Raw genomic sequence first — 71,607 nt, 5'->3', positions numbered from 1 at the left:
TTTTTCATTTTTTTTAAATCTAATGAATGTAACAAATAATTAATCTTAATCATTAGACTACTGAAAAAAATTACTCTTAAAATAAATGAATCCCTTATCATGACATATTGTGTGAGAGAAAATTATTTTATATAAATGTAAGACATTGGATTAAATGAATTTCTCCTCTGTATTTATATATATTCTATTTACTTTAAGCCACTTACATTTATGGGCTAGACTCTCAGGAAACTCTAGCTAGCTATCTGTCTATTTTTTCTCATTTGAAGTTTCCTTTTCAAGCGTACTCTTACCCCCCTTATTAATTATAGGCTGTGCTATTTTATTTTGTCACATATATCTTTGTATGATAATTGTGTCTAGTTTGTAGCATTTTCTGATTTTCTTCCTGGTTTGATCCTAAAGCGATTTTAAAGATATCCCTGACTTCTATTTTACGTGAAAGTTGCTATTGAAAGCACCTGCAAGTGCTTTCTGTATTTGACAAATATTATGCGAAACTATGCACCAATGTAGGAAGTACTATATATACTGCAACCAAAATGATTTTTTTTTTTTAAATTCAATTCCTCAATATTCTTACTTTTAGGCTCCATAATTAAGCCATGGCTTCTATAGTAGGAAAATGACAATCCTATAAAAAAAAATTTCAGTTTTTAAGTTTCTTTCAACTTCAGCTTATAAAACATTTAATTCAAAGTTTCAGGAAATATCAAAATATAGTTGAAATGTTGAAGAGTCAAAGGACTAAAAAATATCTTGTTAATTTTACACACACGCTCCTCAACCACTAAGTAGAAAGTGATTTGTGATCCTTTTAATATGATCATGTCACAAATTGATGAACAAATGGCTTTTACTTTAATAGCAATTCTAAGAATCTAGAACTACCTTGACTTGACTATTCGGCGTTTTCTTTTTTCGTTTGTTTTCTATTTTGTCAACCAACTCTAATAAGTTAGTTCAATTTTACATTTAGATTCCATTATAAAGTATGACTTCACTATTTATTTTGTATATTACTGAACATTTCTGTAAAGAAAACGCTATTTGTAGTATCATAAAAGTAAACATATTGTAAAAAACTAGGGAGGAATTATTTCTCATTTAGAAGAAATATAATTTGGATTTATTGAAGCTAAATACTATTGTGATTAATTGTTGCAACAGAGAACCATGCCTAAAAATGCAACAGAATTCGCAAGACAGGGGAGATGACGTTGAAGTTGAAGTTGGTTAGAGCTATATATATTGAAGTCAAAACTTCCTTCGTACTATTGTTTCTCATTCTTTGGAGTATTCAGTATTCTAGGAATCATAATTCCTAAGAGTTTAGAAAACCTTCACGTAGTAGCACTTTTTTTATGCTAATTATTTCACACAGTAATTTGGGCAAGTAATTCCGTTTATAGATAGCAAGGAAACTTATGGGACGATATAAGGAATGCAATGATTTTCATGTCATCATTGATAACAAGAAGGACCACCCAAAAAAAATATATGAAAGAAACAAGGACCACAAAAAGGATAATAATTATTGGTGAGCGATGGTCACTAATAGAAAATTCTTTATGGAATAGCCAAACCAATAATGGTGTTAATTAATTACAATATCACTATTAATTATTCCCAATCGTACGTACCCAATGTATCCAAGCCTTTTTACATTGCTATAAACAAGATATATTCCTTTCATATTTTTAAGTGATTGAGATGCGCGAATATTATATACAATAAGTTCTTTGTTACCTACTTGCAACGCTATTTTATTTTTTAACTTGTTTGAAATGCATGGCAACTACCAGCTGGAATAACCCAAACTTTGCTTTTAAAAAATTCTAGAGTTTGAGCATATTTGTGATCAGATCACATAATATCGGTATATGCGTAAGAGTAATGCTATTTCCATAATATTTTTTTATAATAATTTCTATAATGAGAAGAGATATAAAAAAGGAGAAAAAAAGTGTGAAAAAATGTTATAAAAATTCTACATGTAAGTTTTGGTGTATTAATATTATTTAATCAAGGAAAACACTGATTAATATCGCACCAGCAAACATACTGTTTATCTCATTTTTTTTAACAAAACAGTATTAATTAATAAATTATATCATAATTAATTTTTAATACATTTTATCGTAATTTTTTATATTTATAAACATATATCATTAAAATAATCCAATCAGAATTTTTAATACATTTCATGATAATTTTCAATAAAAATAAATAAATTTGCTAGCAAGGCTTCGTGTAATTGGCAGTTGGCAATTAGTCGTTGCGCAACTTTCTGTCTGTACGGCAATTTAAAACCTCAATTCTGTCAGGGTTCCACGCTTTTACCTGTTTATATATTCCACTGCACTATTTTTTTTAAAAAAAGTACACTCTAGCCATGGTAAAAATACCAATCAAATTAAATATTGCTTAAACTGTTGTCTTCCAGATTAAAATTAAAATTTTCTTCCTTTCAGTTTTACTCTTTGTCTTGGGGAGTTGGGATAGTGAGTACATGGGGACACGTGGCACATTTATGATACCATTGGCTTGTTAGTTTTTTGGGAGTTACTTCTTTGTACATGCATAGAAGCGAGAATAATTAGAAAAACAATCAACAAAAAAATAATAAAAAATAGAATTGGATCTGGAAACAGATAGCATCACTAAAATGAACTGTTTTCTTTATCTGAATTACATGCATCACACGTTTGAAGGTGTTGTTTAATTCAATGGTGGAAATTTTATACAGTAAATTTAAATGTAACTACACAGCAGGATCTTAATTTGCTAGCTATATTTCTTGTCTCGTATCTTAATTCTTTTGTGTAAAGAGATAAACAATACATCAAAGAGAAAATAAGATACATATCCATAGGGTAAAATATTTTTAAATTATAAATTATTAATTTTGATAATAACAATCTTGAAGTGATATCAAACATATATAATTGATTTTTAACTAGTTAAACGTGTAGAAAACTTTTATTTTGATAGTTGATACCCATTAAACTCTAAATTAAAATAATAGTTTTTTTATATTAATGTTGTACTTTGCAAGGTTTTGTGTTGAGCACTTTAGCTAAATCCAGGGAGGATTCTTTTGGATCTATCACTTGGATTGAATCCATCAGGATAATTCTTTTGAGTTAAATTTCTAGTAAATTCGTTTGTTAGATGACGTACATATCTCCTGCAATTGAGGATCAAGGACAAGGTACTAACAACCGATATATCATGAAAGGATGCTCCTGATATGAGGAACCTCCTCGATAAGAACCAATGTTTGGGTATGGGATATTGCAAATTAGCTTACATTCATGACAATTTAAATCATACATATTTGATTTCTTTAACTAAAGTCTTCGTTTCAGTTTGTATACTGAAAAAGTTAGTCCAACAATATTATATCTCTCATAATTCATAAAAAAGAAAAAACCTAACATTTTAGCAAAGTGTTGTTGAAATTAATTAAAAAGCCGAAGTCGGTTCCAGCCTTTCCATGGCATCATTTGTAAGCGTTTCCTTTCGTACCCATAAATTTTTATTTCGTCGGCGCCCGATGCGGCACCTCCTTCCTTATCTCTACAATTGTTTAATTTAGGCAAACGTCATTTTCATTTCAACTATAATTCACTTTATCTTTTCGTTTTCTTTGGACCATTCATAAAGCTCCACGCCAATTAAATATCAGTGTTATATTAGTCTGTTATTCGGTTGGAATCTGGCACGTTACCATACCAGTAACCTCACGTTATTTCATTAAATTCTTATTCATAATATATTTATATATTTCCTTGTTTTATGTGTGTTTATGAGTAAAATACTATAACACTAATAATATTTATTTTCTGGATGACGATAAAAACAGTGTGCGGATTGATAAAAAAAATGTTATTTTATTTATTTTCTTTTAAGTACTATATCACATATGAAAGAAAATCAACAACCATAAAACATGATGGTAAGATTGATTATCATCTAATTTATACATCTTTTAAGTGTAGAAGAAATTAAGTAAGCATTATTAACATGTCGGGATGCAATATAAGGTAAACCAATTGCAGAACAGAAAGTGAGTGGCGTGAGATGGGAAAGGATCACTGCATTCCATCATTGAACAAATAAGATAAGATGTGAAACAAATTTTTCTCTCAGGAAAAAAAAAAAAAAAAGTGAACAAACTTAAAAAAATTTCATCCATGTATATAAACTCGTACCTTCTTCCTTACACTGCAGTAATTGTGGGGCAACTAATGTTAATTGACCATATCACCCTCTTTGTTGACTCTGATCACCCAAGCCCATGTGTGTCCCTTCGGTACTGTCACCAACAAAATTTAACACTCCACCATTATCCAGCCGCTACTGTATGGATAATTTTGTCCTTCCGTCAGAACAAAAATAAAATCTTACCATACAAAATTATTGACTTTTTTTTACTGAATACAAAATTATTGATATAATATCGCAAAAGTGATAAATATTACCATTGAGTTCTGATTAAGCAGTTACATTAATTTGAATTTTTTTTTATCTCCCACAACTATCTAATATGACTTTTAGATTATTTTTGTAAAAGTTAATGAATTTATCATAGATGATATTTTTTTTAATTAAATAACGGTATTGCTAATTTTCATTGCATTGCCCGTACATAGACTATTATATTTTTAATAATAAACATGAAGATTTATGCTTTTTTTTAAACACAAAAACATAAGTGGAAGGACGGAGGAACAACCAAAAAATGGAATGGTTGTCTTTCGTCTTGCATTTGGAGTTATCGAAAGAAAGAAGAAAATAATATTTTTTATATAAGAAAATAATAATTAAGTATGAGATTCACACCATTCAATAATAAGTTCAATTTTAAGAGGAAAGGTGATTTTAGTTTTAAAATTCTTAATTTATCTTTATTTTTGTACACTTCTCTTTTTTATTAAGTATATATATATATATATATATATATATATATATATATATATATATATATATATATATATATATATATATATATATTACTTTCATATATCAAATAACCTACTGAATCATCTTTTTTTTTTTTTTACTAAATCAAACATACAAAGAAACTTAAGTATCAAATAAAGTAAAAATCATTTAACATTTTTATGAACCATGTTGACTTAAGAAATTCTTTATATTTCAATTTCTCGTAAAATTTGTAACATCTTAGAGATAGTAATATGTATGAAGAAAAAATGTGCCAAAAAAGAAGGACAATCAGTGAAGAGAAATAGACAGCACATAGTTAAAATGTTGTCCTACAATACAATGCCATGTCACGCCAGAGCACTCCCTTTCGATATGGGTCTGATGTATGAAGTTATGGTGCAGGTTTGTGATGGGATATGGTGTATGTGGATGGTACACTAACTGGGACGCACCAAAAAAAAAAAATGCAGTGTCGCCTAATAGGTACTAGTACTTTGATACCAAGACCATACTGCAAAAATCAATTCAATCCATATGAGATTATTTCAATTTAATTTAATTTGTGTGCTTTCATCTGAAATTTAAGTATATAATTATGTTCAATATTTATAAACTAAAAATTGTGATATAAAGGAGTTAACAAAATTGTGGATTGAATGTGACTCAAAAATTTTGTTGGAGGCCTACAGAAATACTAATATGGTGCCTTGGTCTAATAAATTAAAATAGATAGAAAATTTGCATGCTTATTTTTAAATCTATCATGAAGGAAAATACTTGTGCAAACACAACTTAGTCTCTCATGCTAGCTCAAGTAGTGATTTTTGTGTGTGTGTGTGTGTGGAATACTTGCTCCATGCTCCATTCATTGTTTTTTTTTTTATATAAAAGGATAGACAAACTTTCATATTTTAGATTCCGTTAGAGTTTACTTTTTTTTTTTATGCGTTTAGTCCATGTCCTCCCATATCTTGTGATGATCCTTTCTCTTTTCAGTTATTTTAATATATCTTAGTGAGAATTTATGGAATGGAATTGTTGAGGTGTCAATCCAGTTGAAATCTCCTTTAACTGTTTGTTTCTCCTTTCCTGCTTTTTTTTCCTATTTTTTTTTTGTTGGGACAAAATATTCCAACAAGATAGACTATTTCTTTCAAACAAAGATTTGGTGGAACAAAATATTAATTAGTCACTCAAAGATTTAGTTCAATTTATTAAATTATTGTAATTTTTTAAATATATTTATCTTTGATTCTTATAAATAAAAAATATTAATTAATCTTTAATTTATGTTGAAATTAGGTTAAATATTTTTAAAAAGACCTGCATATTTTACACCAATAATATAATTATAAAAAAAATCTTGTTAAATGTGATTATATCTTATAAAATGTGTAGTTATAGGTAGTTTTGTACATGAGGTATTGAGGTTGGAGTAGATAATAGGAATTTAGGAAAGGACATTTTGGTAAAATAGGAGGTTGGACTATTCCAATTTCCAACAGAAGCAAAGCTGAAATGTAAAATGTCGTTGAGTGAGTGAGTGAGTGAGTATCGAAATATGAATAGCAACAGCAATAGCATGAAGCTCCTTTTTTATTTATTTTTATTTATTCATTGATTGATTTTTATCTAAGAAACAACGCAAAGGCTCCTCTCTCTCTTTCTCTCTCACTCACTTTCTTTCTCTGTACAACTTGGAAGCTTTCTCTCTCTAAAAGCAGCAAGGTCCTCCACCACCACCACCTCCAATCTCCCTCTTTCACACAGAGAGAGATACTGTGTGTGAGACCAGTTTTCGGTTTATGGATTCCTTTTCTCTTCTACAATTCCAAGCATCTATTCTTGGTATTTGATATATTTCATTCCTCTCTCTCTCTCATATATTTTCTTCTTCTTTTAATTTACTATTTTTTGGTTTATTAACGGTCACCCATGACGCGGATTGGATTTTGTGTTGTGCAGGTTCGAACAAGTTTTGGGCTTTTGGTGGTAATGTGGTGGGTTGAGTGATTCCTTCTTGTTGCATAGCTATGGCTACAGATTCGTCTTTTGAGGGTGAATTGCCTATTTTGTCTCTCTCTATTTATGTGTTCTTCTAATTTTCACGTATGTGCTCAATTTTTTTTTTTTTGTTCTGTTAAAACGAGGTGATTGAATTCTGTGAAGGATTCGTTATCTGCGTTATGATCAGGCTTGTGAGATTTAGCTCACCGCTCAATTTAACGATCCACATGTAGATTATTCTGTATGGTATTTTAGCATTGTGGCTTATCTGATTTTTCTGAGGTTTGATGTAATTTGTTGTGATCTCTTCCTGTATGCCTTTTCTAAATATTGGTTGGTGATTAGCTTTCGATTTCCTAAAAAAAAATTGTTTTTCTTGAAAAAGGTGTTTATTTATTTATTTTGTTTTTATTATTTGATTTAATTTTTGTTTTTTTGTTTTTATTTGCTTTTTTGATTGTGCATTTGGGGTCGTGGAATTCACGACCTGAGCAGTGTAAATAAATCATAAAATACTTTATTGATGCATTATGAGGGAGGATTGAGGAAGCAGGGTTAGTAAGCTTGTAATTTGGCATTACGATGTGCCAGCTAATAAAATTAGCGGTTCTATATTAGGAGTATGGAGTTTCCAATAAAGGTCAAAGGAGATTAAGTCCAACTGCCTAATTGTATTACTTAACTAGTCCATTGCACGAGGTCTTGTATATTTCTATTACTTACTGTGTTTTCAAGTGGTTGGTACGTCCTTGTGATGCAAAGTCAACTGGTTCCAGTTGTATACATTTTATTATATTTGCTTGTTTTGGCATTCTTGGTAATATGTTTGAAGTAGTCAATGTTTTAGACTTTAACAAAAGATAACATACTGGACTGATTTATTACGTATGTAGAAAGATAATTGCATTTTTTTTGCATGTAGAGATTCAAGTATTTCTTCCTGTAGTCTCAAGAAATTTCTAATTTCTAGATGATGACATGTCTGGCATGAATGCTTGTTATGGAAGGAGTCTTTGTTGAACCAGTCTTGTCTCCATCACTGCTGATATATGTTTTCTTTTTCCTTAATCTCAGGCCTTGCACTTGATCCTTCTAAGTGCAGTAAATTGAGTATGGAAGAAAAAAGAGAACTTGTATATGAAGTATCTAAGTGGTCGCATGGTGCATCTGAGATGCTGCAGTCATGGAGCCGTCAAGAGATTTTGCAAATATTGTGTGCAGAAATGGGGAAAGAGAGAAAGTATACTGGGCTGACAAAGTTGAAAATTATAGAAAATCTTCTAAAAATTGTTTCTGAAAAGAAATCAGGGGGGAATGAAACTGCGACAGACCCTGAACCACAATCTTCTCCTGCACCTGGTCAGAAGCCTGCTAAAAGGCAGAGAAAATCTGAGAATCCTTCACACGTGCCTGTTCCTGCGACCAGCATTACAGTCAATAATGGTGGTGATTCTGTTAACACCGCATACTGCAAAAACTCAGCTTGCAAAGCTACCCTGAATCAATCATATGCATTTTGCAAAAGATGTTCATGCTGCATTTGTCATCAATATGATGACAACAAAGACCCTAGCCTGTGGTTAATATGTAGTTCTGAGAATCCATTTCCTGGTGTTTCTTGTGGCTTGTCATGCCACCTTGAGTGTGCTTTAAAACATGATGGTTCGGGAATTGCCAAGGATGGTGAGCATCCCAAGCTTGATGGAGGGTTCTACTGTGTCTCTTGCGGGAAAGTAAATGATTTACTTGGGTAATCATATTGATACTTTTCCAGCTTCTTAGCTGACATCATGTATCCATTTAAAAAAATTTGCTTCTTTTTTCCCTCTGTCTTGGAATGTCTTCTATGTTTTACACTTACTACACATGCAAATTATTAATACGTAACAGGGTTCTAGAATATTGTATGTAGTCATTTGTTGTTTACAAAATGCATCAAAAGACTTTCAAAATAGATAAGAATGTGAAAAAGTCAACTGAGTTGTCTCAGAATACTCTTCATGCTAAAGTTAATATTGTCCTTCTTCACGTAATAGTCTTTTTAGAATTTTCATGACTAATTAAATATCAGTTAGCATAATTGTGGTTTAACTTTATGAAATGAGTCAACAATAATCCTCATGACCAAGTTTTTTTTTTTTTTTTTTTTTTTTTTAAATATCCGCCCCCCCTCCTCTTTTGCTGAGTTTGTAGAGCTTTATTCTATTTGCTTTAAACATGCATAGGACTGATATTTCAAGATGAATCTTAGGTATTATCAGTTTTGTAAAAGAGAGATTGATTATTTGTTGAATGCTATTTTTGATTGCTTAGCTATGGTAAGACCCTCTACTCAACATTACGGCTAAGATATTGTAATTGTTCAATCAAAAGATGGTAAAGTTGTTCTTTTAATGTGTGTGTGGTGTATGTGCCATATTCCTTTTAGTATGAAATTTTGGAAATATGTAAGGTAAGATCAATCTCATCTGGGTTTGTTTCGTTAAATGTATTAGATGCTGGAGAAAACAACTGATGGTAGCAAAGGATACTAGACGCGTAGATATACTCTGTTATCGTGTCTCCTTAAGCCAAAGACTTTTACAAGGAACTGAAGTGTATGAAGAACTTTATAAAATTGTTGATGAAGCAGTGAAGAAACTTGAACCTGAAGTGGGTCCACTCATTGGCTCACCGGTGAAGATTGGAAGGGGAATTGTGAACAGGCTTTCTTCTGGACCTGAGGTTCAGAAACTCTGTGGTTTTGCTCTGGAATCACTTGATTCACTACTTTCGAAAAGAATTTTGCCTTCGTCACCCAAGCCAACAACTCAAGGTGATCACTCCTTTTATTTTTATTTTTTTCTCAATTTCCCTTGTGGTTTGTTTTATATATGGAACTGACTACTTTACTGCTTCCATTTATTTTATCTTAATTTTTATCTCTTATTTGGGTAAATTGGTACAGATATTGAAATACTCGAGTGTAAAGAAAAAATAATTTTATAAGGAGATTTATGTTTGGAATCGTCTCCCAAAAGTAATTTTGGATAATTGGTGGAGATGCCAAGATTACTTTTGACCACATGTAATAATATTAATTTATTTTGGGACCCAAAACTATTTCTGGGATCAGCAGCCAAACATGAGACATGACCAACTTCCAAGGTTTTTTTTTGTATACGAACTTGTATTGGATTTTGTTTCAAAGTACATAACTATGGTATTGGATGCAAACATAGTACAGTTATCAGCTTATTATGTTTTTGTCACTGGGTCTAGATTCTCAAAGAATGTAATAATATTGATCTTTGTGTTGCATACTTTGCATTTTCAGATGCACATTTGCTGGCTCCAAATATGGTGAGGTTTGAAGACGTCACTGCCACAACCCTCACTATTATTTTGGGTTCTGAAGAACCCTCTGGTGAAATTATTGCTGGTTACACCTTGTGGCATCGCAAAGTTGATGATGTGGACTACCCCACCGACCCAACTTGCACCTCGCTCCTACCAAATAGAAGGTTCCGTGTCTCGGGTCTAATTCCAGGCACAGAATACAGTTTCAAAGTTGTTTCCAATGATTTGAGGGAGTCAGGTATGTGCGAAGTTCAAGTCTCAACAGAGCATGGCGAGGAAGAAGTCCCTAATTGCTCTGCAACAGAAAGAAGTCAGAGCCCAGTAACCAACTGTAGCAGCCTTTCCAATCCGTCATCAGTGGAAGATGAAACTAATAACTGTAATCCATATAGTGATCTGACTGATAACCGAGCAGACCATTATCCTTCTTATCACAAGGATAGCAACCAACTTGCTTCTGGAAATTTATCCAATGATGTTATTAACTGTTCCAATCTAGGCAGTGTGGGACTTCCTCCTGATGCAGATTCTTTGTCAGACAAGCAGCATGCTGGAGGAACGACTGCCTCCATACCTAGTTCTGATGTGCTAAAGCTCGAAAACAAGCATTCACCAGAGGAACAAGTCACTGAGGACATGAGCACTGATGATGGGTTGAATTCCCCAGCTCTAACAGGGAGGGAATGTGTGCCGTTAGTAGGTAGCTCAAAAGGAGGCTTGCCTAATACTCCCTGCAAGTTGGAAACACTTAAGGATGGACCTGGAAAGAATAAAAGATCTAAGTCGAGTGGCAAAGATCAAGAAAATGTATCCGGGAAAAGGGAGGGCCCCCAAGATGGAAGCACATCCAAGAAGAGAAGTGGAGAAAGGCAAGAGGAGGGCCGTGTTGCAAATGGCTTTTCGGATCGGGATTTTGAGTATTATGTGAAGGTAATTAGGTGGTTAGAGTGTGAAGGACACATAGAAAAGAACTTCAGGCAGAAATTTCTGACTTGGTACAGCTTAAGAGCCACATCTCAAGAAGTAAGGATTGTGAAAATATACATTGATACATTTCTTGAAGATCCAGCATCTCTTGCAGAGCAACTTGTGGACACCTTTTCAGAATGTATATCCAGCAAGAGAACATCAGTGGTGCCAGCGGGGTTCTGCATGAAGCTTTGGCATTGACCAGATTTTGTAGGTCCAGCTACTAGCCCCAAGCTTGAAGCCCCTACTGGCTTGTCATGCAGTAATTCTTTAGATTTTTAATATATTCTTCATTTAGACAGTTGAAATACAAATATTTATTTCAACATTATCATTCATATGATGATGTAAGAATTTTAGATTTGCTTTTATTATACAATTACTATTTAAATTGATAATTATATTTTCTTTTCAATTTGCAACAAGGTTATCGTTACACATTTTGGTGGGTAACATTGAAGGATTTATACTAAATTAATTTATCCGTAGTTTTAGTCTTCTCTAGCTGACGAGACTCTCAATTTGTTAAAAGTTTTTCGACTCATGGATTCAAGGTCTATAGTTGGCGTGGAACTTTAATCTTCTAACAATTTGGTTGTACTGGAGAAATTTGTGTTTGACAAAGTAATCGTGTAGATTAAGTGAACGATATTTTGACACATCATTAGTGAGCAATAGTGAACAATAATCAAAGCTAATAATCGATGGAGTAATAATTAGTAAAAAAATGTTAATGATTTGTCCCAAAAGTTCAGAATTATATTCCGTAAGTTGATGATCACTTTTATAAATGCTTGAACTCTTACGGTGCTGCTTAAAGCATGTTTTTCACTATCTTAGGGAGTTTATCAGATGTTAGTTGAGTTCTGTTGTCAATCATGAAACGATAAAAGTTAATATAGTCGCGTGTTTAACGAAAGTTCCAGCAAGAATAATACTATTATGGTTTGTTGGACCAGTCTCGCCAGTGATTATTGCGGCAATGAGTTGGTTAATGAAGCACAGAATTTGATTTAGGATATTACTTAACGTACCTCATTATTTGCTTTGATGCATCTCAAGTGCATTAGGAATTCGACAATCCATAATACAAGAGTGCATTAAATAATTACCTTTGATTTATCTGTTTTGTTTTTCGTTTCCCAACTTATCTCCCACGAGTAACTATCAAAAAATAAAAAACTTATTTCCCACGAGCTGATGATTGGATTAATGAATCCTTTTCAAAACAAATACATTCACTCAAGTACTGTATCTGTATCTGTATGTCTTTAACCAAAAAAATAAAATCAAGAATTGAATCTTGATTAACATGCTTAAAAAATTCAACTATCTACCCTTGTATGTGTTGACTGTTGAGCCTTGTTGGTTTTGGATTTATTTGGTGCAATTTCTAAAGGACTGGTGTTTGCCATATGACAACGGCATGTGTGTATTTGAACGAGGGAATTGACCTTTTTCCGTGGGTTGAAGAATTGTACAATGTGAAGCTCAACACGTCTCTTAATTATTCGGTGTTGTCAATGCGTATGCAGCTGCGGGTGCACAATATAATATGGATTCACTCAAATGTTGATGCAAATGACTTTGAATATGAACTTGAGCTCCGTACCGTATTGATTGAAATCTATGCAAAATTATACAGATGTTAAATACTAGGACTAGATGGCCTTTAAGTAATCAAATGGTAAAGGTTTGACTCAAACAAATGCACTCACTTTCTTTGTTGCCATAGTGCTTTGCATCACAAATATCTATTGCATGAAGATGAATAATATATATATGGTGTCCCACCATCCGTTGAGGGCTATATCTATGCATGGTTGATATTTTGAGTCAAGGTGAACAAATAAAAAAGAATGATATGTTCATTAACGTTATGTCATTGATAGGGGGTCTTTTCTCAATGTGTAATATGATGATCATCAAAAGGGACAGGGAAATGGGAAGTATTAGAAGGAATTAAAGCCACAATATTATCAAAATATAATTGGAGGTACGACATTGTGCCATAATGGGTAATTGCTAGGAGTTTCTTAGAAATTGATCAAATCGTCCACAATGTTGAACTTGTATAGGAAGGTAGCTCGAGGATTTCAATATAACAAAGGATGCACTTTATTTTTATTCTTTTTGTTTGAAGTAGTATAGTTTGGTTGACATACATTTCAGAATTCAGACTCATAAGACATGTCCAAGAGAGAAGATTGGATTTCTCTTCTTTGAATCAAGAAGGATTGAGGGATTATTATTGTTATTATTATTATTATTATTATCAAAACCAGCCCATATAGATTTCAGCATGCATATTCCCTTGATTTAAAGTGTGTCAATTTGTGTGCATTGTATGATTGCGGATCTGAAACAATAATATTTTTGCCTAAGCAATCGAGTTGGTGGGTTAGGAGAGATCATCGATTTGATCTATAAGCCCCTAGTTTCCTAGGAAGTGAAGCATGAATGTAGTCCTTGTTGAGTATGGTACGAGTAAATTAATCAGCATTAAACAATCCATTTTCTCTAATATTTTGGTGTTCTTTGTTCCAAGTGCCAACGCCGAATAAAGTAAGGGACATATGAGGCCATGTCCCATTTTGCTTTTGGCAACTTAACTTCACATGTATTATGCTAACTTACCGCAATTTCCCGTCATTCAAGACTCGTCGCCTCATTATTGCTCCTTTCACCAACATGCCATGCCTACAAACCATAGTATATAATTAACATTTTCTGTTGTGCTCTAAAAATTATACCACAAAACAATAAACTCAAACCGTTAGGATAAGACTCTTCGAAGAATGACATTAGAGACTAAGGAAGAAGTTGAAGTAGGGACCAGAATGCGTACGTAACATCATACACCGATCGCTATCCAAATGCTCAAACAAGAATAGATTCTCATTCGATTGCGTTTCTTCCTTTTGATTGAGTGCGCTTTTAGTTTCACGTTGGATAATTGATTTTGAATATATATTTTCACATTTAGTTTCACGTAAGAATAAAATTTAAAATTAATTTTAAATTTAAATTCTAAATTGAAACAACGTTAAGTGACGTGTTAAATCTAAAATTTTACAATAAATTTTGTTTCTAACTTGATTTTTTAATAAAAATATTTTAACATAAACCACCTCACTTCAAAAATAATTTTATAAAATCAATTTCATTCAAAATTAATTTTATCAATACTCAATCCAAATAGAAACTGCCGTTCAAAATTCACAATAGAGCCGATTCCAGACATGGTTGTCAGTATAGCACCAAAACAGGTCACTTCGCTCAGCCTGCACAAAAATTTTAACTGTAAATGGCTGTTAGTTTCGATATTTTTTTTTAAAGGCAAGTTAACTATGGTGTTGGACATGAAGAAAATTATTTCATGACAAATTTTCACTGGTCTACTTAATCTAATTCTTCAAGTTAAAATATTGACAATGTTTTGGAAAAAAATTAATTTCTTTACCCTTCTCTACCATCTTATTTTAAAATATAATAAACGAATCAAAACTGACAGCCATTTACAGTGAAAAAATAAATGTCTTTTCCCTTCTCAAAACTTGAATTACACTTTAGGTCATTTCAATATAAACGAATCACTTAATGATACCAAATAATTATATATGAGTCTCCTAACTGTATTTTGTATTATATTTAAAGCTTTTAACGACATCAATAACCATTTCTAATCATTCTATCATTGATTTTAACATTTGAAAAGTTTAAATCAAGTTAGGAGTTTTAAATATTATCAACTTCAATTTTTCATCTAAATTCTTTTTTTTTTTTTTTGCTGATCTAAATTCTTAATTTTATCTTCTAAGGTCACAAAAATTATGGCAAATGTTTAAAATTATTTGTCGATCATGTTGAGAAAAAAACAACCAAAGTTCATCTACTTTGGACTCAAATGTGACACATTTATCTTTCAAGGAGATATCTATTTTAAAATAAGGAGAATATGATTTCATAATTTAATTAAAACATATAATGTGGAATAAAAATAAGTTAGACTATAAACTAATCATGAATTGCCATGTAGTATTTGACAATAAGCGAGTTTTTTTATAATAATTTTAAAAAAAATTATATTGAGTAATTTTTAATCAAATGACTATAAAAAAGATTATTCCGACAACATATCAAAATTAAAATAATAATCTAAACATCTCTCGGTAGATAAAAATATAACTTATCCTAATAATAAGTCTTTGTTTACCAAGTTAATTTGGTAGAACAATATGTGCATAATGGTATGGATTATGATTTAAGTCCTTACTGATAAAAATTGAACATTTTGAATAGGTCCTGCCTGCTACTCTCCCCTTTAGTCTACAAAGGTGGGGGATGATTATTAGTCAGAATTATTTATTTTCGTCCATACTCGACTGCAATTGACCTTTTTTCTAGGTCCAATGGGGGCGGGGAGAACGGTGGAATTTTGAGCTTCCATATGAAGGATTCGAAACCATGCCCTTTTGTCATGTCCCACTGGACTATTCAGCAGGGGCAAAAATAGCTTGGGTTAGAGTTAATAAACCTCCACATCCCACGTGACGGGCTTTGCTAGCTGCACCAGACATATTTCTTATACACTCAGCGTTAAAACAAAAATTTTTTATAAGTATTTTTTTTAATTTTTTTTTTCAATTAACTAATCCGTATGTTTTTTTAATAATTAATATTTTTTTATTTATAAAAATGTATACAAATTAAATAATTCATATGAATTATATCAAACATAAAATTTATTATTTAAATTTACATACACATTAAATATACATTAAAAATTTTAATGTTATATATAATAATATTATTTATTTTATAACATAATTGATCTATTAGCTCAATTCTCAATTGATTAGAATGTTGTGCTAATAACCTAATTGATTAATTGATTCATATTTCTTTTGCGGAAAAACAAAATGAAAAAATCGCTAAATTTTTGGGCGTACCAGTAATTTCACTGGGTGCACGTAGCAACACCCCCTCATGATACAAGGCTTGCCGTTATTATGGGGGGTGGGGGGTAGACCAAAAGATTACTCTTGCTTTTGTACATTAAATGCGTATCAGCATAGATATACTAGTAGCATTAAAACTAGTAGTTTAGGACAGAGTTAACAAACTCGCACGGATATTGGCCATGCATGATATTGAAATCCAGAATCACTTGATTACATAAAGCATGTGCATCCCAATTCCCAAGGCGTAAGGCGTGCAGCTAAATGTACATACCGCATGAAAATTTGACAAATTCTATGAATGTAACTAGACAATTAGTAGATGGATAAAAAAATAAAAGCACGCCTAACACCAATTACGCAGGATATATTGAGCTGAAGGTAGCACGGGGTATTAAATGAACGACACAAGTAACTGGTGGAACGCTCGCGAGCTTTCATTTTGGGTCCCACCAAGGGTTTCTGGATCCAACATTCCACATGATTAACCACCGTCTACCACCAAAGGAAATTACTCGTCTGCAATGAACAATGGCAATAGTCGATTAAGCAGCAAAGGAAAATACTTAGTAGTGTGAAAGATATTTTCATACCAACGAGTAAAAGGAGGAATACTGCATTTGCGTTTCTGAATGAAAATGAAAAAAATGGCTGACTCAATTATAAGCTTAGGGGGAGGCTTTTTCCAAACAGGGATTTCATAGAAGTGATAGTAAATTACCATCATCCTTATTTCCAATAATGCTATTTGTAAGTTATATTGCCACAACTTATTCCTTTGAAAAGCAAACATATTAACATTGTATCTTTCTGTTCTACAAAAGTAACACAAAACAAGATATAAGTAGGCACTACAGCAGTGAGCTCAATCTCAAATTATATAATATCAGCTTTTTCAGAGCAAATGTATAGTTACTATTGCTATTATATCCAATCACAATTCACACCTTATGTTCCACAGTCTAACCACTTGTAATTGAAATCTCTTTACAGTCTCCAATCTTAGTCAAGGCTTTGAAAAAGATAAGGTTCTTCTACAATCAGCCATAAATAACAAATACTGCACATTCCCTACTGCTAATAACTCACAACTTCCATCCAACATGCCTGCCAATCCTTTGATCAATAGTCTGTTAGCAACCTGCATTACTAAATGGATCAATCGTCAACAACCCAACTAACCAAAGAGCCTAGGCCTAAGTTTGCGAATGTATACAACAGAAGCTAGAGGTGTTTGGCTGAAAGAAGGGAGAGAAGCATGTGAGGATGTGGAAGACTGCTAGTCCATAAGACATATAGAAGAGAGAATTAAGGTGACAAGGTACACGGGACAAATCTGTTATGTGAAGGGTATGGACGAATTCTGTTGGTGAATTGAGGCTTCGGGTGAATTCTCATCTCTTGAGGATCATCAATTATCTGTTTTCAATTACCGAACTTGAATCATGTTATACATATTCAAATTTACTAATTGCTACCATGAGTGGAAGTGACAAAGTGTGTCAAAGTCCCCCAAATTGCATGTCCTAGTACTGAGGAAGATAAGAATGCCTTGCTTGCCAAAGCAACCTATTACCTCCACACCAAACAACTACGCAACATAGAAGTTCTGAATAATGAATATAATACTAGTACTACAAAGAGAAAGCGATTCATTAAAGAATGAAAAGGAATTAAAAAGACAAACTCTGAATTAAACACAAAACTAGGGATATATAATTGGTCTAAATGCTTTTCTTTAACAATCGTTCAAAACTCGGCCACTGTGATATTACTCACATAGTAACACTGCAAAACATGAAAATTGATTCATATTGGTAGGGAAATTCAAATTACTATACATATTAGAACAAGAACCCTATAAACAAGATCTGTGAAATTTGAAAATATATATTTAAAAATATCCAAGGGACTAGAGGATAGTGATTTGTGTAAGGGTAAAATATAGGCAAGGTGAGAGTAATTTACTCTAAGGGTAAGCATGATTAAAGACTAATAGGGGTTAGTTTTTAAGGGAGAAATATTTTACTAATTGACTTGTGTTTATTAGCATACTAGGGGAAAAATGAGAGTAATTTATAATGGATACGAAACACTCCATTTTGGGTGTAATAGTTTCAGGACTTATCTCCTGGATAAGATTACAGATAATAAAACACTACTTAATCAATGTTCAAGACGAAACAATTTGACAAAAAACTCTAGCATCGCAAGAGAGCTAACCTCATGCTAAGCATGGATAATAATCTGTACAATGTAATACACGAAAAGAATGGCACACTCCAACAACATGAATAACAGTTATCATCACAAATCCACACAAAATTGCTAATTCACTACTAATCATCACTGTCTGGAAGAGGAAAACAAATCAATTTTCAACCATATGCCGAACTAAGCTAAATGCGAATCTAATAGCAAGTGGCAACCATCAAATGGGACTAAACCCTAATCCACGAGTAATTGCTAGAAAAGGAAAGGAAATTGAACAGACCTGAAAAAAAGAAAACCCTAGCGATTCCTCTCAGCAGGCAATGGGCGATTAAATCCGCCGCGGCGGTTCATGTACTGGCGCGGCTGGCGCTTGGTGACGGCTCTGACGCCGCTGACGTCAGCACCGGGAACCGGTTTCCCCTTGGTGGAGTCAAATCCGGTGGGAATCCCAAACATCTTCATTATCTCCAACTCATCCTCGCTCCCCTCAGCTTCTCCTTCTCCTCCGTCTCCGTTCTCCTTCTGCTGCTGCTCCTTCACGATGCCGTCCACGAAGTCCGACACCGCTTTCTTCGTCTCCTTGTGATCCTCCTCCGCCGAGTCTCTCCGGTGGCGCTTCCGCGGCGGGTCGGGGGACGGCGTCCGGTGATGCCGCCGGCGGTGGGAGCGCTCGCTGGGAGAGGGAGAGCGCGCGTGGCGGGAGCGGCCACGGTCAGGCGAACGCGAGCGAGATCTCTTGCTGCGTGCTCGGTCTCTGTCTCGGTCACGATCGTCCTTATCTCTTCTTCGTTCTCTTTCTCTGTCGCGAGTTCGGTCACGGTCTCGGTCGCGGTCACGATCGGTCATGGTGGAAGGTGTGATGGTGGAGAAGGAGATAGAGGTTCAAGTCATGGTTCTAAACCCTATAAACCACTCCATGCTACTACTTGTAAGGTCATAACTTTATTCTTAAAAGATGATAAAAAAATTAAATTTAAAATTTGTTATACTTTTGTAAATTCAAAAATTAATTTTAAAATTTTCATTCGAATCAATTTCTTATTGTATCACAATTTGAGTAACCAATTCCATTATTCACCTTAATATTTAATTAGAATTGAATTTTTTATCTGAACAATTCATACAATAGAAATTGACATTTAAAATTAATATTGATTTTTTTATAGGAAATTAACATTGATTATTAAGTTAAAACTTCAATCGTCAATAATATAAAATACTGCTCACCTTAAGCTAGGTAAAACGGAAATAGAAAATTGATTCAAAATAAATTTTGGGAAATCTTATCTAGTTAGTTTACGACTACATCTTTGCAACATACAAATCTATAAGAACTTATTATTTTAATATTTTTATAATTAATGGCCCAGTGTCTCCTAACATCTTCCTCTGAAATAAAAGTATAAAAAAAATGTCTCCTAAGCCGTAAGCCTTTTTTTATTGCAACCTAAACCCTAACACCATCAATAAATAAAAAATGTCTCCTAGCACCGAATCAAATTTGGGCCTATTAGCAATCCAAAATTCCTAAGTAACATTTGGGTTATCAAATTGCATTCTTTTCAGGCTCACATTTAACTTGTGCCCTAATATTTCAGGCAATTACTTCCTGCACTCCCCGAATTTTTTCAGACAATCCATTCCGGAAGCAATATGGAAAGTGCAGGAAGTAATTCTAGAAGTACATAAAAAAAAAACACCATTTTTCATTAATGGAAGGTTTAGGCTAGCTAAAAAAAAGAAGTTTAGGCCACTTGCTTCCTTGATATGAAATATATGTGAAAAAAAAATACTATAAGATAATAGGATTGAATGATTAAAATATTCAAACTAAAAATGCATAAAGACACAACTTCATACCATTTTTTTTACTTAATTAATTTTTAATAATTTATTAAAGGAATCAAAGTCATTTGTCTTCATGGTGAACTCTCTTATTTATTAAAAAATTACTCAATATTAAAAGTGGCCCTGGAAATTCTAGCTTCTTGAAATCCCATTCTACTTGCAATTGTTAATAATCAGGGATGTTTGATTTGATTGTTTTCTGTTTTCATTTTCAGTGAAAATAAAAAATGGTGATGAAGATGTGTTTGGTTGGGTTTCTGTTTTCATTTTCAGTGAAAATATTTTTTCAAACGAACCAAAAACTGAAAACAATGAAATCTCGTTTTCAGTTGAAACTAGGAACCTCATTTTGGATAAAATGAAAACGCACTGACAAAGAATGTAATTTTAAGCAAATATAAAAATACATTTCTTTTAAAAACACATTTTCAGTATTTTTATTTCTTGAAAGCAGAAAACAAGAAATCAAACCAAACATATTTTCAGAATTCTAATATTTTAAAAATAAAAAAACAGATCTCACAAAATGAAAACAAAAAATGAAAATGCAAATCAAACACACCTTAAATTCTTACAAGAAAAAGTTTGCCTGGATTTTATTTTACAGTACGTACACAAAAAATCTTAAAAGATGGAAAATTTAGGCCAACTTACAAGCAATGAAGTGAATTAGTGCAGAGGTAAGAAAGTTACAAAGGTGGAGGAGGTGCTGAAAGTCCCTTGCAACCAAGGTCTTCAATTTAGTGGGAAAGAAGTTTTTTCTCTTGTAGAAACTAGAAAGCACTACGTTACTTCTTCTCCTTCTTCTTTTAATTCTTTTCCACTTTCTTTTTCTTTTTTTTTCTTTTGAATGCTTACTTGGTGGTAGTTTTTTTATTTTATTATTATTTTAAGAAAGTGGTAGGATTAGAAGGACATCAGTTATGCTGGCACCCCAACCCTGAAGGTCCTATACCCAACAAAACTGCATATATATATATATATATATATATATATATATATATATATATATATATATATATAAAACATTACAAAACACTTGGGGGCAACACCAAACTCAAGAAAAGCTAAGGAAATCTGGAAAATGGAAGCCTCTGTCTTTATTTAAGGAGATCCGTCAAAAGGCTGTCTTTATTTAGAGAGATAAAGAGCTAACATGATAAGAACTAAAGAAATTATCTTATCTGCGCTCACATGATAAGAACTAAAGAAATTATCTTATCTGCGCAAGGATATGCAATGCATACAATATGAGTGGCTTTAAAATTGAAAAAGGATATGCAATGCATACAATTAAGCCAATGATTTTTCAAAGACTGAGGATAATACAAAGTGGTATTTGACCAGAGAATTAGCATGAATATCCCTTAATGAGTTAGAACAGGTGATTGATCGAGATTCACTAAACTATAGGGTGTGCAGTACTCATGATCCATGACTATTTTCATTTTTATATCACTTCGCCTTACACGTACTATTGGAACATCCACCCCCAACAACAAAATGGCATGACGTGTACTATATAATGAGGATGGCATTAGCCATGCAAGTTATGTATTAGAAGTTTATTGAGTCCTGCACTCAATTCGTTTGAATTCAAAGACCATTATTAATACTACCAAATTGGTTTTGATCGACTTAAATTTTCTATTTTTTTTATAGCATATTATAGTTAACATTGATGGCTACAAATTAGTTTTGACTTTTTCATCTTGATTGCCTGATTTTTTATTTTGACAATGTGACAGATACAACTGCAAAATAAAAATTAAGTAACGTGGAACATAGAAAACTCATGACGAAGGCTCCTTTCAAATCATTTTCTTAAAACTGTGTTTACACTTGTTTTTTTAATGGGAACTAATAAAGAGAGAATTAAATCAAAGTCTTTGTTGGAGTGAATTATTTTGATTCTTAACTAACTAAGCCACTCCATCAGCTGCAAATAACTAATATGAAAATCTGTAGACTCGATCGGATCAATTTTGGAAAAAATAATCAACTTAATTTAATTAGTATTTGAATAATATTATAAGATCAATTTTGTTCTAAATAAATTACATTTGACCTAATTAATTTGAATTAGATTTTTTTTGTTTTACTATTTTTTATAGGGATATCTAATAAAATTTTGTTAAACTATTTTGTATATATGCCCAACTTGCACAATAAGAAAGTAAATTAATTTGAGTCAAAGATACAAATCATCACTTACAGATTTCCCCAGTTAAGTCTGATGTTCTCCCATAGTCCCATTATTCACCATTTCTGATTCGTTCCTTAAATAAGTCTTATCTCGTACAATTATATACCTTTTTTTTCAATTAAGTCTGATTTGGGAGATCAATACAGATACTGCACATATCTTACATAGAATTCAATTAATTTTTTTCCTCATATTTTCTAATTTTAGTTAGATTAACCTTTTGATAGGTTACTGTGACATTGGTGATGGATTTTCACGGAAGAACATAACTAATTTAATTTGATAGATTATTTCTTTTTAATTATATTTTTTTATTTACAATACGCAAACTTGTAACATTATTGCATAAGGTATTCAAACTAGTTCAATTCCACCAAAGTTAGAAGATATCCTATTAAAGATAGTAGTATCCGACAGATGAATACTTTGTATCAGGGTAAAAAAAATGGATAAAAAAAAAATTATATGTTGATAATTAGACTAGGTTTTGAATAGTTCTGCAAGCAGACGTATTCATCATGAGGGTTAAATATTAAATTAGTTCGTTTTCTTCTTCGTTGCACTTATAAGTAGTTGCCCTTACTGGTCAACCATGAAGAATTGTTAATTTTGTAAAGCCCATTTTCAAAGGTGAGTTAGGCTGAAACTTAACGGTGCCTAAGGTTTGGTGTTGGTTTCAGCCTTCAATTCTCCGAACTTGGATAGAATTCAATTGAGCAGAGACCCCCACGCCATTAAATAGAATTCAGTTACTCTCTGGCCTGCCAAGTTGACCAACAAAAGAAAAGTGAAAATGAAAAACAAAACTGGTAGGCAGGGATGGATATCAGATACAAACACGGATAAGAGACTTGTCAAATAACAGACAAAAGTTTCTTATTTTCTTAAAATCATATCATTTTCATTCAGTTTAAATAAATGTGTGAATTGTGATATACACACATATACATAATACATCTGTTTGCATGCTTGTGGAGTATGAGTTTATCTGCAACTAAAGTCTAAAGGACACATTTATCTTTCCCAAATCAGTCATTTTCGATTAGTGTAAATTTGCAACGCATGCATAAGGTATATTCGGACAAATTTAACACACTCGTTCGTTGTATGCATGTTAGATGAATAAAATACTTTGTACCAAAAAAAAAAAGATGAATAAAATACTGTTTTATAGTTTCATTATTTTTTTAATGAACTACATTAACACCCTGTGATTTATTGAAATTGCATGTAAACGTACTCTCCTGTTTTTTCTTTTCTTTTCTTTTCTTTAATGTTTATAGCAGCATTCTTTTTAGGAATCGCCTTTAAAAAAACATTCTTTTTAGGAATAGACGGTGTAATGTATTTCAAATAATTTAGAGATTAGTGTAATATATAAGAAGTATCAATGGAATGTTTTTCAAATAATTAAAAAAATTAATATAATGTATAAGGAGTGTCAATAAAATGTTTTCAAACAATTAAAAAGATTAATGTAACGGTAAAAAAAGTTTTTAAAAGAAATTTGATGAAATTTTAGGAAATATCAGTATAATTTATTCACGTTTTTTTATGATATAATTTTTCCAATAGTCCATTTGTGAACTGAATTAAGTTTTTATAATAAAAAATAAAATAGGATTGAATTTGGCATTTTGCAAACAAACAAGGGTCTTCGTTTAAAAAAATGTACACACTATACAGGGCATGCACGCATGCTCATCTAAAAATTAAAAACTATACAAGGCATGCATAATTGTGCATTGAATCGATTAAATGCTGGCGACAAGCATTTCTTGCACGCGTAAATCAGTTTCTGATATTTGTTGGTTATTTTGATGAACACAAGAATCCCGAATCTTGGGTACAACACTAAAGTGTAAAGCTGGTAAACATTATTTATCCATCCAACGCTTTCCTACTACAATAAAATTATTTTATTAAAAATTTCATTATTTTATCTCACTCTTTGTACTTAGCCAATGATATTTTTGACCACGTACCAAAGGCTAATGTATAAAAGGAAAGGAAACAAATCAAAGACAAAATTCACATTTTAACATCTCAATGACATAGTGCATTGATTTCATCCTAGTTTGTTCTTATTGTTCTCTACAAATCGTCGTCGAGGGGAGAGAATAGATAGTACCTTTTTAAAGAGAGCGTGATTGATTAGTTATTTTCCAAAATTTCGGGCCTCTCAAAATTTTTGTTCCTTTGGGAGATTAAAATAGACCAAGACACCTAGAGAGGGAAGTGAATATATGTGAAGCTCGTGAAGAGGGAGCAAAACAGATCATAGAAAAGAGCATGTCATGGCATGCCTTTGCAGTTTCTGTTTTAATTTTTCATTGGAGAATGGAGATTGTTCATGTGCTCCTAGCTGAGGAACTTTAATGGCTAAAGGTGACCACACGTTCATGTTTACATATAAGTAGTTGGCCAGAAAGGGACTTTGTCTCTTCCAACTTCCAAGATTATGGTAGAAAGAAAAACTAAATACCACCATTGATAATTCATCAGTGGTCCTGTCATGCACTTATATATTTACACGTATGTATTTTGAAAAGTACTATATATGTTAAAGCTCGTGACTCTATTGATTTCAAATTGAATTTGAATGATAACTTATTTTCTTTATACTAGCTTATTCAAATAAAAATGCACAAAAAAGTGACCAAGGGACCAAAAATAATGTTATGAGGGATTGAAATCATTCCTTAAGAAAACCATGTTACAATTTAGTTCAGCAATTAATTTCAAAGTTAAAGCAACCTGCTAATCAGTGTAACCTTTCACAATCTAGCTAAGACCATTTTGGTGCCTTGAAAAAAGGAGGGAAATAATATTATAAGCACGCCAAATCCTTAATTTGTTGACGCAAGATTGACCAAAGTTTGGAGACAACTATTATGGGATCAATGTCGTGAAAACTTTTGGCCTTTGGATGTTAAATTGTTAATGTCGTCTTCTTCAAGTATCTTCACTTGTCTCTACTCTCTATAGCCTCTACAGAACTGCATCATCACAATCTTTCAATGTCGTGGCATTAAGAAAATTAAATATAAAAAATTATTTATGAAAAAAAATCATGTCACCATATATATATATATATATATATATCATGTGCCAAAACCACTGAACCATCATCAATCATCCACAGAAAAAAAAAATAATGCATTCGTTCTCCTTATAATATTAATTTAAATAATAAGAAGTTCAAATAATTAATTGATGTCACGGATTGTATATTTAACAAATCATCAAGAGAGTAGATTACCTAATAGATGAAATCAACTTTTGTTTGCTTGCTTGTTTACTATTATGCTAGACCCTTTCTCTTTTGGTTAATGATAAACGGATCACATGTCATTTGTTACTTGAAATGAACACATGCATTGCCTATAACGTACTGAACCCGTTCAATATCTACGTACGAATTGATTACATTTGAAGTTGATCTTTGTCCAGTGCTGCTATAATTAGTTAATGATGACTGTGTAGAATCTTTGAGTTTGAGGGTATGATATTAATTTAATTCTTCTGAAACAAAAACAAACACAGTTAATAAAAATTAATAATATTAATAACTAATATTTATCAATAAAAAAAATTGTTTCACTTGAGAAGAAAAAAAAAGGATTAATAATTTGTCACATGCCCTTAAGTCCCACCTAATTATGGACCATGGCACATGGAACCGTTGGCATGATCAACATCAATTTTCCAGTGTCGAAAACAGCAAGAAACATCCAAATCCAAACAGTAATGAACTTAATTCTCAATTTTATTACCAAGAAATCAGAAAAATAAATCAGGAGTTTGGAAATTATAAGAATTTGGGGAAAATATAAAAAAATATGAACTTTTTAAATATAATTATTTTAACCCATTTGACTAATTTTAAATATAAAAATAATGGTGCTATACCAAAGCATGTATCATGTAGGATTTCATACATTCAATACATTCAACCCTCCAGTTTCTCTCGTACCAACAAAGAGTCAATCTCACAAACTAATAATTGTTAGATGGAAAGCGAAATCAACTTCTTCTTTTTTTTTTTTAAAGTGAGTTTTACTTTTAAATATAATTATTTTAACCCATTTGACTAATTTCAGCATGGTTACCAATATCCAGGGACATTTCATAAAACTGAGTGGTGATACAATAAATATCTCTTTTAACATAAACTTGGTCTGAAAATAATTTGACAATAATAAAAGCTACTTTTTTGTTGCAGCTCGTTTTCCATCATAAATGCAAAGTAGTTTACCTGAACCATTACCTTAGTTGGACATGGCTATATCTACTAGAGCACCGATAATACCACACTCAGAAACTGACACCTGGGGTGATGGTTCCCTCCAATTTTTCCTTTTCATCTAAAACAAAAAACATGAGTAATTTGAACATCCACATTATTTATAAGGGAAAATAAATAACCAAAAACAAATAAAGAAAAGTTTAATTTGTATATAAAGTTTTTTATATACTAACATTAATAAGAATTGATTCTGTTAACAATAAGGTAATTTCTATAAATAAAAAGATATTGGCAACTAATTAACAATATAGATAATTATGATACAAATAAACTATTTTACCATATATATAAATTTGTGATTAAATAGTAATGTAAAAAATCTTTATTAATATATAATATTTTCTCATATTTATAAGATTTATGTGAAAAATAGCTAACTAAATTTAAATATTAGCAAATTATTTGATTGCATCACTAATTGAAGTAGCCATGGAACACGCATGTCTCACTTCTAGAGGGGATTAAGAATACCAAAGATATAGAAAAACCTATGTTACAAATCACATTTGTCACAAGCATGGGTATCTAGTGGGAATTAATTAATTGGCTGAATTAACAATATTCAAAGCAAATTAAATAGAGAGGGATAATAGGGTCACCTCATTCTACACGCACCAAAATTGCCACCCTTTTAATCCATCTTTCTTTGTTTCTCTGCACAGCATAGGCCAAGTTTTCTTCTTTAGAAAAAGCATGGATAAACGAGACAAAGCATTTAAGCTCCTCTAACGGTCCCTCCCTAGTACATGGCACTTGTTCACGCCACACCTTTCAACCAAACCAAACCAAAATAAAACCTACGAGTGGTGTCTCTATGTTTGTGAGACCCAAACGCGGTCTTACTTCTTCTTCTTCTTCTTCACTTGTCCTCTGTTTTGAATTGCTCTGCTCTGCATGAAACAGAGTCCCCTGTTGGATTGTTCATTGCAATGAGGTATATTCGGAGCAACAGCTTCAAGAGGTTCTTCTCATTCAGAAGACGCAGTTCAAGGGAACAGATTCTGAGTCCCAACAGTAAGGGTGAAGGAAACAATGAGATTCTTCCGCATGAAGAAGAACCTTCTCGAAGACCCTCTTGGAAGTGCTTCTCTTATGAAGAGTTGTTTGATGCCACCAATGGCTTCAGCTCAGGTTTTGAAAATTAAGGTTTGATTTTTTCTTATTCTAGTTTTGCGGAATTGAGACTTAGCATGTTTTTTTCTTTCCAGAAAATTTGGTGGGAAAAGGAGGGTATGCAGAGGTTTACAAGGGAACAATGAATGGTGGTGAGGAAATTGCTGTGAAGAGACTCACAAGAACTTCGAGGGATGAGAGAAAGGAGAAAGAGTTTTTGACAGAGATTGGTACAATTGGTCATGTGAACCATTCCAACGTTTTACCTCTTTTGGGGTGTTGTATTGATAATGGTCTTTACCTTGTTTTTGAGCTATCTTCCAGAGGTTCTGTTGCATCTCTTATTCATGGTACTTTTTTTTTCTTTCTAAAAAGAACTTTTTTTTTTTCTCATAAAGATTTAAAATTTGGCAGCAAAACATGTCATGTATTCTGGGTTTGCAAAAATAAAAACAATGGTTTTTAATAGTGTGTGAATTTTCTTTGTAGATGAAAAATTGCCTCCTCTAGATTGGAAAACGAGACATAAGATAGCTATTGGAACTGCACGTGGCCTTCACTACTTGCATAAGGATTGCAAGAGGAGGATAATCCACCGGGACATCAAGTCTTCAAACATTTTGTTAACAAAGGATTTTGAACCACAGGTCCTTTTAATTTGCACTTTACTTAGCAGTTAGCCCTGCACTTACCTATTTTAGCTTAATCAATGTTTCAAATACAGTGTTTTTTTGATAGGTTTATTATTTATTTTCTTACCAAAAGTATTATGTTATATGATTGTGGCAGATATCTGATTTTGGCCTAGCAAAATGGCTTCCATCTCAATGGACTCATCATTCAATTGGCCCTATAGAAGGGACATTTGGGTACTCATCTTTTCATGGACCCTCTAATAATCTGAATGGATAGTATATTTTTAAAATATATGAATCGTTATGAAAATGGATATGCTTTCTATAATTTTGCAGACATTTGGCCCCAGAGTACTACTTGCATGGTGTTGTGGATGAGAAGACAGATGTGTTTGCCTTTGGTGTGTTCATGCTAGAAGTAATCTCTGGCAGAAAACCAGTGGATGGGTCTCACCAAAGCTTACATAGCTGGGTAAGTAGCCCCCCCTTTTGCCTTGTGAACTTGGCGTGTTTCATTGAAAATGCCTTTTGGTTTCTTCTAGACTTTGCCTACTCTAATGGTGGGATGTGACTTTTAACATTGGTTAAGTCATTATTCATTAATTAAACGTTTTTTGGTGCATTAAGTAACCATGTCATGTATATTTTGAATAAATAGGCTAAACCAATTTTGAACAAGGGTGAGATAGAAGAGTTGGTGGATCCAAGGCTTGAAGGGGCTTATGATGTGACACAGTTAAAGAGATTTGCCTTCGCTGCCTCTCTTTGCATTCGGGCATCTTCAACTTGGCGACCTACCATGAGTGAGGTACCACCTTACAATACTTGTTTCTTGTATTTGGATTTTGGATTCGCTTCTTTGCCTTCTTTTACAAGAATACATGGATTAAGAAATTGTCCAACAACAAAAAAAAAAACATTGATTAAGAGATTATTAATAAAAAAAAATTGTTGAACGTTATGTTAAGAATATACATTGACAATTAGCTAAATTTCATTGCAAACTATAAAATCATAATTAAAGCTTATTTAATAAAAAATAGGACTTACAATTTTTGATGATTTCTAATAAATTTTAGAAAAAAAATGAAAATTATGTTCAAAATAATATTTTAGAGATTGTGTTGCTAACATTTTTCTTAAAAATTATGGTGATGATGTATTAATAATATTTTTTGATAAAAATAGTATTTTTTAGGTTTGATAAAAATATTTTTAAATTCTTATTTAGTATTTTAAAAATGCTGGTTAGCATTTATTAAAAAGAATTATCCCTTCTTTCCAAAATAAACTGAGTTTTTGGCATTAAAAAAAATTCGCATTGACTGATGTTTATAGTTTTCACTGAAATAATAAAAATGTTATTCCAAATTTACTCCTAATAAATTACATCGATCAAGTGTGCTTGTCAAATTTTCAACTACCACCATCAATCATTCAATAGTTACAAATAACAGTTAAGTATGATACATTTATAAATATTAAGAATATTTTAGTAAAATTGCCCCAACAAGTAATTTTTATTGTTATTCTTAAAATGTGAAAAACGGTTAAACATCAGTCCTTTTTGGGAACTTATATATATTTTTTAAAAGAGCAAGAATCTTTTAAAAAAAAAATCAATTTTAATGTTTCTGGTAAGTTAAAAAATAATAATTTTGAAAAAAATTATAAATATATATCATAAAAAATATTTTTTAAGCTGATTATTTGGTTGGTTTTGTAATTAGCATATTCTTTTGGCAAAGCGATACTCCCAAGTCCGTCCCAAGACATGTTATGGATTCAGTAGCCTGGGATCTTGGGCTGTACTTCTACCACCAAGACCAATGCTAAAAGAACTTAGTATTACGTAGATCTTAAATATTGATTTCATATTCTCTTCACTTATTTTAAAAGAACTTGGTATTTGGAAAATTACAAGTTTAGATCAAAGAAATGTTTTTATAAATAAATTAAAAATGTCATCTCCCCTCATTTCTAGCAAGAAGTTTTTTTACTGTTTATCTCGACAAATCTATGGAAAGGAAAGATAAAGTGAAAATAAAACAAAATTTTAGTAATTAGTAGTGAAAATAGGAAAGGGTATATTATTAATGAATGTATTAAGGTTATGATTGAATATTTAATAGTGACTTAAATTTAATAAAATCAGATGAAATGAAGTTAAGTGAAACAATTCATACATTTTAAAATTATTATTTCATTTTGTTTCGCTCTATTTTATTTATTTCCATTCATCCAAATCCAAACTTAATTTAAGAGTATCAGTAACAAAATATTAATATACTGTATTTTTAGGGCAATAATATACTATACTAAAAGATTTCAGTTACTTAAAATTATTAAATATCCTTATATTTGTAATACGATAAATATTTTTAAAATGATTTTCATATTTATTTTTTTAATCGAAGTCTTTAAAGATACCCCTAACATTTATCTTCATGACGTTGTTTCCATCAATTTTGTTGTTGGTCATCAGGTAAATTAGGAGCAATAAAATGACTGGTATAACCACCACGATATTGCACACATTTGATGTGTAGGAAATTATTTCTGTCAATTGAAACGTCCAGTAGATTGCGACTCGTCCACTTGCCATTTTTTTATCCCGTTGCTAGAGCCAAAGCTTCAAGTTTCAAGTAATTGAAGTGCACCAAAAACTACAATAGAACTATAGAAGTACACGCAAAAAAAAATTGCCTTTAAATACTAAATACTTCTAAACAAAAGAAAAGTATTAATATTGATTATATTATTACTATTATTATTCCTTTCAAGTAATATTATTATTATTATTGTATAATTTTTCTCAACGGCACAATTTCTTTGTTATCATATTAAGATCAGTTTCATGGCTTCAAACAATCAAACTTCCTAATATAATACTCTATTGTCAGCTTTCCTTTTATTTAATTTCCATGGCTTTGCTCATCAGTTTCAGCAGTCAGAAATCTGATCCAGGATAGATTCATCCTTATTTTCCCAAAATTCCAATGGCGGCCTATTTTTCCCATGAAAATTGATTAATCACTTGATGTTCTCTCTTACCTAATTTTATCCTTTGTGCTAATAACAGGACACCTGCTAAAATATATGACACTCCACGTGACAATATATATATATATATATATATATATATATATGTATATAACAAATTAAATGCGTAGGTTCTATTAGGTTCCATGTCACCCTTGAGTGATGATTTGTACGTACCTTTATCCAACACAGAGATGAAAGGCATTCAATTCATTGGGATTGTAGGCCTCTTGTTCTTGCTGTGAATCACGCATAAACCAATAATGGTTGACAGTATGTGCATAATGAATTAATGATCAGAAATTTTTTTAACATAGATCATGTGTACAGTGACTTTACTATTAGATGGAGCTTTAGAGATGATTTATTATAGATTGCCTTTTAATCTTAAAAAAAAATAGTGTACGCAATAGTGTGAATGATTTTTATACAGTCATTCAGTTATAATTTTTCATCCCCTATTTTGGGTAACAGAGCTCAATAGGAACATAATAGGGTTACCTAGTTACCGATTTTCTTGATTTTGTCCATGGGTTGGGTTTTTATGTCCCCATGTTTTTGGTTATGTTGTTCTTGTTGTTTTTTTCTTAATGGAATTCCTGATTTGTTGCAGTAGTCTATGATAAATTTATTGATTTTTAATGATTATCTTAAAAGTATGCTAATCATAATTTTAGATTGGTTGATAATATTATTTATTTATAATTGGCAGGTATTAGAGATAATGGAGGAAGGAGAGACGGATATAGAGAAGTGGAAAATGCCAGAGGAAGAAGAAGAACAAGAGGAGGAGTTCTGGGGTTTTGAGGATCTGGAATATGAATATGACAGCTCCTTTTCAATGTCTTTACTTGACTCCATTGGAAGTACTTAATTAGGAGTTACATCATTACATGCCTTTTTCAATTGCTTGTATATATACAAATTTCATAGAGAGGAGTTCATGTGGCTATGCTACTCCTATCTAATCAAATCAAATCTCTAATAACATTTTTTTTCACTTTTTTTTTTATGGATGTGAAATAATTATTGTAATTGAACTCCATTATGTCGGCAACACCAGAGGAAATGACCCAGCAAGGTTGTTTCAATTTCACTGATAATCTGGTTTTGTAAAACAAGGCAGAGATAATTGGGTCCAATAGGTCCACTCAGTGCAATTTTTCTACACGATGTGACTAGACTAGCAATAATATGAGGTTTATAAGTCGTTTAGATAGAGACATTGGAAATAGATTGTGCATAATGATGGCTCATATTTTTCAATTTTTAAGCTCATTCGGCGATACTTTTGGTTAGAAAAGTGAGTTACATTTAAGGACCTTAGTCTTTACATAAGAAAAAGAGAAAAAGAAAAAAAAAATTAGTTACCATATGGCAAGTCTATTAGGCTTGGAGTTTGGACTTTGTATAGATTTCAAATAATTTGCTTGCTTTTGGCAATTTCATCCTAATATGTTAATATTAACTATTAACTATATTGTATTTCACGTATCTCTTCTATAATGATGCTATCTTCTACTAACAGGGAAAATACAGCCGGCATATTTGAACATAACGTTTTTTGCTTGTTATTTAACGGTAAAGAATATTGATGGAACAAAGTCTAAAGTTTTAAACTCCGAACCAGCTTAGTCTTTCATAGCCAAATATATTTCTTCTTAAGAATCAATGTATTTTTAATATAATAGAGCGAGCAGAAGAACAGTGAATAAGTTTGATGGATTTATTAGCTGCACGCAAGTTGCCATATGCAGAATTTGAAAATTGGAAGCGACACTAACTAGAGCTGTCATGTACTTTGAACGTTATTTATATTTATTTATAGTAAATATGAATATCAATTGGGCGTTCACATGAACTGATTTGCATGAATGTAATCTGAACCAAATCCCTAGACAGCCAGAGGCCACAGAGTATCATACATTTTTTTTTCCGTTAATTTTTGAGGAAAAAACGAAATAGGTGTGTGGAAATAATGTGTTTGTCATTTGTCACTATAATTAATTTACAAAGGGAAAGGGATTTTTGTTTCTTAGTGAAAAGAAAAACTAGGTAGAGTGTATTTGGTAAAGGAAGGTAGGAGAGAAATAGAATGAGTCTCATACATTTTACAATCTATTTTAATTTAAATATTTTCCCTCTATTTTCATCATCCCAACCAAACACATTTTATCTGTTTTTTTGCATACATTAACTCTGCTCTGGAACGCATAAAATGAGTGAATAAAATAGCTCGCTCTATTATGCCTTTCAGTAAAACCTTTATTTATATAATACTACTTTAAGAAATACTGTTAAAACACTCGTTGGCAGAACTCATAAAATAAAGTACATTTGCACACAAAAAAATAACACTAAATGAGCGGAAGTTGCCGATGAAGTGATAGTTTTCCGACGGCAAATATATATAATTTCAAAGTTAACTTAATTAATCAAAGGCTTGCATTTATGTATATGTGTTAGTTGAACGTTGCCCCGAACAGCCGAAAAAGTTGTTCAGCAAGTAGGAGAATGAATCTTAGACAAATTATCAAAATATCTTTTGCTTTTCAATACTATTAAATTGAAGGTTGTTTAACTTAAAAAAGAATAGGAGGAATTAATGATGCAATGACCAAGATAGTGCATGCAACGAAGAATAAACATTAATAACTTAATATTGCTTAACAAAATATATTATTTTATGATTTTGTGATAGTTAACATTGGACCAAAAAAAAACTATTTACGGGTTGAGGCTTGTAATTGTCAAAACAGAAGGCCAGAGGCTATGCATTTTTATTGCAGAACTTAACTTGGTAGTATTACGGATAAAAATATCCTAGCAAGAACGATTTTGTTATTTAAGAAAGCAATTACAATAGTTTTTTTCATGATGTTATTGTTGCTCCGAATAGCAATTCTTAAATGTATATGTCAAAGAGGAGAGAAGTCACGTAAAGCGATGACTTTCTAGGATTACAAGACAAAATGTCTTTCCATGAACAAAGGCTCATTCAGAAATTTCTAGGCTAGTTTTCCCTTTAACATTTTTAGCGTATCCTCGAACGGTAGTGAAAATTTAATACCCAAAACTATGGTTAACCCTGAAGAGGTGATGATAGAGATCCAACACGCCAACCCAACAATAAAACATGAATGTCAGAATGGAAGGAGTCCCTTTTACTTGGACCAATACATAGTTCTTATCAACTAACAAAATACAGTTCATTCCCGAATCACAATGCACAATAACTTGCACTTAAGGGATGAACAACTGGGCCCAAGTAAGCCAAGCTGAAATCTGATTGTTTTTATCAAATTTCTGACAATGTTTTGCGAAACCACAGGGGCATTGTCGAACGAATCAAACCAATGTCATTATGTTCTTTGATAGTCGTTTGCTATATTCAATCCGTTTCGGTTACGTGGTCCTATTCCTATCCTTTTTGTACTTTCCATTGTTCGATCTGTATCACATCTACTCATTTATCAACATACGTGGTCCAGCTATGAAATAGGTGCACATCCCAAAAAGATTTCATTTTTCAATATTCACCTTTTAAGTAACTAAAATAATTTATTAAATTCTTTCTAATCGATACTTAGGATACTCGTTAAAAAAAGACCCTTAAATTAATGCCCTCTTGCTGTGAGATGCAGGCTTCAAATAATTTTCGAGCGGGTGGGGAATATTGTACAGGTTTCACATCTCACAACTAAACTAAGATAAAGTAGACATAGAAATTAGGTGAAAAACGAAAAAGCAAATTATCACTATATTTAGGATCACACTTTCTTAATTTTTAGACATAGGAACTGTAGCTTCCATAGCATTCACCGCTATACTACCTAGACTCGTTGACAGTGATCAAGCTTACAACATTGCTACACTGCAAAATCATTCGTTACTGTCAAAATTTTCGCCCCATCCAAGAACTGAAAAATTGAAAATTAAAGAATATATATAACTAAAGGTCACACTAGCAAAGGCAAAATCGGGTTTTAGAGAGGGGGGACATCTCAGGTATACCAAACCATCTAGCCAACCATTTAAAGCTGAAATCTTTGTTGTCCCATCTTTTCCTGCATCAGCTAATTTGACAAATAGTCCCATCATGTGAAAATGGCAAATTGCTAATGCCAGACCAACCTGCAGCGGGTAGAAGGTAGTGTTTACACCATTCTTGAAGAGAACATTCAAATATCTTAACTTCAAGTCCAGTCCATAGGCCTCTTGACCTCTGCTAGGTGGGCATCAAAGAAACAAATATCATCCCTTGATGGAGTTCCGTGGATGGAGTGCTTCTGTCATTCTACAGTTGCTGTCCTTTTCTCCAGCAGGGACTCCAAAAATTCCGAGCACAATTTAGTGAGGGGTGGCAACGATTGTGATAATCCACTAAATATGGTTTCCCAAGGCCTCTTGGAAGCAGAAGCAGCAGATGAAATCGATGAGTCCATTTTCCTTTTCAAATCAAACTTGGGTAGCTCCCCATAAATTGATGCGTATCCAAATTGTCCTGAAATTCAAGGCCAGAAAATACAATCTATTTATGGATGACTTCTTTACCATAAACCTAACACAAAAATAGAAAACTAAAATATAAGATGACATAAAGGTGGAAGTTTTTTAACCATACAACCTATTTCAATTCATTCTTTCTTTCTTTATGGGACATTTCTAGTATGAGTGCTAGAGGAGTTAGTTTTGGCTACATAACTAAACATGAACAACCAAGATCATTTCAAATAAAACCTAATCTTCACCATTCATTTTAATTGTGTGGCCACGATTTGCTCCTCTTACTCATCTAATACATACACATATTAATGGGATTGAACTTGAACCTATGTCTTCTTGTCTTCTTCCATGAGCAGAACAGTATAAACCTGATCAAAACACAATAGATGGAGTAAAGTTTTCACCTGTTTCTTCAAACGCAAGATCATCCTGCTTAGTCATACTAAGCTCACAGGCTTTTCTGCCAGATGGATGAAAGATGACATATTCATGATCTCCATTTATATATGCAAGCAGTGTCTGTGTTGGTTTCCCATCAATAACTGCTCGTTCAAATGGATCTCCTTGGATAAAAGCCAGCCTCCCTCCCTTGGCCTAAATGAAAAGAGCAAAACATAAAGAACAAGCCGACCAAAATAAATCTTCAAGCATACTGGAGATTAAAAAATAAAAATAAAAAATCAATTTTGGAAAATATTTCTCAATGCAATTCCTGAACAATCTGAATTATCTATTTCTATTATGAGGTTATCACGCATACCTGAATATTGCCAAAAGTGGGGGGAAAATAAAATAGAAAATTTAGTTTCTAATTCTATCTCAAAGGCAATGCACAAACTAGCTTGCACTCATTTCTTTATTGCTATCAGCAGTTAGCATAACATATTTAACAACTTTGTCTCCAACAATCTTCTCCAGAATTTTTTCATCTCAGACCTCCATTTAACCACCACATCCAACATGACATTATGGCGGTTTTGTCAATGTAATGATGATAGCATTGCAGATTTTGGTAGAATGTTAAGTCACCATCAATGGTGTTGCACATCTTCGTCATTTTGCTTTGTGCAACCAAAATTGCCATGACAGAGGATGGTGGGACTTGGGGGTTTGAGATGATTGAATTTGATCTTTTTTGTCTTTTTTTTTAAAAGATTCCAGTATTTTAGGAATTTAGTAATAGGAATCTAAATCCTGATAATTTAAGGCTTTCTTCCAAACTTAATCAGCAGATGACAGAAAATAATCAAGAGTCCCTGTTTCTAGACTCTACTTCTCTCCAACCAGTGAGCACGACCCACTCTGGCACTCGTCAAGGGAGGCCCATTCCAGCACTCCTTCCAATGAGCACCATCATCTTCATTAAAGACATAACGGTCTCCAATTTTTTTAAGCTATGCTATTTTTATTTATTTTTTTAATTGACATGTCTTCCATTTTTGTTTCATTTATTGAATTATTTTAAGATTCACTTATGTCTTTCCCTTTTTCACTCAGTTTTCTGTTTCTAAACATTTTCTAATCCATGTTTGTCTATATTTTGTTATATTCTACATAAGATTTTCATCATTCGTTTTTATAATTTTATTTCAGTTTAATTTTCAATTCGGTTAGTCTGACAGTGTCTGTTCAATGCTTTGGCATCTCTATTTTGAGCTTTCTAGTTTTATATGTAAACTTTTATGAATTGAGAATGAATATATTCTTTCTAGTTTTTTATTTTTATAATATGGCCTATTTTTGTTTATTATTGTGTATGAGCATGTGCGTATGCATCAACCGCTATATTTCTATTTGTTATTAGTTTGCAACACACTCTGCCATAAGCCATGGCGGATTTTGGCTTTTCCACGATGAACCACAATTTGGTAACAATGGTTTTATCTGCAAAAGGCAAAACAGTGAAAACTGCAATGTTATTCAGCTTGAATGCAGTTTTACTTAATCTAAAATTTTTTTATCAGCAAAGGTTAGTTGTTAGTTTTGTTAGCAGGAGAGATAGAACCCACAACCTCAACCAACCTTATATCTCCCCTAAATCCCACACTGTAATAACCGATATTTGGTATTTGGTAACAATAAGAATTAAAATGCCATTTATTTGTTCATTAAATAAATATGCACAATAAACTCCATAAGAGTACTAGCAATGTGGATTTAAAAACCATTAGAAACTATTCTCAAAGCTGACAGTTGATAGCTCAATTTTTTGGCCTATAGTCAGAATTTTTCAGAGACATAAAGGGATTGTACCTTAGTTACAGACCAGGAAGCCACCGGAACAGGATCTGTCACTTTGAATAATAAGATTATCCCATCACCTTTAAATGTACATTCATTTGATTTGGGAAGGAGCGCAAGGACAGCAAAATATGACAAGTCTATTGCAGAGGAGACAGCTGCATGAATATGCATCAAAATTCTGTCAGATCAACAGTATTCCCATCATGTAATCATAAGTTTAGAAAGATAAACAGTATCTGCTAATACACAAAGAACTAAAGTGAAAAATATCAACCAAGAAATTTGAATGATACATGATTTCTAAAATTGAATACAAGAGAAGAGACATATGAAATCATAGTCAGTATATCATAGGAAAAGAAATAAAATCTTTAAACCTTCTATTTGGAGTCTGTATGACCAAGAAGCAGCTAACTTTGACATACTCCAAACAGACAGCTGTGGTTTTGAACCATGACATACAGACAGAAGATAATCTGACTTTCCAGCAAAGACGAGTCTCGTAATAGGCTGGGAAAAATTACAACAAATTAGAGATAGAGAAGGGAACAAGTATAAGTACTAATTAATGAATCCTAAAATATAGAACCCAAAAGCAATATCATATACGCATGAAGAAGATCACCATTGGAGTTTCTCCTATAACAGCAATGAGGACATTATTATTAGGATCCCACAATGTAATAACAGTGTCCGCTGCAACTGCCAGCACAGAACCATCAGCTGAGAAAGCAGCAGCTCTCATGGCTTTATTTCTGCATAGGCATATCCACATCATGACAACGAGTTAGTCATATAATCAACTTAATTTCAAACAGAAGCAATCAGCAGCTAAATCATATTTTGCTCATCCTGCTGAAGTGAAGAATATAATTATGATCTTCATTTTGCAAATTAGTCTTATTTAAGTGCCACGAAGGGCCAAATTACAACAAAGTTGATATACTTCCAAGTACAAAACCAACAAAACAATAAAGGAAATAAAACAGCTGCACATATTAAGGGGTTCAGCCAGGAATCTCTGGATACTTAAGAGAACTTCATGCCACTACTAATCCTTTTTGTTTTATCTAAAAAGAAATCTGGGAGAAAGATTTTGTTGTTAGCTGATATCCATAATCTGCGACCCTTCCAATATTTAAATGATAACTACCTTGTTCAATAAAGTTATCCAATTTTTTTACAAGTTCACAACACACTAGGATAAGAGGTTGCTGGGGTTTACATATTGAAGGCAAAGCTTAAACGGTAAGTATTGGTAGGTTTTTCTTCAACATCTATAGCCAACACAAGCAAATATTGGTTAATTCTAACAATCATAGTAGGATTATATACTTGTATGACCCAACAGCATGACACTTCCAACCAGAATTCCGAACCATCTGGCCATTTTGCTGAATTTCTTCCTTGCAGACCCATATCTGAAATGTGTAAAAGTAAAGTAAATAAGTGCCACCAGAAACAAATCCTAAGCATACATAACAATTTGTCCAAAATTACCTTGAAATCTCCACCATAAGATGTGCTGACAGCCATAGGACGAGTAGGATGGAAGGCAACAGCAGAAATATGAGCATCCCTATCAATAAGGAGATATATGTGTCAACTCCACTTTCTAATATATCTAAAGCCTAAAGGCACTACACACCTAAAATTCAGATTGACAAGGTAGAAGGGCAATTCTAGCAGAGTTATAGAATAGTTACAAAAAATCAATCCCAACACTGAACAAGGAATAAGTCATGCAATTCTATTAAGTTACCTATATGCCTACATTATGCAGGCCCACTTATAAAACTTGAGATTTTTTAATTTTCCTTGATAAAATAATCCGTGGACAAACCTGTGTGGTTCATAAATAAGGGTAGATAATGAAAATCTCTTGTTATCATCCAAATCCCAAAACTTCAAACAAATAAAACCTCCTATTCCATCTTCAGGAAGCTTGACATCAACTGTACCCATCATAGAGCCATCAACAGATAGCTCTACCAAGCTCACCACCACCTGTAGCCACAATATTCCATTGAACAGATTTAATCATCATTTCATCAATCAAATGTTTTATAAGCTGAAACAAGATTTGAGAATACTAACAACCAAGATTGTCAATATATCACATTATAAGAAATTATATGTAACTAGCACATACCGTGACCTCATCAACTGGTTGATGGTTTCTTTCACAGACTTGAACCTGCAGAAAACAAATTTCAACATTATACATTTTATGTGTTTAATTTTGATGCTGTTATCACACCTTAAAAGTAATTATAAATTAAGTAAGAAGCACCCAACCAAACACCAGATTAATATAAAGTATAAACGTAAATTGAAAAAAAAAATGAGAACTTAAAAACATAATGATATATCTGGAGCTTATTAAAAAATTATTCATGAGAAGTAGAAATAAAATAGCTCAATACAATGAAAATACATTTTAACCCACATATATATAGAGGTAAAAGCAACAGTGTCTATGTACTAGGTTTTTAACTTCAAAAATATAATTAAATATTTAGTGCTAACTGATCATTTCCCTTGCAGAAAGACTAAAGCCCTTTTTGGGTGGGGGTGGGGTGGGGTTTGGACCCAGCCATTTCAAGAAGTTTAAGAAAAAAAACTTGAACAAAAAGATATTACCTCATAAACTTCGCGATTAGCAAACAAGCTGTAGAATTGGATGGCATAATTCTCTGTTTGTACAGCCAATAAACCAGAAGTGCAGTCAAAGGCAACTCGGCTGGAAAGACCTTCACATATATCTTGAGAAGACAAAGGGGGCTGCAAAAACAAAAAAAAAATAAAATGTAAAGGTTATATCAAGTTCCAGCAAATGCAAGTTGTTATGCAAGCACCCAGGAAAATATTAATATATTGATATAAAATGGATAAAAAATAAAATTGTTTTTTCATTGTTGTTACAAGTTTTCTTATATTTTCTTAGTATAGTATGATGTGTTAGTGAATTAACAAATTCCCCTAATCAAAATCAAATGTTTTCTTAAAACTGACAATTGATGTTTCAAGCTTGCAAGCCTATATTAAGGAGAAAATTATAATGATGGTCGGTAATTTCATTTTCAATGAAGAAAATAATTTCTAAATGTTGTCCAACAATCAAAAGCAGTGGTTTTCCAGTGCATTAGAAATAATATTAGGACATAGTGACCAGAGAAATAAGAATACAGCGAGAACAAACATAGGAACTAACCTTGATACCAGAAATACAGCTGATTATTTCCATTGGCTTTGAAGGCTTCTTCAATATAAGCATTTGATTATCTGCATGAGATATCTGCAGACCCTTAATTAGTTAGATAATATATGGGCTAATTGTCAGGACAGACCCAGACAGATCTATTTATTATATGTTCAACTACATATTAGTAATCCTTACTGAGAAAAGTGATCGATCAGGAGAATCTACAAAATACAAAAGTGGAGATCCAAATCTTGGTAAGCAATAATTCTTTTTTGTGTCTAACCGCCAAATCACGAGAACTCCTTCCTTCCCACCTTGATATCAAATGAAGGAATATAAACAATAAATTATATTGCTCTACATGAATATAGGAGAGCTCAGACAAACATATTCCCCAGTTCAATGACTTCTATTATTAACTTCAGGCAATATAACTTACCTGAGTAGAGGAAGGCTCCATCTGAAGAGAAAGATAGACAACTCACTCCAGAAGAGTGCCAATGCCGTGTGACGCTTGATTCAGCATCATCATTTTGCCTAACCCCATCCTTATTTTCCTGATCCGTTGATCTTCCATTGATTAATCCACTACTGCTCAAGAACTTCTGAGCACCAAATTCATGCCAAATTAAAATTCTTCCAGTTACATCACCAGCAGCCACAGTTCTCTCTGTCGGATGGAATGCAAGAACAGTCAACGTCTTTGTATGATGCAGGATAATCTTCTTGGACACAGCGGAATCAGAGTCCTTTTTAGGAACTGCCCATATATGAAGTTTCCGTTTGTCTTTTATACCCAAAAAATTACCCGAGGGACTAATGGTTAAAGATTCTGGCCGTTCAGTCTGTCAAAAAGTGAGAGAACATGCATGCACTTAAGCAACAACAACAAATAATAAAAACTAAATTGCATTCTCATATATGTTGACCAACAACATCTGAGGATGAACCGGTGAACAGAAATCAAATCATTTCAGGGGTTTTCTTATTACAAAGTTCCTGAATTAAAATAAAATAAAACAAGCAGTCCAAATGAAATAAAGTTTGAGTATTGCTCTTCGGCCACTCCTCCCTCCTCTCCCATCTAAACAAAAATGTCCTTAATAATATTCACCCATGTTCTTCTCTAAATGAAAGTAAGAAAACTACAAAAATGTCCTTAATAATATTCACCCATGTTCTTCTCTAAATGAAAGTAAGAAAACTAAATACTCTTAGAAACAACAAAACAAGCTGTGCATACATAATTAGCAGCAAAAAACATGAAAAAGCACATGATTGATTGAAACCTGTTCAGCTGTTTTTCATAGTTCACAATGCTTACACTAACCATTCATTGATTAATTCAATTTACCTCTTTCATGATAAGGTTGCTAACAGAGCGAAAGTGGGTCAAATTACACTTCCTGATCTGTCCATAAAGAGGCTTGGTGGGATTGTCCGGTGGTGCTTTTATACCTTGAACAGACACGTAAGCAATAACATTCGGCGGCGTCTTCCCGTTTTCTTCCCGAGGAGACAATATGGAAGGCACCACCTAAAAAAAAGATATAAAAAGCATTATATTTTGAAGCGAATGACAATTAACAAATGCTTATTGTGTTCCTTCGGTGATGTGTGTGTTACCATAGAGAAAATTGGTAAGCAAAGGTCGATAATATTGACGCATTCGGGAACGGAGAAGTCCCAGTGGCGGATGGTACCGTCGACAGAAGCGGTCCAGCAGTAGCTTAGGCCAGTGGAGGAGGGGACCACCACGACGGCGGTGACGGAGGCGGTGTGGCCTTCGAGCGAGGAAACGAGGGAGCCGGTGCCGGTGCTGAAGATGGACACGGTGGAGCCGCTGCAAACGAGGAGGCGCTTGCCGTCGTTTGAAAACGCCGGAGCGGAAGAAACGTAGTTTTGGCCTCCGCGTATCATGATGCCGAAACGCTGCGTTTCGCCTGCAAGTGAAAGTGGGAGGGAGAAATAGTAAAAGTGGTGCGAAGGTTGAAGTTTATAAGGGAAAGGGAGAAGAGGGTCGGCCGAGTGGCAAAACCCCTAGGGTTTTTGGGCCCTAATTTCGATTTTAAGCTAGGTTTTATTAAATAGAGATTATAGTATTTTTTTTTTCCTCAATGTGTTTGAAAGGAAATATGAAAAAAAAAATATTGGAGAAAATTTTGTATTTTTAGTGAGATTCACATCTTTTATAAACTATTTAATTTAAAAATATATATATTTTCATCTTCTAATCCAAATACACCGGATAGATTTTGTATCTCCTTTTTTGTTCTTTTTTTTTTTTTGCATCTTTCTATATCCTTGTTCGAAAGGAAAGGAGACATGTTCGGTCGAACATGAAATATGTGAGCATTTTTTTATATTTATTATTGTTCTTTTGTTTTTATAATTTTGTAATTAATTGTAATTTATATATAATCGTATTTAACGTCTTTTTAATATTGCCTGAATTTATTATGCAAATACTTCGTACAATTTTAAATATTTATTTTAATTTATGTTCTAAAAAATTTAGATAAATTTTAAGAATCCATGTGGTATAGAATATACTCGTTTAATTAAAAAAATTATTAATAACTCTTTGATACTTTTAAAAATGTTTTTAACCCCACAAGAGTAAGATATTTTTATATAAATTATTTTAATTTACTACCAAAACGCATGAATAAATTGACACGAAACCAGTCCAACTTGATTAATAAATTCAAGTTCGAATCTTAAGTATATATAACTTTCATTAAATATTCATATAAAAATTATCACTCATAACGATCTTATTTAATATTAGTGTCAATTAATAATGATTGCTCTTATTTGGCACCACTGGTCGCTATCTAGCATAACCCAATGGAGAAATGTACGGGTGAAAAGTAAATAAGCACCGATGTTTTTTAAAAAAGAATTAAAAAAACTATTTCTAATGAGAATATTTTAACATTTTATTGATGAAATGCGAAGATATGAGATTTTTTGTAAAATCTATTTAAGAGCCTTAAGAAAAGTGTTGGCTTAAAAAGATTGGGTACTTGTGAAGTGTTTAAGTTGAAAAAACAATTGTGCGCAAGTGAAACATATTTAAGCACTTAAGGAGAGATATGTTGGATTGCGGATGTTCTAAGCCTTCCTACCATTGGCCAAACATCCCTGAAATATGGTAAGCCGAACTCACTTCAAATAAAAGGCACATAACAAGAGTAAACCGAAATTGACATTCCGAATATCGATCCTCAAGTTCGTGATTTACCTGCACCTGCTACTCCAACTATTCATTTTTCCAATTGTGTGTACAACTTTTTTTACTACATAATCCAACATTTTGATGGCTAAGATTCTCTACAGTTTATATAAAATCACAGAGGATCCCAACATAATCCATTTATGTTTATATAACTTCATGATTGTAAAACGGTGAGACGAAAACTAGTCAACTACTGGACAAATTACGATATTTTTTAATAACTAATCACTATCGCTTGAAATAATTTGCATAGGGTTTCTGCAGACTTTACCCCCAAGATTACAAACAAAATACTTAGGAGACAACCCTGCCATCATGAGAAGCCCAAAAACTTGACCCAAACTACAATACAAAAACAAAACATTTGCCCCTGAAAATAACTTGGTAATTAGATTACAGGTAGAGACTGTCCAGTGAGACTCAACTGGCAGGAGTTGGAAAATAACCATTGAATCATATCAATGGATGTAGATCAAATAACTTTGACATATCAGATGCATTCATTCTACTCCACATAAATACAAAGGTATAAATATACTCAAAGCAGGAGTCTTCACACCTCACTTTTGAATAATCCTGCATAAGGATATGAATCACCTAGTTAAAAGGGTCATTCATACGATTCAAGGATAACAAAAATTGCAAAACAAAGGTAGTACTTACCACCAACTCTAGGCAAGTCAAACACTTTGTACTTTGCTCGATATTTCTTTCACTTTAATGTCTCCTTTTTCCTACAGTCAAAACCTCAAAATTTTAGAAGTTAAACACACAACAGATACACACACATATGCACTATGACACCTTTTATTGTGCAAGTCAAATGAGAATTCAATTATGCTATTGAAACAAGGAGGACATGGCATAACTACGATAGTTTCTGAAAATCTAGTATTCACTTACAAAGAGAGGGGGGAGTGATCATGGGCACTGGATAATAACACATTTAGTAGTAAAATAAAATGCTCATTCCTCAGAATGAAAAGGCACCATAATCCTTACCAGAAAGGTCAAGATCTCAGATTGCTGTCATAATTATACAACACAATAGTATTGCACATTGCTATGGAAGACCTATTGACTAGTACATAATATTCAGAGAACAGTCCATAGTAAAATCATGCCATAAAGGGCCTCAATGTTGAGAAGTAAGAAGTAACACAAAAGAGTCTCTTATCAGCCTCAAACTACTCTTTTCTCTGGACTCTTTCATTGGACTCCAAATTGTACTTCACTAACTAACATTTTGATTGTTAAAACTGAAACTAAGCACTTCCTTCCAACTTTCATAAGTTTAAGTCATAGATCAATTAGCCTAATAAAATAGAGATGAAAATAATCACTAACGTGATTGTAAAGAACCAGGGAAGGCCCCACTTGTTTTAAAGTTGGGTAAAATTGATTTAAAGCATATCAGTGCAAATCATAGTTACCTGATATACAATACTCTTCAGGGTACAGGTATATGGTATATGATAAGTTACCATGTCAAATATATGATATCTTTCACTGTTAATTATTGCAACTACAGCCCCATTTGGACTCCCTAGGCCACACTGAAGTGGCAATAATCACAATAACTGAGAGATAGTCCATTTTCTCTTTCCCATTGTTCTCTCCTCATCTTCTAATTCCTTCTTTTTGTAGGTGAAGTTCAGAATTTACAGGAGAAGGGGTCCAGGTCACAACAAACACCTTTTCCTCCTCTTTCTCCTTCTCATACTTCACCATCAGTGAAAAAAGCCAAACTAGGAACTCAATTTGCAAAGAACCAGAAATAGGTACACATGAACCAAGTCATGGTTCTAAGATGAAACCACCAAATTTGGTAACATTGGTTGAAATCAAACTACCAAAAGGAGTCACATCAAAACAAGCAGAAGAAAATCCAATTCTAAAAGCATATAAACACTAATCTTGCAACTATTAGTATCAATATCAATCAATTTCTTACCACTCCCTTGCTCTCATAATAATCATCAAGAGCCCATTGATACTTTGACTGATTCAATCCAAACCAACGTGCCAAATGATCATCCAAACTTGAGTGGGCTGTAAAAGGAAAGGTAATGGGTATTTGCTCAAAAGAATACACAAGATGATGAAAAACTCAATCAAAGTCCTATTGTATTTTAGGATCTGAAATCAAATTATAGATTTATTTTCATGTGAAGTTTATCGTACTTTTTCATACAAAATTCATGGCTATAAACAGTAAAGAGCCTCAACAGCAAAGTGCATGTAAGACAACAACTAATGAATATATTCATTACTTCACAAAAACTAGAAATTACTTCCAAGCCAACTAACCAGCTCATAAAGAGAAGAGAGTATATATATCTCAGCCAAATAGAACATCTTTTTTTTTTTTTAATTAAAAAGATGCGTTTTGCCCAAAAGAGTAATCAAAACACCAACAAGAATCCTAATAACCAAAAAGATCATAAGACTAAGTCTTACATTATAATAATTTTGGAGTCAGACATATATATATATATATATATATATATATATATATATATATATATATATATATATATATATATATATATATATATATATATATATATATATATATCAGATAACAAATCAAGATAACAACGAGATAAGACGTCATCAATCACCACCAGAGTCACACTTTTCCAACAACAACTCAATTCAAAATCCAAATAATCTAAAAACGACTTATACTTACTTAAATAATCTTAGTTTTATTTTTAATTTTCAATTTTCCAAATGCGTGGCACATTTCGTTTTTGGCGACACGGAACCTAATAACCTAAGATAGAGTTGAAAAGAGTAAAGTACGCACCGGTTTGGACCTTGGCAACGGCGTTTCTGAAGAAGCCGAAAACGGAATCGTCGGAATCGGAGAGAGGTTTGGGTTTGGGGGAAGGAACGGCTTTGGGAATCTGAGGCGGCGGAGGTGCGATCTTGGTGGTGGTAACGGGGTTGTCGTCGGCGGGTTTGGGTGTAGACGGCGGCGTCATGAAGACGGTGTAAGGCCCGATTTTTCCGATCACCGGTGGCGGCGTAGATTCGCTGTTGATCGACATTTTGGTCGGAAAGAGAGAGAGTGGAAGTTGGAAGAGTGAGTGTTGGATCTTTCTGTCTTCTTATCTATGTGTTGTGCACTTCGCTTGTTTGGTTCCATTCTTTTATTTCTCCCAACTCTACGTTTTTTTAATTATTTTTTTATTTTATTTGTTACTGTGGTGTTGTTTTTTTTTTTTTTATCAAAAAAACAATTATCTTTTATGATTATTTTAACTTAACTAAAAGTCTTGATTCCAATTTTAATATGCAACTTAAATACAGAAAGATATTTGTCTGACTCTGAAGTAAAGGATGCATGTGACATCGAAAAAAGAAAAAAATAATAATTATCTATTTTTGTGATAAAGGGATTTCACAAATGTATAATGTGAGGACTTAAGTGGTAATTTCTGCGCTTTTCAATTATAAACTGTCCATCTACAAACCACCCCATTAAACTTTACTTGAGTTTATCATTTTCAACAAAACTCTGCAGGATTTATTGAAGGAATTTTTCTTTGACTTCATTTTTTTGTTCTGCATTTTGAAAAGTCATTCAATTATCAAAATCTTTTTGTCAAAGCCAAATAAATTTTTTCTATAGTAAAAAGTTTTGGATTAAATCTAAGTTTGCAAATGGAGTTTATAAAAGCAACCCAAATTTTACTTCTACAAAATTCAACTTTTTAGACTAAATTTTAATGTGCAAACGTATTGATTTTTGAAGATAATCAAAATGTCACAAAACTGAATTTACTTTCTAAAGAAAAAACTTACCTGCGTACGTTTAATTATTCACAACCGAATCTTTATTGTCTGTTAATTTTAACTCTTTCAAGTTGAAGTTAGCATGGTAAAATATTTAAGGCCAGAGGAAAATGAATAGCAAACTATATAGTTTGACGGGGTGTTTTTAAGATTTTTTTAAAACTTCTTATCCCTTTTAATCCGTCATTTTTAGCATTCTTGGTTCTATCTTGAATTTTCACATTTTTTAAAACAAATTATCAATAATTAAAATATCACAATATAAATTATTTACCATAAATATAAAATATAATTTATATATTAAAATTATTTATTTATTACAAATTTTAATTATTAATAACTTTAGTTGTATAAGATAAGTATTTATTTATATAGTGCAAAAAAAAATACTAGTTATAATAAGTATGTGTAATTCTCTCAGTACAATAACAATAATATATGATAAGGATAAAACTAAAAACGATTTTACATGTAAGAATTAAATTATTTTTTCTAACAAGAGTAAAACTAAAATAATTACCATGGATATATATTAAAAAAAATTGTTTTAATTTAAGCCTAATAAAACTGCTGCTGAATTATTGAAAGATTTTCAAGCTATAAATCACGTCTCAAGTTTCTCTTCCAACAATATCATGAATACTTACACTTACAAGTACAAGTAACTCGGTTGTTACCTAACTTCGATTTCATTGTACATACAATAAGCTTGTGAGGATTTTTTTTTCGTAAAAAAAAAAAAAAAACCTTTTATATGCATGTACAATAAACTTGTGACCGGTGATCATACTCTTTAAGATTTTATTTTTATTTTTTGAAAAAAAACATTCCTATTATTAGAGACAAACTTTATATATTTTAATTTCGAGTAAATTTGATGTTTTAATTGATAAATTTGGAAGAAAAAAAACTATTTAAAAATAATTTAATCACTTGAATTTATAAAAAATGAGTGAGAAAAGGTGAATGCGAAGGTTTTATGTAAAAAAAATCTGGCAAAACTTAATTTTAAAAGTATAGAAATTTAGTTGACTAAATAAATTAAAATCTAAATTGTACACAATGTAAACTAAATATACCAAAAATACTAATAAACCTAATTAGAACATGTTTGAAAGTCTTGCTTTATTAAGAATATATTTATATTTTAAAAGTTCTCTTAAAAAATGTTAAAAAGCGTCGTGGTGTTACCAGATTTTGAAAAGAAAACATGTGCAGATTGCGGCACAACTTGATACCTCGAGGAATTTCTGTGGGCCTATAGACTGAAATTTAACAGAAACTACATTCTGGCCGATAAGACCATAAAATAGAAACCTATGTATTAACTAGGCACAGCACAATCTACATAAGCAATATACAAATATTTCAGGTTTCACAACGTTGGTTTAGTCTTCCATAACTGTCAGATCACCGTGTTAAGAAACATAAAATAGCAGTAGATATTTCCATCAAATATAATAGATCTAATTACGGAAATTAACATACATTTTTTCTTTTTTTTCCTCTTTGTCGTGATTCAAATTACAGAATTTGAACAAAACAAGACATGGAAAATCAAGTAGAAACTAGCCTAATATATTACCACTAATATTCTGTTCAGGAAGAATAATTCTTTATGCGTACTGGAAGGGCAAAGTCTCACACAACCTCACAAAAAACTTCGTCTCATGTCACTCTCAACGAGCCAGAACCAACCATTCAAGCAAATGCATATTCGTAACAACTTAATATACACATTCTGACCAGACCAATGCTTGTCGAGTTAGTGACCAATACAACCTTTCCCGCAAACTTATGTTCAAATTCACGACTTCAAGCAGAGCCATGTAGTATTCCCTTCACTACAATAGAGTTTATTCACTGGAATTAGATGGCAGAACTTGCCAGGGAAAGTTCATGGAGCTCGCTTAGCATCCATTCCTCCCCGGTTTGACCACCCAGTACGATAGCTCTTGTCCCTCCAACAACACATGTACTGTGTCCCCAAGCAAATCTCGGAGGGCACCCAGGTACATTTAGGATTCTCCATGTAGGCTTCTCATCAGTTGGATCAAGAATGTAAAGCTGAGAGGCAGAGTGAAGACCAGCAACAGACCCACCAAATATTAGAATTCTCCCACCGGGAAGACTAACAGCAACATGATCAAGTCTAGGAGGAGGAGCTGTGCCCCCAGGATTTCCAGCACCAAGCATGCCGCTCCCCGTTACACATCTCCAACAAGGTTCTTCCTCACTTAAATCCATTGTGAATACATCACTGGAACGAAAACGCAAAGGGCCACTCTTGGCCAGACCCCCAAACATCAGTATTTTCCTACCACCATAAACAGACAATGTGTGGCCCAGACGAGATGGTGGGGTCCATGCCACTGGTATCTCTCTCCAGACAGGCTTCTCCATTGACAAATCAAGGAGGAAAGTGTCACTCAAGAGAACTCCAGAGTCTGCACATCCCCCAGAAACTATCAACTTAGTACCATCAAGAGTACAGGAGCTGTGCCATGATCTGGGAAGTGGAGGTGCCAATCCAGAAATTTCACGCCAAGTTGGAGGCTTTGCATCCAGGTCCAGAACAAACACATCATTGAGCAAGCCCTGCCTTCCACAGCCTCCAAATACAACTAAATGAGAACCATTAACACAAGAAAGTGTGTGGCCCCAACGACCTGGAGGAGGAGAGCTTACATGGACGTGTTGCCACTCAGGATTACTAGAATTGAGATCCAATACAAAGGTGTCATTCATAGGTTGCATGTTAACCCCTTCACCACCAAAAAGCACAACTCTGTTACCAACTGCACAAGCACTAAAATTACAGCGTGAGGGTTCAACAGCACCTCCAACAGTCAACTTCCTCCATGCTGCTGCTTCAAGAGTGGTCAATTCCCTTGCCAGCCGACCCCATCCAAGTCCCCTTGCACCGGGCACAGTTTCTAAAACACGTGTAGTCTCACTGCCCCATGCATTTTGGCACACCATTCTCCAGAGGTCTTCATTTTTTGTCAGCTCATATAATCGTCTACAGACAGAGCTAACTGATGCAATATCTCTAGGAGTTAATCGAGCAAGTATCTTGAGAGACAGTACCTCATCACTCAGTTGAAAAATTCCACAAACTCCACGAGATACATTCCTGTCCCCCACAGGAAGAGTCTGCAACGAGGAAAGCACGGAACGAAATCGATCAGATGATTTAGCAGATTCCTTAATTGTAGAACCCGGAACAGGACCAAGATCAATATTTGCCTCTGTGAAGAACTGGATTCCAATAACATGTGTTATAGTCTCATCATCTCCATATATAGGTGTCAGCCGCAATCTGTTCATCAGAGGAGATCCATCTTTCCTAAAGTTCAGCAACTCACCTTGGAATTCAATCCCCTCTTCAAGGCATCTTCTAATTTCTGAAACTACTGTAGAGTCCACCAACGGATGCCTTCTCTTAGCAAATGGACCTCGACACTGCAAGAAACGGCTGCCAAATATTTTGAAATGATTAAAAAAAAAAACACACATTGAATTATAAATATCATGCAAAAGACTGACAGAGACTTGAGCAAGTAATAAGATGTATCAAAGGGCCAACAAATATTGGATCCTCCAAGGCAGTGTTATATTGGATACTCAAACAAATATTTGTTTGCTTAGATAAAATGCTCTTGTGCTTTCTTTTTTCCCCTTTATTCCTCCAAGGCAGTAAAATATTACCCTACAATCTAAAAAATAGACTTCCAAACTAATACTTCTTCTTTGGGGTAAATTAGAGATATATGGTAATTTATGCATCAGAGACAATTGCCCTATTCCTCAGTGCCACCAGTGTACACCAAAAAAGAGACAATTGCCCTATAAAAAGAGCATGAAGACTCAAAGAAAGGAGGGTGGAGCAGAAATGGTAAACTCTAAGCTGATCTGAAATCTTGTTCTAATATGGAGGAGCATTGGAATTCAATCATTTTTCTTTTCTAATTGCTAGTAAATACTTAGAGTTCCCATTAGTCCAAGAAGATGTCTTAAATGGAAATATGCTTCTTACACTCTGTTGGAGAACCCAAAGGAAAACCCCACATACCTATCCCACACAAATTCAAAGAGAAATTTTAATATAGTGAAGACTGTACAAAAGAGATAACAGTTTAACACTATTCTGTGATTTAATCACACCGCAATTAATCACAGAATTTTTTTTAAACAGGCAATTAATCACAGATATGATTGTCCTTAATCAGTTGCAACTTGCAAGTACCCATAAAAATATGACAAGAACAAATTATTGCCCCAAGAAAAATTAAGTATAATGCAGAGAATCACAGCCAACACCGGGAGAAATAGAAACATAATAAATATCAAACTAGTAATACTTTTTAATATAATAACAACAAAAAAATAAGGAATCACTAAGAAACCATAATGGTAGGCCTTCACCAACTGCACAGGCTGACAAATAGGTCAGGTAGATTTGCAGCTAGAGGGTCTTTTATTTGGAGGAGTGAGGTCCTCCCCACAAAAAATAATATATCAGTGGTCAAATATCAGAATTAACAGTTCATCAGAAAACAGTAACATGGCCAGACCTAAAACCCTAAATTCCATTGTCAAAACAAGTTGCTCAGTGTGACAGTGAACACCCATAGCTATTCAAAAGCTTTCAATACACAAAGCCGCCTAAGCCTTTGGATTCCCAACCCTGTCTCTAATAATGAAGGCCAGAAAATAATGAGAACACCTCAACACATGACTCGGTAACCAGTATATGTCAGAAAAAACATCTGGAATAACCACATCTGTATTTCAATCATCTCTTCTTAACTATGGTTCTTGAACAGTAGAGTTTCAGAATTCAGTCCAAGTCAAAAAAGCTTCAAACACATGGTGAAAAACTACCACTGTTTGATATCTAATGATGTTCATTATTAGGCTATTTTTTCCTAATCCATTGATCACCATAAGGATGTTAATCATCATTTCCACCATTTGTCAAGATACACTTCACGACATTCATAGTACCAACCAACAACTTTGTTTCTTACTCTCCCGCACATTTCAACATTATCTAACCTTCCCAATTGACTCACTCCTCAGACCGGGGCAGAAGTTACACGTATGAACAAAACTAAAATATCCACAAATCGAAGCAATGCTTAATTCTAACAAAATTATCATAGTAAAAAACCCGAAAATGCGCTTAGCTATGTATTCTAATACTAAATTTCAATTCAACACATTCGCAATTAACTTAAAAAAGCAGCACAGCATGGAAATTAAGAGTAGGCCAGAAAAGACCTAAACCTAATTCTACGAATGGAGGCAGAAGCGGAAACTAACCAATTCCGACCGAGGACGTCCTCGGCGCAGTAGCCGGTGACAATCTCGAAGACGGTGTTGACGTAAATGATAGGGTGGTCAGGATCGAGCGCGTCGGTGACGACGAAGCCGCAGGGCGCCGTTTGGAGGAGGTTTTCGACGACGGGGAAAGGGAACGGGAGAGGGCCAGCGTCGTCGGCGTCGTTGAAGACGAACCCTTCCTCCTCTTCGTCCCCGCTCAGATCGGAATTGCTGTCCCACTCCATTCCCGAAGCAATTTCTTATCTTCCTCGTTCAACCCATACAACAGCACATGGATGAAGCGAACGGAGTGGTAGCAATCACGGCGAGGCCAGAGAAACGAGTGGCGCAGCTGCGTTTCGGGAGTTTAGCTAAAGTGGAGAAGAGACGGTGCTACTTTCTTCCACATACAAGTGTCACCGCCTTTCGTTTCTTAGAAAAAAATCTGGCCAATTTTTCAGTTAGGTTTCTTGGATTTTGGTTGCGACACTTACCCTTTATACTCTCTCACCCCCCCTTTTTCCCTTCTATTTTTTTTTTTCTTTTTGATATTTATAAATTTAAGGACTCAAAATCTTGTCTCAATCATTCATTAGTTCGACTGAAATTAAGCTTGCACTTATTTAACTACGGTCCCGATTTAATTCAAGGACCAATTAGGTTTTTTAATTAAAATTAATCATAAGTAAAGTTAATGATATTTCATGTCAATATCGATCTAACCAAAATAAAAATAACTAAGTTGATAAATTTTAAAAAATGTAAAATAATTTATAATTACCTCACCCTAAAATGATGATTAAGAGTATAAATATGATCTCTAATAAGATGTGTTTTATTCTATTTGACAAATCTCGTAAAATTTTATTTTTTTTCCCTTTTTTCACCTTTCAAAAATAGAAAGATAATTACTTACAAAAATAACATTTTTCTTTATATTAACCCATTATCATTAAATGCATAGATCAATCTTAATTTTGCTATTTATATTAATAATATTTAACTTGAGCAAGATTGATGTGAAGCTAAAATATTATATTAGCGCTATTTAATAAAATTTCATGACTAATTCCTATAAAGTTGGAGAAACGGTTAAAGTTTTGTACTTTTGTTTATACACACCTCTCTCATTAAAATTAATTTAATAACTTTAATGAAAGAAATTTTTTATATGAAATGAAATTGGTGATTAAATAATGTGTTTTTTAGTACTTTTTGGATATTGTTGGGGTCATGCAGGTAACACTGTGCGCGCGCGGAGAGAGGTTTGTTCGTGCCGTTTTGTTTTTGGGCCATTACGTTCCGTTGTGGTACGTACGCAAAAAGGTTTTGGTTTTTTGTTTTTAACTTTCTCTTGCTCTCTTTTTTGTCTTCCCGCTAAGAAATTGCAATAGCAATCGGGTAACTTTTTTGTGGAGAGGGGACTTGCTGAGATAGTTCACTAAATAAAGTAGTACTAGTATTTATGATGATGAAGTGATTAGGTTGTGAGGATTCTCACATCACCAAGTTGAAATTAAGGAAAAAGTTGAAATGGGCAAGTCATCTCTCCATGTCGAAAATTTCACTGAGAAAGTTGAAAACAAATGTAATTCTTAGTGAGTCCAAAAGTAACATGTTTGATAAAATATAATAAATAGGGTTGTAGAAGAACTTCAAACGTATTTCCCCATTACTTTGTGTGGTTTGCCCTGGATGCATAAGGAATCCATTCTATAGCTAATACTGTCATTTTTATTTTCGTTCCATACAGAGGTAGTACCATTTTTATGAACCATAATACTCAATACTAGATACCCAGTACATAGATGATGAATTGTGACAACTCACGTGTTAGTGTAGTTTTGGAAAAATTATACTCGGATCCATGATGGCCATAGATTCATTTTAAACACGATCCAACTTTTGTTTTGGTTGATGATTTGTTTAAAACGTACACTGTTTTAAATTAATTGGAAACTAAAACAAGTAATAACATGATTTTTTTTTTAACAAACAGTCTTGGTACATAAGAAGCGGTTATGTTGTGAGTTGAAGTCCTTCCAACCCTGTTTCCCTTTAATCTGGGTAAAAAAGTGGGATTGCTTTGGTAGTGGGGATTGGGATTGAACCATGGGTCAAGGCTATGTTAACAACTCTAGGTACAAGTAATTCATTCAAGATAGTTGCAAGTGATGATTTTACAAGATTCCAATTACAATGAGACTGAACCCCCTTATTTCGTGCAAGTAAATTAGATAGTTAGAGTCACATGGTAGAATTATATGTTCACGTCTAGTAATCGTTTCACTCTATGCTAGTAAAAGAATTCTATAGTCCTATGACTAGTTAATATGTGATCAATATGTGTGTGACCTTTTAAGGTCACCAAGGCCTAAAAAATCATTAAATCTAATGACTTAAGTCTACATGTGCAATTGAATTATATCAAACCTAATAATTACATTATATAAAATAAGAACATAGTAACTTGAAAAACGATTAAATTAGGATTTATAATCTATCTCGTCTTATTAGTCTATTAGTTTAAAGGAACTTTTGACAAGTTTAGGTTTAAGAGATTAAACTCGATGCATTTTTAAGACGGATTTTTGTACAATTGAAAGAATTTGTACTTTGTAGGCACGTTCATGGGTTGGTTTTGTTTGTCAAGTTCTCATCCAATATCGTTATATCTAGATTAATTGTTGATGTTTATGCAAGTGTGGAAAGATGGAAGATGCAAATATATTATTCGATGACATGGGGAAGGACTCTACCGCTAGAAAGTGCTTCCGGCAGTGCATGGCAAAAACATCTTTGCTTTCAATTTTCTAGCAGTTTACACCATTAATTTTGATTTTGTGTCAATGTTAGAGTGCCTAAAATTTACTAGTTACTTGACAATTGATGACAAAAAGGGAACACATAGTCGCATATTGTGACCATTTTATTTTTCATGGACATGTTCCTAATAAATTAATGCTGAAGTAATCCTTGCATATAATATATCACATGCATGATGGGACAGACCAACAGCCAACAGGTAGTTCAAAATTTGTATTCTTTCATTAGTTTTCTGACAAAAGTAAGAAATAATCGTGTATGTTGAAGCAAAATATCCTCTCCCTCGAGAAACAGTAAAATATGGAGATATTAGTTTGCACGATCAAATCTCTTCTACCAAGTAATGATCAGCAACTACATGATGATATATACCAAGTACAAGTTGTTTAAATTATTACTTGAGACAGAAAACCAAAAATGGAAAATACAAGTTCTATTACAATTTTTTTCCACTACGTGGAAATATAATCTCACTAAACCCACCTCAAATACAATTGTCACCATCAACAGAGTCTAAATTAATTAGTCGAGTATTATAAATTTATCGTGTTTATTTTCTATGAAAAAAAAATACAACTGTGATGATTGTTCCCACCTCAGTGTTCTATTACTGATGATACAGAATTTTTTTCACGAACTTTTTACCACATCACCATCCAATTCTCTCCCGCACACTTTTTCTTTCCTTTCAACATCAGCACCAATGGTCCACATAAAGAATTAGAGCTCAGCTCCATGTTTTACTGTTGCTGATATTATTTATTGCTCATCTATGTGAAAAGAATTGGATCTTCCAGGTGTCAAGTGTCAACATTCGGACATAAAGGACCACTTTTTGCTCAAACTAAACCAAGATGTGTGCAAAGTGCAAACAAATCCAACTACCAGCTATCTGTAACATCAAAGACCAGCTGATAAGTCTAAAAGCTCATGATTATATTCAAAATAGACTTCGTTTTTCAGTACAGATTCAAGAAACAATAATCAAACAAAGAACGAGTAATTTTTTTTATCTAAATGGAACCTAAGAATAAAGTTCTTCACTTAGTTATATACTCCTATTCGGTTGAAAAAATTCTGATTCTTGTTGTCAAGAATCATATTCTTTATCCTTTGTCTACCTCTTGGCAGCTGCAGATTAGTATCAGAATTAACTAAAGTTAATCATAATCCTTATCCTCACCATTGTTCATAAATTCTCTCTGTCTTTGTGTGTGTATAGTCATAACTCATAAGTTATCTTCTTAGCCAGCAACCACGAAAATGACATCTAACTAAATCATGAAATTGTAATGTCTAAGAAAAATATTAATGATACACTCTGAGACATTTTTTTAATACACTATTTTTGTTGAAATTTATATAAGACAACGCTAAATTGGAAGTAGAAATTGCTAAATGAGAGTATTGGAAAGAGAAAGTTGATAATTTTGTGTCAGAACTTAGCAACAAAATGTGAATTATATCTAAAGAAACCATTAAGCAAAGTGTTGTTGGCGACATAAATGCGGTGATTGGTATTGAAAAGATTGAAATGAGGAGATTCATAGTATATATTTAAAGAGCAAACTTCCTTAGATCAAGAATTAAAATTGCTTATTCCAATCTTTTGCATGTTGAGGCTGTGTATCTCTTATATGGAAATCAAGCATTGGAAGCAACCAGAGCAAGTTCCAGCATAAATTATGTTTCATCTATTGAGCACCTACAAATCACACAGCACCGTCACATTCATAGTATTCCTTAGGCAATGTATGGCGTTTTGGACTTTGCTGATAAACTGTTAATGTTGAATCTGATGCTGATAAACTGTTGCGTTCTTGAGTGTTCCATACTAGTAAGCCTAACCTAAATATTATTGAATCTAAAACTAATCTAGCTACAAAAATGAAAAAAAAAAATAAAATATATATATATATATATATATATATATATATTTCCCAAAGAGTTTGATATTATGTTTGGATTTAGCTCTAAGTTACAAGATGTTTAAAGTGAGAAAGTGGGTGCTTAAGTTGGAGTGAGAACATGTGTAAAGTGAGAAAAGGACCTACATTTGCCTTTACTAGATTTGATTTCTTCTAAGGTAATAACTGAGAGAAGCTAGCCTTCTTTTTTATCATGAAAAGAGCTATTAAAAATCTTAAACACAAACTCCATTGCTTATATTTAACATCAACTACTCTCATGCAAATGAGCTCATTGGACCTGCGAATTTTTTTATCATATATGTTGATGAGTTCATCTACTTCAGTGAATAATCCCTTGCCTGCATATCCTGTAAGGAAAGTGTTATAATATGTTCCAATCCCATCAATGGCCATCTCTAAAGAAAAGAAAAAAAATCATTTCTAATAAATATTTTTTAACCTGATAATTTCTTAAAAGAAAAGAAAATAAAAGGGTAGACAAACATAAAGTTAATGCAGAGAAAATAAAACATGTTTTTCGTTCTCTTCCCGATGAGTTTTCATGATAATTTTCTCATGAGACTTACACCCTTTACTATAATGCAAGCAGAGTTGTAGGGTATATTAATATGTGTGGCATGTACTACAACTTGCAAGAAAATAAAGGGTTCAAGAGAATTCTTACTGAAAGTTAGAACTGGTTGGTTCCAAAAATTCAAATGGATATCCAGTAACTCATTCATGTGCCAGGTTAGTTGGAGACATCAATAATGCTTTCGGAAGGATGGATCATGCAAATATGTCGAGAAGGAAATTCAGTGGTTAAGCATGGTTTTTTTTTTTGGATATAGGCTGTGTTTGGATTTCTGTTCAAAAATTCGGTAAACAAATTTCAAGATAAATATAATGATCTATAAACTCAATTTTGCAAAAGAAAGGATATTGGAAGTGTTTTTGTATGCCTCATATTGGCCCCACAAATTTGTTTGCAATAATAGAACAAACATGCAAATAGCTATGTTACACAAAACTAATTAAAAACCAAGCTCAAAAGTTAGCTAGAACTTGAAAGTTGGAAATTAAAAATTAATTTATTAAATTACAAGATTAAAATTAACTATTGAAGTAACTGAAAAATATAAAATAACTAAAAAATAATAAAATCATGATTTATTTTAAAATGATAATTACAAAATTTGATAAATATATTAAGGATAAAAAGAAAGTAAATATAAAAAATTAGAAGTTACTGAAAAGCTACTAAAAAAATTGTTTATCAAATAATCAAATAACAGCTAATAAAAAAATTAAAAACTCACTAAAATTAAAATATCTTGTTAAACATAACATTAGTTTTTATCAGCTTTGTGTTGCTATTCAATTTTTGTTCCACGGCTTTAATTTTTATCATATTTATATTCAAAAATTATTGTTTATGTAATTTTTAAGATAATTATAATAAATTTAATAGTTTGTGAACCAATAATAGTATAAAATTAATTTAATTCTCACAGTGTCAATTCTCTAGTTCAATCAGTGATTTAGTTGTATTTTAGGCCTTGGCCCCTTTATTACAGTAGCTCTAATAAATAACATTTTTTTATGCTTTGCTTCTGTTTCTCAGCTAGGAGATCTTTGGGGCTGAGCCGTTTGTTAGGCTTTCTCATTTTCAGAAGAATGGAGTTGTTATTGGCACTATCTACGTCGTTAGATTTTTCCCATTACTCCAAATTTATCCTTCTTATGAAAACATGGTTTTATTGCACATTTGTACAGTTTCTGTTGCACACATGGAAGGTGAAAAAAAAAAAAAGGAAATAAGATTTCATTATATAGTGTACAATATACATATATTTCCGTTACACGCAAAGAGGTGAAAAAAAAATACAATTTTGTTGTATGATACAATAAAATTGTGTTTTCGTTATTTTTTGGATGGGGTTGGCTTTAGGTGGCGCCGAAGATGAAGATTGATGGCACGACGCTGTGCAGTTTGGGTGTGGGTTTGAGGCGAGGAGAGATAAAGTGAGGGGAAAGAGAGGGGGTGAGAACACTGGTGAGTGAGCAAAAGAGAAATTTCCTTTGGATAAGTAATGTCATTAGCAAAGTTGATAGTGACAATAGCACTGGCCCATGAAACAAACCAACAATAGGCCCAACAGAAAGCCCACCTTAAGTAAAAAGGAAAAAAAGTGCAGTTAGACTGGAAAAAAAAAGTAAATAAATAAATACATGTTATCTTAAAAACGTAAAAGGGTAAGAAAAATAAACATAAAAATAGAAATCAAATATGATTAGGAAAGGAAAATAAAAATGGGAAGAAGAATCTTGAGCCATCATGTTTTTTTATTTTATTTTAGTCCATTATTTGTTCATTCATATTTTATGATGTGTTAATTTTAATTTGTCTATCTTTACTCGTATCCTCATCTCTTGGTGAGTAAAGTATCTTTATTTTTATTAAACTACAACAAAGAGATAATAAATTTGTCTCTTACTGTAAGTCTTAACTATCAATTTACGCAAATATATAATGTCACTTCTTTTATTTTGCGTAACAATTTACATGTAGTATCACTTATCATCCTCTCTCCTTTTTTAAAGGAATTTATATCATTCTCTTTATGCATGTAAGAACTTATATTTCAATGTAAGTTTAATTTAGAAAATAAAATGATATTTCTTCTCTTATTTAAAATTGTTCTCTCATTTATTCAAGAAATATCTTTCATAATTAACTTCAAATAATGATTTGCAATGTTTATTGTATGATTTTTCATTCTGAAGAGTTACAAGAATAAGTAAGAGTTTATGTATATTCTTCTGTGTGATGTAGATTTTTATAAAATGAAATCATATAAAAGAAATCCTTTTATAATTAAAATAAACCAATATTTTTTTAAAAATAACATGTCTTTAAATTCTTTATTGAACTAAGGGGTGTGTTATAATAAAATTTCTCTTGTTAAACGGAAACTAATATTTTTACAATAATTATATTAATTTATTTTAAGAGTAAAGTAAATATTTTGAGTTATTAATAATTATATAATTAATTTAAGATAATTATTTTAAAATGCATGTATCAAGAGTGAAAGGAAATCAAGTTTCCATTAATTTGCATGTATAATTTATTGTTCCCGACGTTCAGAACCACAATTAATCACAGACCATGAACTTATCATTTATGAATCATGATCTATAAGCATGTATGATCAAAACAAATTAAGTTTAAGACATGTGAATTATATTGTCTTCAATGATTTATTTGCATGATGCGCAAAATTTTCAATATATAATAGTTTCTTTCCAAAAAAAATTGGAGGCAACAAGACTAAGTCAATATAAGATCGAGTTTAAGTAAAGTTTTTTATAAACACTAAAAAATTAAAAAGATTTATATATTTAATTAAATAAAAAAAAAGATTAATCTTTTGAAATATCAACAATTTACATAGCATAATTAAACTCACAAATTCAATGTTTTCCTAAACCAGTTTTCAAAAGACAAAAACTTTACTAACCCTTTCTAACTATACAAAATTAGTGGTGGTTGCATTTTTTTTTATTAATTTATCTTTCGACCAAGGTGTGATAGTCACCTCACCACGATATTTGCTTCAATTCAATATATATATGATAAATCATAAATGTGAAGGGTCAGAATGAAAAATGATTATAAAAGGCTAAACAATCAGCCTGTTCAAGCTTAGAGGGACATTTCAGTTTTGAGCAGTATTTGCAAGTTTGATGCAATCACTGTTGAACAATACTACAAACTATTGCTTTCGTTGAGAAAACGAAGACGAACCCTTGCAATGTTGGCTTGACGTTTATGGCAACATGAGACATTCTTAGATCCATTGGATAAGTTATTTATATAGCAACTGACAACTATATATAAAGTTCCTACTTTCTACCGTAATAGGTAAAATTTCCTTCATTTTCATAATTAAGAGGTTGCACAGTTAGTCGTCCGCTTAAATTCATTGTTTGCCTTTTCAAAAATTAAAATTACTCTAAATTGTTTGCCATTTTTATAATAAATTAATATGACAAATATGACGACATAAAACCTTTACTGTCAAAAGAGTTTCATGAGGTTACACTACCCATTTATTTTATGAAGATTCGTTTAAGACATGATGGAATGAAGATGTTTTAACACATTTAATGAGGTATATTAATAGTAATTAAACACTTTTTACATTCATTTAGATTTTAGGTAATACAATGATCACCCAACTCATTTTCAAAAGTGAGACTAACTAATGTTTGATTATTATTAATTCACTTGAGTAAATGTACCAAAATATCTTCATCCCATATGTGGTGAATGAATCCCTAAACTAAAAAAGAGGTAAAAGAATGACTTTTGAGTCACACTCAGAAAATTGATTGTTGTGAATTGTGACATGTGACTTGGACCCACAAATAAAGATACAACCTAAGTAAAGTTAAATAGTTGGTTGATACTTGATACCTCTCCTCTAAGGATGATGAGTTTTGTAAGTGTAATAACTTTGTTTTGTGTTTATGTTTAATTTTTCTTGATGCGCATTAAATAACTACTCCATAAAAATTAAAGAGCTATAAGTTTTATTGTAAGTCCATGAATACTGAAAAGATTACGTGAAAACATTAAATACATCTTATTTAAAGTATTAAATTGCTTTTACAAATATTAATTAATTTCTATTTTTATTTTTAACTTTGTTTTTACTGTACATCTATATCAACATATAAGTAAAGACCCTAAATTAATAACAGAAATATCAAACTTATAATAAAATTTTCAAAATTTTTCATTATATTTTTATTCCTTATTCTCTTCTTATTTTTCTCTTAAATGATAAAAAATATTGTCTCCTACATTATTATAAGATGTTTAAAAATTTACAGGAAAGTAGAATGATCCGATTTAATGATCATTTTGTTTGGAATGCATTAAAATGGGAAGATAAAAATGAATGAAGAAAAAAAATTCATTCCTTTGATAAATATGAATAGAATAATTTAAATCTTCTCTTATTATTCCTCCTACTTCTTTTGTATACTCCTTATAAAAATAATAGAGAGGAGCCCTCAGCAAAAAATAAAAAAAATATAATAATAATAATAATAATAGAGAGGAGAGAAAACGATTAGACAGAAACTCAAAAGGAGTTTTCTTGTAACTACCCCTTAAACTAATTAATTTGAGATTTAATTGTACTTTTACCCTCAGTTTTTTAATAAATTTTACTTCCAATAAATTAATTTGAGTATTTTATTTCTAATTTTTAAAAATACTTGTAATTTTTATCTTCTAGCTTAGCATCGATGTAACATATTGACATAAGTGTAAAAGTTGAAAGTAAAATTTACCATTTTTTTTTTTAAAAAAATAGGAGTAAGATTCACCTAAAAAATAAAAAATAAAGTTAAGGGTTAAATCTGTGAGAAAAAAATATAAAACATGAACCAAACACATTTAAATTTCTAGAAAGGAAGAATGCAACAATGGAGATGCAGTAGTATACGTATATGTTTGGTGGTGGAGTGGTGGAGCAGGGAGGCAGCAATTGTCAGGTGGAGAAGAGAATCTACTATTATAATATTCCACATTCTCATGATACGTGGCAATCTTGTTGGGCTAAATTACATTTGTTGTTTCCCTTCAAAATTATTAACGTGTAGAACATAATTTTGAGGACTAAATGTATAATAATTAGGAAGTTCAAAATTAAAATTAAAAATAAATATGAGATAAAAATGTAATTTTGCCTTTTTTGGAAATTGACGTATATACCAAAGAAATTAAGAATGGACAGCGGCACAGCACGTAGAGAAAGAAAGAAGAAGAAAAAATCTGTTTTGGTACTATAGTAAAAGTTGAAGTTGGGGAAGTATAAAGTGAAGTGTGGTGTTATTGGGTTCATGAAATTGAAATCTGAAACTGAACATCAGCCTCCGCAGCAGTATATATGGATTCACTGCTTCTTCGATCTTTCCCTAATATTAATAACGCCTCTTCTCTCACCACCACTGGTATGTCTTTCTTCATGCTCCTAATTTCTCGATCTGTCACATTCCTACAAAATTATTTTCTCACTAACACCAGCAAACGTTGTCCGTTGGTGCTGGCAGGTGCAAATTTCTCCAGGACTAAATCTTTCGCCAACATTTACCATGCAAGTATGTCGTCTAATTATCAGATATGCATATGCCTCCCTTCTTTATTATCATCATTATCAGGGGAAGTGCCTTTCTATATATATATATATATATATATATATATATATATTATTAGTAACAATCATAATGACTCGATTTGACACTTAGTCACACACTTAAGGTTGTTCATTTCTCTCCAAGAATACATTGTGTTGGAATAAAACCAGTCATTTTCCATCAACCCAATGTGTTGTCAATTAGGTTACAAATATATATATATATATATATATATATATATATATATATATATACTTCTTTTAAAATAAAATAAAATAAAAAGCCGAGAGAGAAAGAAGGGAGGTTGGGTGGCCAGTTAACTATGATAGTTACCGACTAGAAATTAAAAATAAAAAAGTTCAACTAAAAAATGTATCCAAAATGAGATATTCCCATTATAATAAGTTACTATATATTGTTTTTATTATTTCTTCGAATTTTGAATGTGGCGAAACTTATATGCACTTTCTTAAGTGCACTTCTCTGATAATTGGCGGTGTATGGCCAATAAAGATTATGGAAGTAAAATTGATCTGAGAAGAACTCTAGAATTACCTAAGGAATTGGATCAAAGTTTTATCTTTTCAACTACCGTGGCGTCTTTTAGCAGAAGGAATCACTTTTACCATTTGCAGATGGAACAACTTGACCAATTATGTCCTGCATTACTAATTTGACTTTACAAAGCCTTGGAAGTATTGAATTGACGTTGACATGGAAATGATACTTGTGCCCTAACTTTGAAATCTTATAAATTAAGGAGTCATCTTTTAATCATAGCAGTAAAGTAACAGGAAATATGGAAAATCTCGACGGTTGCTAGAAGCATGGGTGCATAAAAATCTTTTTCTCTGAGCTGACATAGGTTATGGGAAGAGCATTATATATAGTATGCAATTGTGATAATCCAAAGCATTTCGTTGTCAATTGGTAACTCTGGGATGTTTGCCCCGCCCGCAGCAACATTCTTGTGTTTCCATTGAGAAGGGAGCATTGGTGATAATAGTCTTAATCAGTTGAATCTCTTATGTCTATCTATATAGTGAGAACAGTATATGTATTGGTAGAGCGGCAAATAATTTTTACCCTTTCCAGAAGTTTGGACATCGATTATAAAACTCTCCCTGTATATGTTTTTTTTTTTAACTCTGAATCTGATTCATTCTAAAATAAAAGTGTTTCTATTTTTTATTATGCATGGTCATTGATACTAACATCCAACATTTTGGTGCTCTAGGTTCTTATGTGCCAAATGCTTCATGGCACAATAGGAAAATCCAAAAAGAATATAATTTTTTGAGGTTTCGGTGGCCAAGTTTGAACCATCATTACAAAGGCATTGAGGGAGCGTGTACATGTAAAAAATGTAATATAAAATTTGTTGTGAAAGCGACCTCTGAAAAATCTCTTGAGTCTGAACCTCAAGCTTTTGATCCAAAAAGCATTTTGGACTCTGTCAAGAATTCCTTGGATGCTTTCTACAGGTTTTCCAGGCCTCACACAGTTATTGGCACAGTTAAGTTCAAGTTTTTCTAGAACTAATTTTAGAACTAACCCTCGAATACTTATACAATTCATTTGCACAAATCACTTTTCTGGATGATAGTAATATTCTGAAGGTTTTAAAATGGCTCTCTTTTTCTGTGTTTGAGCAGGCATTAAGCATAATTTCTGTGTCTCTTCTTGCTGTTGAGAAAATATCAGATATATCTCCATTATTTTTTACTGGTGTGTTGGAGGTGAGACCCTAAATATATGTTGTTTCTATTTAAATAGCCAATTGCTCATCCCCTCTAACTTCACCAATACTTTTTTACTTTTTTTTTTTTTTATGTTTCAGGCTGTGGTTGCTGCCCTGTTTATGAATATTTATATTGTTGGTTTGAATCAATTGTCTGATGTTGAAATAGACAAGGTATGAAAGTTATTAATAGAAATCTGCATAGCTAATAAATTATTCTTTTTCCAATGTTATTCAGGCTTCTCGATTGTTCCAGTAAAAAATATATATAAATGATAGTGAAAGAATTGCTCATTTATCTAAATGCGGATTATTCATATACATACAGACTAAGTGCATTCAAGAGTCCCTGTGCTCACATGCACAATCTGAGCAGTTTGTATAATTTTGATCATCGAAATCTTGTTTATATAATAGTTTATTAAGCTTCCCCGATTGTAGACTTGGATGTTGTAAAAAAAATGCAACCTTTTACAGCTTACACATTTTTCATAGGAACTACCATTGTATTATAATTGATCCGTGCTTTGAGTTTCATTGCAGATAAACAAGCCGTATCTTCCATTAGCATCTGGGGAATATTCCTTTGAAACTGGTGTCACTATTGTTGCATCTTTTTCAATTCTGGTACCATGTAGATTCATTTGTTTTTTCAAGACAAGATTTACTGACAGGATGTAAAGAGGCTTATTGTTTTATTCTTTTCGACAGAGTTTTTGGCTTGGCTGGGTTGTAGGTTCATGGCCATTATTTTGGGCCCTTTTTGTAAGCTTTGTGCTAGGAACTGCTTATTCAATCAATGTGAGTTATTTTGAATTGCGTTTAAACTTCCTTTCTCCCCTCATATTATTAAAGCCCTAGTTATGATATGTCTCAATTTTAAAATTGTACTTGTTCTTGGTTCTGTGTGGTACTTGCATTGTCAAATTTCATGGCAATAAATGTCGAATAATATCTGTTTCTTTTGTTTCATTTACCTTTTGGAAGAAAACTTTGCTAACTGGAGGTAGGATTTTTTAGTTGAAACTATGTAACACTGAGATTCATATTTTAGCAATAGCAATTAATCAAATGGTAAATTAAGAGGACAATAGCAGAGCTAGCTGAATTGATTTTTCTCATAAAACATTTAGTTGTGTTTTTGCTTGTTATTGAGTACTTCTGATTTTCTGAAACTATATCCCTGGGTAGATTTACTCTATACGTGTTCAATCCTAAGGGTAAACAATATCATATGTTTAATGGCAAAAACAAAAGCTTCATTTTGGAAAATTATTTAATAGTGACAGTATCATTTTTGCAAATTTTCAGGTGCCTCTGTTGAGATGGAAGAGGTTTGCAGTGCTTGCAGCGATGTGCATTCTAGCTGTTCGGGCAGTAATAGTTCAACTTGCATTTTTCCTTCACATGCAGGTTTTGTCCTTTAGCTAATTGTTCTTTGTAAAGACTTCTACTTCTGGACGAGCATGCATTAGCTTTTGTATACTTAACAGCAATAACAAATCTTTATCCCAAATTTTCATGTTTTGCTTTGTTGGATTCATGATAAACTATTCGAAACCACCCTCTGTATGAATTAATCTATTTTCACCATCTAGTCCTAGAAAGGCATATATTCTCTAATAATCTTTCCAGAGTATTAAACTAAGACGAAAGGAAAAATTTAAAGGAACAACTGCATTTTAACAATAGTGTTGGCAGTATGGTATTTGACTAGTATATCATAATTGATATTTTTTGATTGCTAATTCATGTAAAAAATGTCCAGACTCATGTGTACAAGAGGCCACCTGTCTTTTCAAGACCATTGATTTTTGCTACTGCATTCATGAGCTTCTTCTCTGTAGTTATAGCACTGTTTAAGGTAAAGAGCTTTAAATTCTTGTAGTATATGTTTGTTTTCACCATCAATTTTTTTTGTCCAATGTGTACCTAATGTAAAATGTTGGGTTTCTATATAGGATATACCTGACATTGAAGTACCTAATGCAAAATGTTGGGTTTCTATATAGGATATACCTGACATTGAAGGAGATAAAGTATTTGGCATCCAATCTTTTTCAGTGCGTTTAGGTCAGAAGCCGGTATGTTCTTCAAATGTACCATCTCAGAAGAATTAGTTGTGTCCTCCTGTATTCCTTGGTTGTTACTAACTACTCTTTGCCAGGTGTTCTGGACTTGTGTTACCCTTCTTGAAATAGCTTATGGAGTCGCCCTCCTGGTGGGAGCTGCATCTCCTTGTCTTTGGAGCAAAATTTTCACGGTATTTGCTTATTATATTAGTCATTACCTGTATATGCTGCAGTTATAGGTGTGCTGTATCTTCCTTCCACTTAAGCAGTTATTTCCCTGTGCCAGGGTGCTAGGAGATGGGTTGTGATTTTGATTAATTAATTTAGATTACTGAGTTGCAAGGAAGTTGATCTATATACTTGCCTGCCTTCTCATGCTGTGTATATTAGTTGGCTAATATCAGCATTTGGCAAACTTGCCTCCCTTCTTGTGCTGTAATTTTTTACTGTATGTCGGATAATATCAAGAGGGAAAGCCTCAACACAACAGTAAGGTTATTGTCTTGTGACCTGGATGTAACAGGTTCAAATCTTGAAATTAGCCTCTCCTCTTGCAGGCAAGGGGGAGGCTACCTTCATCTACCCTCCCCCAGAGCCCACTAGAGTCTTGTGCCATTTGGCAATTGTCTTTTTCACAGTTGTCTTCTGAATTACTGAACTGAGGTGCTCCTTCACTGTTGCAAATTCAGCAGAGTTTACTGGAGGGCAGCAGACTCAAATTTTGTTTAATATTATCAGCTTGTAATATGGCAAATATCTATACTAGAATAAGGAAACATATCTCTAGGAAAGCTGTCTATGTTTGCATAGAATACTCCAATTTTTAATCTTAGGTAAAAATTGATCTTTAAAGGAGATATTCTTTGGGAAGAAAGCTTAGGTCTATTATTGTTCAGATTGATACGAAGCAACTGTAGACTTGTTTTTTTTTTTTTTTTTTTGCAATCTTTGAAATTTATTCTCTGCCCATGTGTTAGGGTCTGGGACACGCTGTGCTGGCTTCAATTCTCTGGTTTCATGCCAAATCTGTAGATTTGAAAAGCAAAGCTTCGATAACATCCTTCTATATGTTTATTTGGAAGGTAATTTTCAACCTTAAAGACTGTTTATCATTTCATTATCTAGAATCAAGATCATTATTCAAAAAGAAATAGGTAATAGCTATCTGATTATTTTTACCGTTTTGAAAAATAAGGGTTGTTTGATTTATAATGTCTTTCAAATTCCAATTGAAGTACATAACACTAGGGAACATTAGCTACAATGAAATTATTTTTGGTAACATGAATTTCTATGGCTAAGTTGGTGAACTTAGTCATATTATTGATTGAATTTTATCTTCTGGTGAAAAATTCAACTTTGTTCAAAGCACATGACATGTGGGAACAAGAATTATTGCCAGTTTATTTGTACATTTATTGTTTGCTCTATCTTGTACTGATGCCTTGTTTCTTATTGCAGCTATTTTATGCAGAATACTTACTCATTCCTTTTGTTAGATGAGGATGCATCTGCATTATTGACTTGAAAATTAGTTTTGTTTAAATGGTGCTGCCTTTGTCAAAGGCAGGCGTTGAGTCGCTACGTTAGTTTTAAGTTTTTAATTGCTAATTTAAATGAAGAATTATTTCTTTTGGGATGAAATTTTGTTTACTGCTTTGTTTTCAGTGGTTTCTCCAATGATTTTTTCAACTTATTACTATTAAAAAAAAACTAAAAAACTAACAAACTAATGGTTCAAGCATCATCATTACTTCTAAGATAATTTCATTTTTTAACAGAATTATGTGTCTTGAAAACAATACTAGATGCAATAACTTTGAATATTTATAAATATGGACTTTATATAGGAGAATTATTATCTAATCAGTGATTTATTAACTTTTAATTCATATAACAAGTTTTACGGAATATAATAAGAAAAAAAAAAACTCACGCGGAAAAGAAAATCAAGCAAGAATAAAGATCAAACTAACTAGTTTTCAGCATTGTGGAGGACATGATTAAGGCAAGGAGACATACTTATTTTCATGGCATTGTGGAGTACTGCATTTCTTTAGCAGAAGCGTTACTTAGATGCTCTATTGTATATGCATATGCCCAAACTCACTATAACAAAGTGGTGGAGGAACCGCTAAGTTATCCCACTCATTGAATATGGCGTCCTGGCCTTTTCATCTGGTTTGGAATAATACATCATGAAATATCAAACTAACAAGAATATAACAATTTACACACTTTGTTAAATCAACTGAGTTAGTTAGATTATATTGTCAACTAACAAGTTTTCTATGTAAATGCATGAATAAATTTTAAATAAAAATGAAAATATATAAGAAATAAATTATATTAGAAATGACTTATTTTTCTTAATGAAGATTACATTTTATTAAAAAGGACAAATTAAATAATAAATTTTTTATGATTGATGAAGAAATTATAAAAATTTGATATGGTACGTTAAGATTCTAAATGTAAAATTTAATTTACATTTAAATTAAGATTAGTTAAATTTAAAGTAATAGAATGAGAAAAAATAATTCCATCTCATTTAAGAGTGAGATTTTTTTATATGTAAGGATTGAATATGATATTATGTAATTTACTACTCACACGTCCTGTCTAACTAATTGAACATATTTAAGAGTGAGAATTTAGATTTATATTTAGCTAGTGGATATTATACTGGTAAAAGTTTGTAAACAAATGAAATTGTTGTATTATCCAAATTTTTAATTCTCAATTTTTTTAGATATTTTATTGGATATTTTAACAGGTATACATGGGAGTCTAATCCTTGAATCTAGAGGGTTGGTTAGTTGGGTAAAGTTGTTTCTAAAGTGAATTGAAATTATAATCTGTTACAAGCAAATTTTTCTTATATAAGCCAGTGTGGGCTTCGCACAAAACACCTAAACCTC

The 71,607-nt window shown here is 32.4% G+C and overlaps 7 protein-coding genes across 10 annotated transcripts; 3 read left to right on the top strand and 4 right to left on the bottom strand.

Moving 5' to 3' along the window:
- The first annotated feature begins 6,503 nt into the window (after window positions 1-6,503).
- Window positions 6,504-11,666, top strand: LOC100794721 (VIN3-like protein 2). The gene is made up of 5 exons (XM_003549351.5): window positions 6,504-6,801; window positions 6,919-7,011; window positions 8,035-8,710; window positions 9,456-9,775; window positions 10,277-11,666. Exons 2-5 carry the CDS (start codon window positions 6,987-6,989, stop codon window positions 11,467-11,469), a joined length of 2,214 nt encoding a protein of 737 aa, XP_003549399.1. The 5' UTR covers window positions 6,504-6,801; window positions 6,919-6,986; the 3' UTR covers window positions 11,470-11,666.
- A 4,719-nt stretch (window positions 11,667-16,385) lies between these two features.
- LOC100791549 (U4/U6.U5 small nuclear ribonucleoprotein 27 kDa protein) lies at window positions 16,386-19,370 on the bottom strand. Of its 3 annotated transcripts, none has more exons than XR_419015.4 (3): window positions 18,724-19,370; window positions 17,177-17,378; window positions 16,386-16,748 (listed from the first exon to the last, which is right to left on the bottom strand). XR_419015.4 is itself a non-coding variant. In XM_041011381.1 (2 exons), the coding sequence occupies exon 1, from the start codon at window positions 19,287-19,289 to the stop codon at window positions 18,741-18,743; it is 549 nt and encodes a 182-aa protein (XP_040867315.1). In that variant the 5' UTR covers window positions 19,290-19,369; the 3' UTR covers window positions 16,386-16,748; window positions 18,724-18,740. The 3 variants fall into 3 exon arrangements, 1 of the variants encoding a protein (XP_040867315.1); XR_419014.4 differs by having other exon boundaries at window positions 17,177-17,370; XM_041011381.1 differs by lacking the exon at window positions 17,177-17,378 and having other exon boundaries at window positions 18,724-19,369.
- An 8,365-nt stretch (window positions 19,371-27,735) lies between these two features.
- Window positions 27,736-32,470, top strand: LOC100305398 (protein kinase family protein). Its single transcript, NM_001251670.1, has 7 exons — window positions 27,736-27,937; window positions 28,015-28,269; window positions 28,409-28,566; window positions 28,709-28,788; window positions 28,891-29,026; window positions 29,213-29,362; window positions 32,309-32,470. Exons 1-7 carry the CDS (start codon window positions 27,736-27,738, stop codon window positions 32,468-32,470), a joined length of 1,143 nt encoding a protein of 380 aa, NP_001238599.1.
- A 2,854-nt stretch (window positions 32,471-35,324) lies between these two features.
- LOC100777699 (WD repeat-containing protein 75) lies at window positions 35,325-43,611 on the bottom strand. The gene is made up of 15 exons (XM_003549327.5): window positions 43,178-43,611; window positions 42,906-43,088; window positions 41,991-42,396; window positions 41,747-41,865; window positions 41,561-41,644; window positions 40,990-41,130; window positions 40,499-40,543; window positions 40,190-40,353; window positions 39,847-39,925; window positions 39,682-39,767; window positions 38,972-39,101; window positions 38,724-38,856; window positions 38,356-38,501; window positions 36,507-36,696; window positions 35,325-36,100 (listed from the first exon to the last, which is right to left on the bottom strand). Exons 1-15 carry the CDS (start codon window positions 43,469-43,471, stop codon window positions 35,889-35,891), a joined length of 2,412 nt encoding a protein of 803 aa, XP_003549375.1. The 5' UTR covers window positions 43,472-43,611; the 3' UTR covers window positions 35,325-35,888.
- A 1,397-nt stretch (window positions 43,612-45,008) lies between these two features.
- LOC100306552 (uncharacterized) lies at window positions 45,009-47,944 on the bottom strand. Its single transcript, NM_001249695.2, has 4 exons — window positions 47,605-47,944; window positions 46,747-46,844; window positions 45,456-45,526; window positions 45,009-45,368 (listed from the first exon to the last, which is right to left on the bottom strand). Exons 1-3 carry the CDS (start codon window positions 47,846-47,848, stop codon window positions 45,473-45,475), a joined length of 396 nt encoding a protein of 131 aa, NP_001236624.2. The 5' UTR covers window positions 47,849-47,944; the 3' UTR covers window positions 45,009-45,368; window positions 45,456-45,472.
- Window positions 47,945-49,887: 1,943 nt separating this feature from the next.
- Window positions 49,888-54,394, bottom strand: ZTL1 (PAS protein ZEITLUPE 1). Its single transcript, NM_001248927.3, has 2 exons — window positions 53,925-54,394; window positions 49,888-52,074 (listed from the first exon to the last, which is right to left on the bottom strand). The coding sequence occupies exons 1-2, from the start codon at window positions 54,167-54,169 to the stop codon at window positions 50,466-50,468; spliced, it is 1,854 nt and encodes a 617-aa protein (NP_001235856.2). The 5' UTR covers window positions 54,170-54,394; the 3' UTR covers window positions 49,888-50,465.
- Window positions 54,395-64,454: 10,060 nt separating this feature from the next.
- HPT1 (homogentisate phytylprenyltransferase) lies at window positions 64,455-70,560 on the top strand. 2 transcript variants are annotated; one of them, NM_001251443.2, is made up of 13 exons: window positions 64,455-64,690; window positions 64,790-64,837; window positions 66,111-66,388; window positions 66,529-66,612; window positions 66,714-66,788; window positions 67,158-67,241; window positions 67,326-67,415; window positions 67,926-68,027; window positions 68,383-68,478; window positions 68,627-68,698; window positions 68,782-68,877; window positions 69,664-69,768; window positions 70,148-70,560. In NM_001251443.2, exons 1-13 carry the CDS (start codon window positions 64,627-64,629, stop codon window positions 70,187-70,189), a joined length of 1,236 nt encoding a protein of 411 aa, NP_001238372.2. In that variant the 5' UTR covers window positions 64,455-64,626; the 3' UTR covers window positions 70,190-70,560. The 2 variants fall into 2 exon arrangements, with proteins under 2 accessions (NP_001238372.2, XP_040866871.1); XM_041010937.1 differs by having other exon boundaries at window positions 64,460-64,690; window positions 69,664-70,330.
- The last annotated feature ends 1,047 nt before the right edge of the window (window positions 70,561-71,607 follow it).

The sequence above is a fragment of the Glycine max genome, chromosome 17, assembly GCF_000004515.6.
Source record: "Glycine max cultivar Williams 82 chromosome 17, Glycine_max_v4.0, whole genome shotgun sequence".
Taxonomy (NCBI): domain Eukaryota; kingdom Viridiplantae; phylum Streptophyta; class Magnoliopsida; order Fabales; family Fabaceae; genus Glycine; species Glycine max.
This window is presented reverse-complemented; position numbering and strand designations above follow the sequence as displayed.

Coding starts and splice junctions, on each gene's coding strand:
- LOC100794721 (XM_003549351.5), top strand. CDS start 6,987: ATGGCTACAGATTCGTCTTTTGAGG. Junction 8,711..9,455: donor AAAGTAAATGATTTACTTGG/GTAATCATATTG, acceptor TAAATGTATTAG/ATGCTGGAGAAAACAACTGA. Junction 9,776..10,276: donor ACCCAAGCCAACAACTCAAG/GTGATCACTCCT, acceptor TTGCATTTTCAG/ATGCACATTTGCTGGCTCCA.
- LOC100791549 (XM_041011381.1), bottom strand. CDS start 19,289: ATGACCGATCGTGACCGCGACCGAGACCGTGACCGAACTCGCGACAGA.
- LOC100305398 (NM_001251670.1), top strand. CDS start 27,736: ATGAGGTATATTCGGAGCAACAGCTTCAAGAGGTTCTTCTCATTCAGA. Junction 28,270..28,408: donor TGTTGCATCTCTTATTCATG/GTACTTTTTTTT, acceptor TTTTCTTTGTAG/ATGAAAAATTGCCTCCTCTA. Junction 29,027..29,212: donor ACCAAAGCTTACATAGCTGG/GTAAGTAGCCCC, acceptor TTGAATAAATAG/GCTAAACCAATTTTGAACAA.
- LOC100777699 (XM_003549327.5), bottom strand. CDS start 43,471: ATGATACGCGGAGGCCAAAACTACGTTTCTTCCGCTCCGGCGTTTTCA. Junction 41,645..41,746: donor CTGATCGATCACTTTTCTCA/GTAAGGATTACT, acceptor AAGGGTCTGCAG/ATATCTCATGCAGATAATCA. Junction 36,697..38,355: donor CTTCCTGGTCTGTAACTAAG/GTACAATCCCTT, acceptor CTTTTCATTTAG/GCCAAGGGAGGGAGGCTGGC.
- LOC100306552 (NM_001249695.2), bottom strand. CDS start 47,848: ATGTCGATCAACAGCGAATCTACGCCGCCACCGGTGATCGGAAAAATC. Junction 46,845..47,604: donor CGTTGCCAAGGTCCAAACCG/GTGCGTACTTTA, acceptor TTCCTTTTACAG/CCCACTCAAGTTTGGATGAT. Junction 45,527..46,746: donor ATTATGAGAGCAAGGGAGTG/GTAAGAAATTGA, acceptor TTTTGACTGTAG/GAAAAAGGAGACATTAAAGT.
- ZTL1 (NM_001248927.3), bottom strand. CDS start 54,169: ATGGAGTGGGACAGCAATTCCGATCTGAGCGGGGACGAAGAGGAGGAA. Junction 52,075..53,924: donor GACGTCCTCGGTCGGAATTG/GTTAGTTTCCGC, acceptor AATATTTGGCAG/CCGTTTCTTGCAGTGTCGAG.
- HPT1 (XM_041010937.1), top strand. CDS start 64,627: ATGGATTCACTGCTTCTTCGATCTTTCCCTAATATTAATAACGCCTCT. Junction 64,838..66,110: donor CGCCAACATTTACCATGCAA/GTATGTCGTCTA, acceptor TTGGTGCTCTAG/GTTCTTATGTGCCAAATGCT. Junction 67,416..67,925: donor GAACTGCTTATTCAATCAAT/GTGAGTTATTTT, acceptor GCAAATTTTCAG/GTGCCTCTGTTGAGATGGAA.